The sequence below is a fragment of the Apodemus sylvaticus genome, chromosome 8 (genome assembly GCF_947179515.1).
Source record: "Apodemus sylvaticus chromosome 8, mApoSyl1.1, whole genome shotgun sequence".
Classification (NCBI taxonomy): Eukaryota; Metazoa; Chordata; class Mammalia; order Rodentia; family Muridae; genus Apodemus; species Apodemus sylvaticus.
Genome location: NC_067479.1, coordinates 45975349 through 46047437, shown reverse-complemented (window position 1 = coordinate 46047437; position 72089 = coordinate 45975349).

The following is a 72089-nucleotide window of genomic DNA, read 5'->3' as shown; positions in this document are numbered from 1 at the left end:
TATTTGTATATATGTACATGTCTATGTGTGTATAAATACACATATGTATATATGTATGTGTATGCACAGACATATTTTATGTAAAATTGTTCAGACTTCTAGTTTTGAAATCTAGATGCAGAACCTATGAAGTTCTGGAATACACATGACCATAAACTTAGACTGAGTAGTAGCAGGACTATTGCATTTTCAATTGTGTACTGTAATATAATTAATATAGTATTAGAATAATCTTGGAAACTAGAATAGCATATTCTTAGGGAGAGTAATGCTAGTGTGTCACACATAAGACTTCAAAATACTTACTGTTAGATATCTGCATATGTCTCCCAAATTCTTCTGTTCCAATGGATACCATAACAGCAAATAAGGTTATCAAGGAAAGGAGTAACACCTTGTAGATATTTCCAAACCCTTCATTATTTTCCATAGCATCTTCAGAAGATATCTATAAAGCAGATATTTTAAAGTGAAATTTTAGATCTAAATTGTTTACAGAGAAAATATTTATGAAAAATTTGACCATTCCATCCAATTTACAGAAAAATTAAATAAACAGATAAGCACACAAATAAATAAAACTACAAGCATAACTGATTAGTATGTAAACTGAAGGAAGATAAAAGATTCAAAGAAATTAGAGATTAGTGAAATTTTATTTAGTGATTTATTACTGCAGACAGCAAGTGGTGTAAAATATTTAAGATCTGGCCTTTAGGTTCTACATGCAAAGTTTTAATTTTCAGCTCTATTGATAAATTGATTTCCCAGAGAGAACAGATTTATTTGTTACCTGCCTTGAGTCTAAGGATCCTCTTCTGTGAGAAGGAAGGTGAGTAGTGCTTGTTCCTATAAAAAGATTAGCAATATAAAGCTAAATTATTTTAGACAATATAGAAATACTAGTCCATAACCTGATGACTATCCTAGAATAAAATATTGCTAATTAATAGCTATACATTAATAATACAAAAAGTTATGCAAGTTTTTTGCCCTCATATGGAACTTCAAGATCTGCTTTAATTCCTATAGATTAACTTCAAGTTAATGATTACTGAGTTCCTAAATGTGTGGAACACTTTCCGATACACAATATGGGATCAAATAAGACATATGTTCTTAGACTAATCTTAAGTAGACTCCACTCTCCTTCAAAATATCTATCAGTGGTTCTCAATCACTATATAGGAGAAACTAAATAATTTTGTAGTTGGGGGTCATCTAAGAATGAAAAATTATATTAAAGGGTCATAGAATTTGGAAGGTTGAGAATCACTATGAAATCAAAACAAGTATTTGGTCTTCAAAAGAGAAAGAAACGAAAAAGAGAAATTAAGGACAAGCTCTTGAAATAAAATAACTGGACCCGAATTCTTGCTCAGCAAGTTATTCTCAATGAGACTTCAGTCTCAGTTTGGCCCTGTGTTGAGTAGGGAGAAAAGATAACTCCCAGGTCACAGGAACATGAGAAGGATTAACCAGATAATATTTGTGATGGCACAATGCAGTATCGGCTATAAAAGTGATGTCAAAATGTTAGCTGATTTGTTTCATGAGCCCTCTGCTTCCATGTCTGATTATGAACAACTCAAAGTGTGCTTCTAACATTTACTAGGCCAATAGTCAATAGTCAGAACCGATAAAAGTATAAATAAGGATTTGAAAGAAACTTTTGTGTGGATAAACTTGAGTAGAAGAGTATGGAGTGCAGGATATGATTGAGCATCCTCTGGGACAGTGAGAGATTGACAAACCATGGATACTGAGAAACTGTACTTTCATACATTTAGGAAATATTATCTTTCATTTACCCTTCTGACACACCATGGCAGTGTTCAAGACAACTGTAAAATCATCATTAGTAATGCAAACGACACTTTGAATGGGATTGGTGTGAACGTTCTTTCAAGTTCACATTACTAGATATTGATCAAGTGCCTTTGTTCTCCACCCAATAGCATTTTCTCAATACAAGGTAAACATTAACGTTGGCATAAAATAGTCTTTAGAGCAATGTTGGATTTCTTCAAAAAGCAATGGTCCTCAACACCAAAAATCAGTTTCTGAGGATGCTCCCACAAATGCTCACTGATCCTCTATGTTAAATACAATTTTAAGAATTTCCAGTTAGTTTTTATCTGTCTCATAGCACATCTCATTCTTTCCCATTAAATGTTTTTCTCCAATGTACAAACCATTGTATTTTAAATTTGTATTTGAATAAATATCTACATCATTTTCTGTAGAGTCATAAGCATTTTTTAAGCTTTAGTTATGATCAAGATTGCAAAACGTAAGAACTCAAATGTAAAGATCCCACTGTCATGTCCAAGGTGAAATTTCCCTTAGTGTAATGAGCTTTCAACTAATTCTAGTTTCACTTTGAAACTGCATACATAGAAATAAATAATGTGCATATTTAATCGGTTGTATTTTTTTAATTGCAGGGTTTTATGAAGCATTAAAATGGATTAGGTATTAACACATTAAGGGATCTCTCACTAAATGGTAAGAAAATATCAGCTGTCGTGACTCTGTCACTGAATTCACCTCTAAAAATATCTTACATGGAAGCGAAGGAGACATTTGCAGACAGTTTTGTCATTTAGACATCATCTCATGATACATAATAGATCGCAGGTACTGTGCTCATTATAAGATGATCTCTCTAACACAGGGAACCTAGAATTCCCCAAGTAAACCTCACACACCTGTGGATGCATCCCTTTCAGTGTCCTTTGCCCTCTCTGTGCATTGCTTTGGGGTCTGGCTTTTATCTTTCTGCTTTGAAATGGTTGCTTAGCATTTTAGCTTTCCATCGCTCACCAGCAACAAAAGCAGCTAATTGTGAAATGTGTAAGACATTACTCACTGTACTCACTGTAGCTATATAAAATAAAGTGGGAATGCAGCCACAGGTTCACCTTTGACTCCCAGTGTTCAGCAGAAGCAAAGCACATAATGATGACAAAATTCACAGCTGCTGCCTCTTTGCAACAGGTGAGAATGTCTTGGATAAAAATGAAGTGATTGGTGTCTTTGGCACTTTCTAAATTTTCTTATGTCCTTCCTCTATTGCTTCAAGTGAGCAGTTAGGTGGCTACAGGGGCCACCACCACACCACTCTCCTCTACTTTCATTCTTGTCCTCTCCCTTTTCCAGCTCCACAGCTTATCTTTCTGGACTCAGAGGATCATATAGTTTTGCATATGAGAATGCAATAAGGAAGCCACTACTGCCTACCTATATTGAGTTCCTTCTTCTGAATGAAGTGAAATTGGTATAAAGAAATTTACCATTCATTTGTAGGTCTCGCCTGCAATAAGAGAGGTGAGATTGGGTAGCAGTTTGGAGTCTATGTTAAACATTTGAAAGAATGTTTGGAAACATTTGAAACATAAATTTGTAAGAACAACTTTTTATCCAAAAGAAAAAAAACCATATACCTACATTAAGTAACAACATTCTTTCTTGAGAACACTTTGACTTACTTTTACGTGTAAGCTACCAATGGATTTCAGAGGTAACAGGACTACCCATTCCCTGTACAGGGGAGGTAAGGCACTGAGGTATGTTAACATACCAAAGTCACAAAGAAAGTTGAGGAAGACTAAAAGATTTGAACCCAGAGGAGCTAGTGTATCTTGGCCTTAAGCACTATTGTGTATCAGTCATTAAATTTGCTTTACTCTATCTATCTCAGTATAATCAGAAATATGAATTTCTATTATAAACTTAAACAGTTCTCCATTGATTCATTTCCTTATATTCTGATATATTCTGATTTATACTGGCAAGACCAGGACCTGCTCAAGATTCATTTTTTTCCAGTCCTGGGCAATATATTGTTGAACAGATTTTGTTTTGAGAGGAACCTATTTTCTCATACATTTACTGAAATTTAAATATAAATGTTCTGATTAAAAAAGTTAGTAGCAGTTTTTACTATATCTCTGAATATTTAACTATAATTGTTTTACATGTATACAGTTACAATAAATAAAATAATAAGTATATTAAAAACAAATTCTCATTTATATATTGGTTTACTAAGCAAAACTGATCTTCTACAGATAATACACAGAATTTTCCTGTGTAATATATATAAATATTTGTACATATAGTAATATGCTAGGTGTTAGAAGTTCAATTACTATAGGCTTAATTTATTAATTTTAATTAATGACATACAAATTCAATTACTCTACCAAATTAAAGAGGAATCTTTGATAGCTACACTTGTTGGTGTCAATTGCTTTGCTATCTAGAGCAACTGTAAAGCTGTGAACTTAATGTGAGCAAGCATTTGGATGTTTGTCTATACTATGCATTTTTTCTTGTTGAGATATTTTTAATGTAAACAGAGGTAATTTTCCCCTTAAGTAATTATTAGAATTTGGAATTTTAAAAACCATTTTGTCCTGAGAATGCTTTTTCATACTTCCTGAGAAACATAAGCAAAAGCCCTCTTTGTATTTCAGTGCAAAGACATATGCAAAAAATACAACTCAGTAACTCAGAAGTACGGTGAAGGTAAACGGCTTCCTGGGATTTCAATCAGCATTTGACTTAATGTTGACTATTTAATCATATTATAAACTTTTCCAACAGGCCTGCATAATTGCCTTGCTTGCAGAAATGAGTAAATAGCTTACCTTGCAAGTCATGTTCCTTAAGAAGTCTATTACATTCCTGGGATATCAAAGATTTTTCAGCATTTCCATTATCAACTTCCATACTCTGGAGTTGATGGCTTACTATGAAATTTTGCTCAGGGTTTAAAATTGACATTTAATATTTTGTCCAAGGAATAAATCCAGTCATTCCCTCAGAAGGAAGGTGGGGTTCTTGGACAATTCAATTCAAATTAGATAGATGGTTATATCTGGAATAGAGCAACTTATCCCTATAATCACCAGCATACATTTAGTGCATATTTCCTGAAAATTCTAGAATATGTATCATGCTTAAATCTTCTTGAACACTTCAACAAAGATGGCATACTACTCAGTTTGCTGGTGAGGAAAGTAATACTCTAGGGAATGAATAAAGCCATTTTCTAAATTCACTTAGATAGACATGGAGTTGAAATCAAGGACAACTTCAGAATATCATGAGCTTCACACTAGAGATTGCTGATGGACCCTGGCTGAATGGACAGGATAAGAGAAAGAGAGTGGAAGGCGAGCTAGCTATAAAGAGCAGGATGGAGAGGACTGAGGCAGGCTGACTCCATAACAGCAGCAGTTCAGGAGACTAAGCCTAGATTTCTGTTTCCCAGAACTGGACAAATCTAGGCAAATCAGTAACTGGAAAAACCACAGGCCTTGGGCAGCCAGTCAGAGCTGCTCCACCTGGCCTGAATCAGAAAGTTGTCAGGCTTCCCCAGAAACAGGCCCCCTACCCCCACCGGCCCTTCTGGAGTGTCCCCCAAATCCGATATCTCCATAGTTGGAGCCAACCATTCAAGATAAAAGTCATCCACCACTCCCAGTAATTTCTCTAATCTGATTTAAATCTGACTTGTGAGTTCATCTGCTCATCTCCATCTTGGTAAACATTATCTTGGCACATGCTGGACTTCTGCAGAATAAAAGGCTCTTTGCTTTTGTTTAGTATTTGAGTCTGGGATATCATTCTTCCAGGAATCAAGGACCCTTACAGGACTTCATCATTCAACAGCCGACTGACTTTGCCTCAGTTGCTACAGGCAGCATCTCATTCCATAGCAAGTTATAGCTCCCATGGATATTTTTTTGTTGTTGTTGTTGTGGATCTTGAAGGGAAAAATTACACTAATAAATCAGTATTAGAAAAAGACATTTCACTCATTTGACAGCCTGCCTTGTTTCTGCAACGACCAATGATTTGATTAGAGAAAATGAAATTTGGAAATAGTCACTTTGATAAAAAACACTAATTGGTGTGGGTGTTTTTATTAAAAAGAAGTTCACAATAGTTAAAATTCACCAAGTTAAATAACAATCATCTCCCACGTATGTTCTTTATAACTTCTTTAGCAAAGACTTGGTAAATACATCTCACGGAGAAAGTTTAGGCACCTGACATCTAGACTAATATGACAGATCCCATCACTCAGCATGTTGGAAATTTATTTCTACTTACAGATCCATCTCTGCTAGTTCTGTGAATAAGTGCTGAATGGTGTTGATAGCTGTGCTAATTCTGTGGCATCTTGACTTTGGGCATGAAAGCAAATTTTAGAGCAAAGAAAAAATATTTTTAAAGTATAATGTCATCTGATTTTATTTTTATTAGTTCCCGAAGACTTAGGTTTCATTGTGGTGTTCTTCAGATTAAACTTGTTTTACCATTTCACTGGACTCCTTCCACCCCATTGCTCCTCACTGCTCTGGTCATTCTCCCCTGCCTCCTTTCCACTTCCAACTGGCATGCCAATTTTTGACCACTCCCACTTTCAAAAAGGAATTTGTTGGCTTTCTGATAATTTCCTGTGTTTCCATGTATGGCCATCAGCACTATCAATGCTGGGTTTTATAAGGCATAAAACACATAAGGAGCGCATTGTCCTCAGAACACTAAGGCAGAGACAAGTGTTTATATACGGTTTGGTTGAATTACTTGATGATGATGGCTAGAGAGGGAATAATGCAAAGTGCTGTGAAGTGAGAAGTGAAAACTGGGCAGCTAAAGTAAGAATTCTCCAACTCTCCTTAACCAAACCTTTCTAACCTGCATATCCATATTCCAGTCAGGCTCCCAGATATTTTAAAGCTATTAAAAGGCAAAATCATCACATATTTCATTGGCATGACATAAGGATAACTGAGTCCCAATTGTGCTGTAACTGCTCTTATGCAAGGGGAATGCTGATTTTTCAGTCTTTGACTGAAATCATCCATTAAACTGATTATAATCCTTTCGATTATATAAAAATAGAAGGTATAATCTTAACTGCTCTGGCCTTGAGTACTGAAAACTCCAAATAATTATCAGGGGATGAAAAACAATGCATAAAAATATCACACACACACAAACACACACACAAACACACACACACACACACACACACACACACACACACAGGACTGACATGCCTTCCAGCTCCTATATCAGGATCATTGTATTCACTGCAGGAGTGGTTCAAAAGCATAGAATAGCATTGGAGAGAACTTTTGTCACACAACAGTAATCCTCCAGTAATGAATATCAGAGAAGTAGTTCTGTCCCTCTTGACCAAATTGTCACCAGCAAGTTAAAGTATATCCTTTAGGTTAACCATTCCAACCAAAATAATTAACTAGATGCATTTCTGGGTTTTGTTATGCTTTGTTTTCTTCTGTTTTGTCTTTTTAACACAATAAAATAAAAGTGTATATGCCTACATATCTACTTCTGATATCCAATCTTATTAACTTAACTACTTTGTTAATTTTCATAATTCCATATACATACTAAGGGTACACCAGAGAGACTGTTGGCTTTATTAGAAAGCCTTTGAGTTGTTATTATTATTATTATTATTATTATTATTACTATTATTAAAATTAGGATATCTCTAATTATGGGCCCTTGTCGGGACAACTTATGCCATAGCTTCTGGTTGGTCTGTGTCGGTATCTGTGCATACCTTATCAATATTCCTGCGATGAGAGACATTTGCCCAGATTGAGAAGGTTAAAAGATGACAATCTGGGATCTGAGTCCTCACATTGTTGAAGAATTGTGTGTTTGATCTCTCAATGTGAGAGGAGATTTTGGAGCCCTTTGAGAAGTAAGGACAATATATAATTTCTCAGGCAAGCAAAATGCCATAGATCTGCATCAAAAATCTTCCTAAAATGTTAATTCTCAGTTGTTTTTTTTTTTTGCTTTTGGTGGCATTAAATTCATACTTGGCCTAATTTAAGAAAAATAACATATGGAAGATAGCACCAAAGAATTTGATTTGGTTATTATCCCCCTGAAGGAAATTGTTACTGACTCATTAAAATGACTTAAAATACAAGAAGACTCTATCTGAAATTTCAGGTATTACTGTTCTAAAGAATACCATGATCTTACTCTCTGAGTGACGTCTTTTTACATGTGTTCACATAACAAGCTGTGCACTCAAACTTTCACTAAAAGGCAAACATACCTGAAAGTTGAAATAAACCTCTATCTATTCAGACTAGACCACTGAGGAATGCAGGCAACGAGGGCTAGTGAAATAGATTCATTTGTCCACATAGATATGATTGAACCAAATATTGTAGCTCAAAGTGAAAAGGGGAAAATAGACTTACATATGATAGACAAATAGGTATATATGTTTATGTATTCAAGAAGTAGAAGATGCCAGCTTATGAAAACTGTATCTCCAAAAGGTAATAAAATAAAATAAATATATAAATACAAAAACATACAAAGGACAATACCTAAGGCAAGCTATCCAAATCCATAATCTTTGGATGGGAATTCTTTTATTTCCACGGTGCTATTGCTAAAAGTCATCTATATTTTAAATGTCTTTAAATGATCTACCTCAGAGAAAGGATACAAAAGTATCATGTAAGAGCAACAAACCCGCATCCCCAAACTAGAAGCTCTCTAATATCTATAAACATTTGCAAATGAAAAGTTAGTTTTCAGCAATGTAGTCTCATTGAGGGACAGACCACTCTCAAGGGGATGTCCCATGAGTAGCAATTGATATCCAATACAAAATAAACTTAATGGCACATCTGGAGGCTCTTTATCTTATAGAGCATGTGTGACTCTGCACCTGTCTGTTTCTTAGCTCCTTCTGTTCATTTGTTTGTCCTATTCTGGTGTGTTCGGTTTTTTTTTTTTGTTTTGTTTTGTTTTATCTTAGTTTAATTTATCACCATGGTTTAGATACCTGAGTGACAGGAAGGGTATGGATCTGGATGGGAGGACAGGTGGCAAGGAACTCAGAGAGGCAGAATACAAATACATAGCCTGAAAAATATCTATTTTTAATAAAAGAAGAATAGAAAATGAACAGCAAACCCACCTGACTGCTGAAGCATCTTTAAAAAAGAAGAGGGTTGTTTTGGCTCATAGTTTAGAGAGGACAGACTGTTGTTCAGCATCTTCATTCATATTATCTCAGGTGACATGGACTAGGAGAGCAGGGAGAGTGGGCCAAAGTCCCCCACTAACGGCCTTTGTTTGACAGCTAGGGCCTTCATCCTGCCATGTCTGAAAATAGAACTGGACTAGGGCACCAAGTATTAAAATATATGAATGTGGGGATGCAAAGCATTTAATAGTTAACATGCAATGAGTCAAGACTATACTAGTCAAGACCCTACTAGAGATAAATGAGAGCATATTTTTTAAAAGAACAGGTGTTTTCTAATGAGATTTCATTATTTAACAGTAAACTTAATTTGGTGAAATATTATTGGATGAAATTTATTGGTTATTTGGTGTTTGTTTTTATTATTGTTGTTGTTGTTATTGTTGTTTGTTTTTCTGGGAGAGGCTCATTCTATGTTGCTGTGGATGATTTGGAATTTACCAGGTGGAGCAGACTTGATTTGAATTTCTGATAATCCTCCTGCCTCTGTCTCCTACATCTGAGAACTGATATTCTAGATATGTTTCTGCCATATCAAGTTCCTCTTTTGCAGGTAAAAAATGTATTCATTCTTTTCATTCAATTTTTTACACACCCACTAGAACAACAACAACAACAACAAAAAGCAGGAAGTAATGAAAAGAATCCAGTGAACTTGCTGCCTTTGCTTTATCATTCTGACATCAGCTTATCCATGTCTTTGAATTCAATGACTAATTACTCTAGAAATCAACTCACTCCTCTCCTGCTCCTCACTCCTTCCCAGAACCATTATCTTGTTTGAAAGTAATTGTTCTTTTACTGATACCCCTTCCTAACCCCCTTCTTCATATAACGCTTGATTCTGAAGTCAGATCTTTATAAAATGTATTTTCTTCTATCAACTCCCTGATTAAGTTTTCAGTGTCTCAGCATTGCTTTGTGGCTAATAACCTTCCTTAACATTGTTTACAAGATCCTCTATGGTCAGTTAATTGCTTATCTTATCAGGCTTACTTTCAAGGCAAAACACCTAACATTCAGGGCTCTAATAGAACCTGACTCTCACACTCATGTAGAGATCTGTATCTGAACGTCCTTTGCTTAAAGCTTCTTTTCCATTTGTTAGAAAGCACTTCCTTTTTTTTTTTTTTTAAAGAGAAGACTGAGTCCAGATCTTCAGAGGAGCCCATTTCTCTGCTCAGAACCCCAGGTAGTGCTTGGGGGTCTCTCTTTGCAACTAGAACTGCAAAACAATGGACAATGTTCTCCCTACATTCTAGGTCAATCACAAGGTCACAATCAGTCATCTGCCATTGCCTGGGCAAAATGTTTTTCAGTAGAGGACATGACACAAAGCAGAAATACTTCGCCATTGTTTCCATGAATATGAAGGGCTATCAGTTCTTTCAGGGGTATTTTACAGAATGCACATTCCCAGGATCTGGTTGGGGCCTCCTGAATCTCTGACTCAAAGGGCATGAGCATAGCTCAGTCTTAGAATTTTTTTTTATTCGATATATTTTTTATTTACATTTCAAATGATTTCACATTTTCTGGCCCCCTACTCCCCGAAAGTCACATAAGCCCCCTTACCTCCCCCTGTTCTCCCACCCACGCCTTCCCACTTCCCTGTTCTGGTTTTGCCTTATACTGCTACACTGAGTCTTTCCAGAACCAGGAGCCACTCCTTCATTCTTCTTGTACCTCATTTGATGTATGGATTATGTATTGGGTATTCCAGTTTTCCAGACTAATATCCACTTATTAGTGAGTGCATACCATGATTGAGCTTTTGAGTCTGGGTTACCTCACTTAGTATGATGTTCTCCAGCTCCATCCATTTGCCTAAGAATTTCATGAATTCATTGTTTCTAATGGCTGAATAGTACTCCATTGTGTAGATATACCACATTTTTTGCAACTATTCTTCTGTTGAGGGATACCTGGGTTCTTTCCAGCTTCTGGCTATTATAAATAGGGCTGCTATGAACATAGTGGAGCATATATCCTTATTACATCTGGGGAATCCTCTGGGTATATGCCCAGGAGTGATATAGCAGGATCTTTCGGAAGTGACATGCCCAATTTTCAGAGGAACCGCCAGACTGATTTCCAGAGTGGTTGTACCAATTTGCAACCCCACCAGCAGTGGAGGAGTCTTCCTCTTTCTCCACATCCTAGCCAACACCTGTTGTCTCCTGAGTTTTTAATCTTAGCCATTCTGACTGGTGTAAGGTAAAATCTCAGGGTTGTTTTGATTTGCATTTCCCTGATGACTAATGAAGTTGAGCATTTTTAAGATGTTTCTCTGCCATCTGAAGTTCTTCAGGTGAGAATTCTTTGTTTAACTCTGTAACCCATTTGTTAATAGGGTTATTTGGTTTTCTGGGGTCTAACTTCTTGAGTTCTTTGTATATATTGGATATTAGCCCTCTATCTGATGTAGGGTTGGTGAAGATCTTTTCCCAATTTGTTGGTTGCTGATTTGTCCTTTAGATGGTGTCCTTTGCTTTACAGAAACTTTGTACTTTTATGAGGTCCCATTTGTCAATTCTTGATCTTAGAGCATAAGCTATTGGTGTTCTGTTCAGGACCTTTCCCCCGTACCGATGTCCTCAAGCATCTTTCCCAGTTTCTTTTCTATTAGCTTCAGAGTGTCTGGCTTTATGTGGAGGTCCTAGATCCATTTTGAGTTGAGCTTAGTACAAGGAGACAAGGATGGATCAATCCACATTCTTTTGCATGCTGACCTCCAGTTGAACCAGCACCATTTGTTGAAAAGGCTATCTTTTTCCATTGGATGTTTTCAGGCCCTTTGTCGAGGATCAAATGGCCATAGGTTCATTTCTGGATCTTCAATCCCGTTCCATTGATCTGCCTGCCTGTCACTGTACCAATACCATGCAGTTTTTAACACTATTGCTTGGTAATATTGCTTGAAGTCAGGGATACTGATTTCCCCCAGAATTTCTTTTGTTGTTGAGAAGAGTTTTAGCTTTCCTGGGTTTTTTGTTATTCCAGATGAATTTGAGAATTGCTCTTTCTAACTCTATGAAGAATTGAGTTGGGATTTTGAAGGATATTGCGTTGAATCTGTATATTGTTTTTGGCAAAATGGCCATTTTAACTATATTAATCCTGCCAATCCATGCGCTTTGGAGGTTTTTCCATTTTTTTGAGTTCTTCTTCTATTTCCTTCTTCAGAATCTTGAAGTTTTTGTCATACAAATCTTTCACATGTTTGCTAAGAGTCACCCAAGGTACTTTAACCTGTTTGTGGCTATTGTGAAGGGTGTCATTTTCCTCATTTCTTTCTCAGCCTGCTTATCCTTTGAGTATAGGAAGGCTACTGATTTGCTTGTGTTGATTTTATAACCTGCCACTTTGCTGAAGTTGTTTATCAGCTGTAGAAGTTCTCTAGTGGAGTTTTTTGGGTCACTTAGGTAGACTATCATATCATCTGCAAATAATGATAGTTTGACTTCTTCCTTTCTAATTTGTATCCCTTTGAACTCCTTATGTCGTCTAATTGCCCGAACTAGTACCTCAAGTACAATATTGAAAAGCTAAGGGAAAGGGGGCAGCCCTGTCTAGTCCCTGATTTTAGTGGAATTGCTTCAAGTTTCTCTCCATTTAGTTTGATGCTGGCTACTGGTTTGCTGTATATTGCTTTTACTATGTTTAGGTATGGGCCTTGAATTCCTGTTCTTTCCAAGACTTTAAGCATGAAAGGTTGCTGAATTTTGTCAAATGCCTTTTCAGTATCCAATGAAATGACCATGTGGTTTTTTTTTTCTTTGAGTTTGTTTATGTAGTGGATTGCATTGATGGATTTCCATATATTGAACCAACCCTGCATCCCTGGAATAAAGCCTACTTGATCATGGTGGATGATCATTTTTATGTGTTCTTGCATTTGGTTGGCAAGAATTTTATTGAGTATTTTTGCATCAATGTTCATAAGGGAAATTGGTCTGAAGTTCTCTTTCTTTGTTGGATCTTTGTGTGGTTTTGGTATCAGCATAATTGTGGCAGAAAGCACCTCTTAAAGTTTTAATACCTTTCCTACTTTATAGCTCGAGAAGTTTTGGTAAGCCTCAGGCTTTAATTTCCTTCCTACAAAGTCTTTTTACCTCTGTATTTACCAGTAAATGCCATATTATCTCAGTGTCTTTCTTGACATGACCAACTCATCTTCCTTGAGTAGAAATTAAGATACTTTCATATGAATATTGAGTGTATTTGCTTTGTGACATACTAATTTGCTCTAACAACCATAGCAAGTAGCCTCCTACCAACTTTGGTTGCTAGTGGACCGCATCAATTGCCACCATGGCATTATAAAACTATAGGTGACATAGTTGCATGAATACCTTGACAGTAACCAACAGTTCTTTAATTGGACAAGACATGCTAAATGAGATTTATATTTTATTGAATCCTAAATTAGGACTAAAGTATATACTGTTTATGTTACACTTCCTCATTTAAGCTTTGCTTTGTCTTGAAGAAGCTCAAAACCACATCTATTTACCTAAAGAAATAGACAAATTTGAAACAAGTACCCTGACCATTCTGAAAGGATATCTGCTCTGTGAAAATTAAATAAATATATAAATTTTAGCAGTTGATAGTCATAGAAACTCTATATTAAGCTTATAAATTAAAGAATATATCAAAGATGAAGCATATGAAATTTCTAAGAAAAAATATTTTAATAACTTTAAAAATGTAGAAATGAAGAACATGTTAATGATGATGTTTTTCTTATCAGAAGCTACTTATTTGTATTCACATAGCACCATAAATTTGAAGTGAAATTTGTTTTAAAGATTCTTCACTAAATAGAAGAAAATATATATAGGTAGTATAACCTAAAACACTACTTAAAAATAATTAAGTAATTTATTCAGGAGGAGCTTATTTATAAATAATTCAAATGTAGCTGAGGGCTATTATATTAAGAGTTTATTAAATAGTAAATAAGTCAAGTTTTATCAATCATAATTCATATCATGATATTGATAAGTATATGATAATTCATCTATCAGCAAATTTGATAAGATATTGTACAAAATTTAATAAATTTGGTTATTCCTAGATTGGAAATTTAGATAGTAGAGTACATGCCTGTGACAAACCCTGGCTTATATAAATCCTATTTCCAGCACTATATCAAACCAAGCAAGGAGGTAATGTGCCTATAAAGGAAGATCAGGAATTCCTGGTCATTATCAGCTACTTAAGAAACTGGAGGATAGCTCATAGCTCATACCTTCATGATAGTGTTTATTAAATTTAGAGGCAAATATATGCAATGATGCTAAAATTCTGAAGCAAGTTATCAAGACACTCTTTTTTTTTTCTTTTTTCTTTTTTTCATTTTTTCTTGACAGGGTTTCTCTGTGTAGCCCTGGCTATCCTGGAACTCACTTTGTAGACCAGGCTGACCTTGAACTCAGAAATTGGCCTGCCTCTGCCTCCCAAGTGCTGGGATTAAATGCGTGCGCCACCACCACCCGGCTTTTTTTTTTTTAAGACACTCTTTAAAATAAACTATCGATACACAAATGCAAACTCATATGTATGAATTTCTTTTATATTATTTTATATTATATCAATTTTAAGATTAATTTTAAAAAACATATATACAAATTTTATAAGAGAGACAAAAGTTTTCTGCTTTGAAATACAGTGAAAAATGTCTCCAGCTGTTCTCAGTGATGTTTGATTTGCATATGAATATTAGGGGAGTAAATATTACTGGTCCCCTCCCATAGTCTCATCTTTACCTGCCCTTCCATCCCCTGTACTGAAATAACTTTCTGTATTCTAAGTTTTGAGAAAGTAATCTGTGCTGCAGGTACCTTTTGAAGCATATATACTAGTATCTTAGAGAACATAGGAAGTTACCATTTTCAAAAACTAAATACTCCATTATAGTCTGGAGAACACTTCTATAGAAAGTAGAAGGTGTTCTTTTCTACATGTAATTGGAAAGTCCAATTAGACAGAAAGGAAGGAGAGAAGCAAATAATAAGGGGAAATAGAGGCATAACTCAATTGTAAGTACTAGAAAGGATGCAAAATTATTTTTTATATTTTAGGTATAGTTTAATCCTAATTCTATTAGCTAAAACGTATTTGCTCTAATACATTTACTGAAATAGCCACTTATATGGCCAGTGTACAAAGCTTTGAATTTCTTTTGTATTTCAAAATCTTTTTTTTTTAATTTGTGGATATTTTTTACTAGATATATTCTTTGTTCATATTTCAAATGATTGCCCTTTCCTAGTTTGGCACTCCCCAAAAGTTCCATAAGCCCTCTTCCCTCCCCCTTTTTCCCCAACCCCCTCCTGCTTCCCTGTCCTGGTATTCTCCTACACTGCTGCATCAAGCCTTTCCAGGACCAGGGGCCTCCTCTCCTTCCTTCTTCTTGGACATCATTTGATATGTGAATTGTGTCTTGGGTATTCTCAGCTTCTGGGCTAATAGCCACTTATCAGTGAGTGCATTCCATGTGTGTTCTTTTGTGATTGGATTACCTCACTTTGGATGATATTTTCCAGTTCCTTTTAACTGTAGCTGGAAAAGCTATCATTTACCTAATATCATAGGTTACACTTTACTGAGTTGTTGACCAAAGGAGTTCCATAGACCAAGCCCAAATATTACAGAATGGTGCCAAAGCTATTGGTTACTCTTCAAAGCCTAATGGTGAGACTCAGTTGTTGAAAATACTACTTACTTATGTCACTGACTAGAGAGAAATGTGGGTTTTTTTTCATTTTTTTTATTTAATATATTCTTCATTTACATTTCAAATGTTATGCCCTTCCCCAGTTTCCCCGCTCCCTGAAAAACCCCCAAGCCATCCTCCTACCCCCTGCCTCCAAGAATATGCCCATCCACCCAACACACTCCCACCCTCATTCCCCTCACGATTTCTCCTTGCTGGGGCATCTATTGAGCCTTCACAGGACCAAGGGCCTCTCCTCCCACTGATGCCTGACAATGCATTCCTCTGCCACTGTTTTGGCTGGAACCATGTGTCCCCCTTGGTTGATAGCTTAGTCCCTGGGAACCCTGGGGCGTCTGGTTGGCCAACATCGATGTTCTTCCTATGGGGCTGCAAACCCCGTCAGCTCCTCCATTCTGCCCTCCAACTCTTCCATTGGGACCTTGTGCTCAGTCCAACAGTTAGGTGCTAGCATCTGCCTCTGTATCTGTAAGGCTCTGGCACGGCCCCTCCAAAGATAAACATAACAGGATCCTTTCGGGCTACACTTCTTGCAATCCAAGTAGTTTCGGGGTTTGGTGACTGTTTATAGGATGAATCCCCAGGTATGACAGTCTCTGGGTGGCCTTTTCTTAAGTCTCTGCTCCACAAGTCTCCATAAATGTTCCTGTGAGTATTTTGTTCCCTTTCTCAGAGGAACCAAAACACCCCCACTTTGGTCTTCCTTTCTCTTGAGCTTCCTGTGATCTGTGAATTGTAGCTTATTTATTTTGAGTTTATGGGCTCACTTATCTGTGAGTCCATACCATGTGTGTTCTTTTGAGATTGGGTTACCTCACTCATGAAGACACTTTCTAGTTTCATCCATTTGCCTAAGAGTTTCACGCAATGTGTGGAGAGAAGAAGGTTTATGGGACATATGGGGAGGGGGATCTGGGAAAGGGGAAATCATTTGGAATGTAAACAAAGAATATAGAAAATAAAAATATTAAAAAAAAAATAGCAATAGACCCAACAGCGGAAACCAAAAGGGAGACAACAACAACAACAACAAAATAGCTGAATAGTATGCCATTGTGTATATATACCATAGTTTTTGTATCTATTCCTGTGCTTAAGGACATCTTTCCCATTTCTTGCTATTATAAATGAGGCTGCTATGAACATAGTAGAGCATGTATCCTTATTACATATAGGATCATCTTCTGGGTATTTGCCCAGGAGTGGTATAGCTGGGTCCTCAGGTAGTACTATGTCTAATTTTACTAGGAACTGCCAAACTGATTTCCAGAGTGGTTTTACCAGCTTGCAATCCTGATGCCCAACTAGAAGATGTTTTCCTACTGACAAGCATTCATGGTGCTAAAAGTTATTTTGCATACTATCCAGATGGAATAAACAACCACCTGTTTCACCCAGCTACAAACCCTGTGACATACAAGGGGACTTTCTTGCAAGTGAGAGTTACATGTACATTATTGGAGTAACCAATTATTATTATTTTATTGCTACTTTTATTAAATTTAAGCCAAGTCTATGAGCTTGAACTTAAACATGACACTGCTAAAGTAGTTAATAACCTGAAAGGTAACTAGATAGATGGGCCTAGTAGAAAACTTACTGTTATTCAGCTAAAGGAACATAACAATAAAATGACTCTTAATTGATCTCTCCATAGGGCATAACATCTCTCATTCCTCATCAAAGATGATTCTTCTTATAGAAGATAGTACATAACAGAGAACAAGAACTGGGTATTGTCCAGAGACTTTGGCATTTTGGAGCAATCAACTCTACACAAGATGTATTTATCAAAATTCTCCTTTCAAGGATGAGAATTCTTTGCAGTAGAAGCAGATGCAGAAATATTGCAAGAGATGGAGGTGATTGATGACATCAAGAGAAAAGAGCCAATCAGACAACTGAGTACTGATGCTTATGTGAACACACAGAATCTATGCAGTTTCAACACCCCCCCCCAGCCAATTCACCACTTTAGAAGAAGGAGAAGCATGTAGACATAATATGTTAGTTTAAAAAAAGCTTGCATTTTCCCATGTCAGTGGTTAAAATGTATCAGTTATTTCATACATGTTGAATGAGAAAACAATTATCAAAAATGCATATATATATATATATAAAGTAGAAAGAATATTCAAGAATAATAAGAATGTAGCATAAAAATAATTTTTGTATTGAAAACTTGCAAAGTAATGTCAAATTATCTGTGATGATTGCAAATAATGGTCAAATGAGTCAGATGAAGATTTGAGAGAATTCTTAACTCATAAATGCTAAAGGAGAAATGGAAATTGAAATAACCTTTGTATAGATGCTCATCAATTTAAAGTAAATATTCATTTTTATGTCTTTTAAGCTGTTTCTTCTTCTTCTTCTTCATTTTCTTTTTCTTTTTTTATTTCTAATAATACATCATGAAGAAATAAGAACAGGTTTTCAGAGAGATATTTGCCTAAGACTCACAGTAATGGTAAAATTTCTGCATACATGTATACCTATTTAATTATGGGCATGTTTGAAGGGTGGGAACAGCAAGTATGTATGCATTTGTGAGAGCTTGCAGATGGCAGAGGTTTTCAGTCTCCTGCATCTGGATATACAACAGGTTGTGATCTCTTAGGAACAGAACTCAGGTACTTTTAAAGCAATGTATTCTCTTAACCACCAGCTATCTCCCCCTTTATGGTTTCCTTCTCTTTCATTTAGCCATTCAGTTTTTTCCTGAAACTTTGTTTTCATTGGTCCCAGTAGAAGACTTAACATCATTAGCAACAGGTGTTTCAGAAGTGAGAAACTGCAGGAGTGAAAATTACTTCAGATACAGCTCAAAACATTTCAGACTGTGAACACTACTTACAAGACTGGACAGCAAACACTCTGGCATGAGGTCAAAGATTAATTCACTCAGAAACTTTCAGAAAATTACAAACAAGGACATCCAATCTGAGCTTTTCAATATTAATATATCCATTGACAGGTAGTAAAGAAAGGACATTACTCTTCTGGGGTAATTACCTTTCTCTGTGCTTGTCATTATTTTTTTTTTTTTGTATTTTTATTGGATATTTTCTTTATTTACATTTTAAATGTTATTCCCTTTCCTAGTCTGTCTTCCCCCATATGAAGAACAATAATATCAACCAACCAGACCCCCTCAAAGCTCTCAGGGACTAAGGCACCAACCAAGGAATACACATGAAGGACCCATGGCTTCAGCTACATATGTAGCAGAGAATGGCCTTGTCAGGCAAGTCAGGCATCAATGGGAGGAGATGCCCTTGGTCCTTTGACAGCTGGATGGATGCTCCAGTGTAGAGGAATTCGAGGGTGGGGAAGCATGGGTGGGTGGTTGGGTGGGTGGGTAGGAGAACACCCTCATGGGAATCAGGGGGAGTTATTTATTTTTTTAAACCATATAAAACTTTAGTGCCCAAACTTATCCTTCATTGGAAATTTCATCACTAAATTGGTATTATTGCTTTTCTCTTTTTTACATTTTAAAAGTGACAAATTCATGACTCTATGTCATTGTTTGTGCCAAAGGAAGACATCAAGCCCTCCTGAGTGCTTCTGCTCCACCAGTACCACTGAATGGACATAGTCTCTTATTGTTAAAGGAGAAATTTCCCCGTATTAGCTTTTATGTGTTCTTCCATATGTACACAGCTTGGTTTGGAGTGTCTTGGCCTGTTCTAGTGCCTTTCAGATGATCATTGTCTTGAGTTTTGTGTTGTAGTATATGCCACCTTGGTTACAACCTCAGACATTTTTTTGTTGGAACGGAACAAGGTGACCTCAATCACAATTCTAGTGAATTTGCATTAATTATGCTTTGAAATAGTCTTAGAAGTTTCTGGACTGTTTTTTGTAATATAACAGTCAATCTAGGACCCATTTTCTACCCATCAGACCCAGGTGATCTTTGTAAAGAATCTTTCTCATGCTAGTATACATTCAGCAAAACAAGAATCTACTTGTCATGTATCACTGCCTCCTTCAGAAATTTAGTAGCAAACGATAAGAATAATATTAAAACAAAGTTATAAAATGAACAATTAGGAAGAATTGCTCAAACATATGGAAGCTAAGTGACCTTTTCATAAAATAAGCTTCCATTATGAAGAAAAATAATAAGAAATGGCATAGGCTAATTCTGTAAGCTCTTGAGTCAATAATCTATAATCAGCTCTATTGAATTATTTTTTATTTCATTGTTTTGTCAATGTAAAAGCCTTGTAAAAGTATTTATTTGAGTGATTACAAGAAAACATATAAATATCTACCTTAAACTCAGAAATATAATAAAAGAATTATTCTTTTATCAGTGATAAAGATGTTTCTGTCCCTGTGAAAATTTTATACAATGCCCATCCATGTCATAAAAAACAAAACTCTTTACTCTTAAACATGTTTAGATATGCTTGTCTCTGTTTTAAAAGGCCAAAATAAGAAAAGTGCAGACAAAACTCAAAAAATGTCAGAAAATTTGTAACTTTCAGTTACATGCATTCAAACTTTAATTTAAAATGTGTATGTAACACAAATCTGCATTTGAAATATTAACATTTGCTGATATTTTAGTATTTTATATAGGACTTTGGAGCTCCAATAAATATAATGTCACATTTGTTAGGAAAAATATAATTATGACATTTATTCAAATGTTTCCCCCCTCCTTTTCTCCCTTTCATTTTCCCTGCTTTGTCCATTTTATCTGCTCAGAAAAATAAGCCGAGAGCTTACACATACAAAGAAGAGATAAGGTCTTTTCTCAAGAGCTTTTGTCAAAGGAAGATCCAAACTAAATATCCTAACAAAAGATTTGTGAACAGTAAGCCAAAATGTGGTAACAAACAAGCAATGAGCTACAGGAGAAGTAAATCAACAATTGCAACCCAGATCTCTGAAAATTATACTGTCCCTGATCCAGCCAGGACATGATTTTTGTTGGAGTATTTTGTGTGTATTATGAACAGAGCTCTCCAGTGGGAACAGACTGCAGAGGACATTTTAGAGGGAGGAAGAGAGCAACAGGAAGAGGAGTTTGATTCATGTTTAGCATCTCAAGTGGAGGGGAGAGTGCAAGCATTGAATAATGAAACAAAGAAGAGATATTCAGCATGCCAGGAAGGTTACTGTTAGAGAGCTGTTAGAATTATTTAAAAAGGTTAGTCTATGAATAAACATGCTTCATCAAGGTCTCTTACACATGCAAAAAGAGATGTTAATGAATAATAAAAGAGTAATGGAGACTGGTGAAGAAATTAATGTTAATCTTATCCAAAGCAGATACAAATTAATATTGGTGCAACATTTTTGTAATCACTTCTCAAGGCAAAAATTCAATTAATGTGACTATATCAATATTTCAAATCTTAGTCCCTTGAAAGTGTACTTGTCTCTCTTCCTATAAGCTTGCATCCCTTGGTGGAGGACTTTGCTCCTTCCTGCGGTGCTTGTAGAAATTTTTAAATTGTGTGGATGGGAGAAGTTGGGAGCCTTTTTATAAACCACAGTGTTATGATACATATTTGCTTTAGGGCATATTTCAGTTAGGAAGTTCAGCTTAGAGAAGAATAATTACTCTTCAGAAAGTAGATATGTAAGCCCAGAATAGCATACCTTGCTTCATTATTTTATTTGCTGTTTTACACACACACACACACACACACACACACAATATAAAAAATAGGCACAAACATACATTCTCTTGCTTATGTTTTCAGTCAGATTATATATATACAAATATGTGATAATAGTAAATCGGATCATATCAAATAAATCAGATCATGAAAACAGTCTAACAAAATTAGTAAATTAGTAAATTACTTAAAATCACGGTGGAAGAGATTTCTGAGTTTGAGCTAAATTTTATACATTGTTGTGTTTTGCTTAGATGATAAGCAAAGAAATGTGACTATTTTCCTAGGGATTATTAATATATCTGATTTTTCCCCACTGGAGATTTATTTTATCTTTACCATTTTCTTTTGTCAGTAGATACTTTTCACATAGTGAGCAACTTTTCTTGTTTGGCATATAATATAAATGCCTGTCATAGTTTGTTTAAGGTGTCAGAGACTTAGAAAAAGTTTATGAAACTAAATGGACTTCTTGAATAACTGTTTTACAGCTGTGCAGAATGTGTTGTTTATATTGTAATGCCCTGACAAGTTTGTATAATAAGAGATTCTACCTTCACCATACTATGATAGACTGGGCTTGTTTGATGCATGGTTCTGTAGAAAAAAAAAGAAGAAAGAAAGAAAGCTGGTATCTGGGGGGAAAAAACACAAAAGACAATCCAAAGCAAGTCACCCTATTAAAATAACTGTCTAGACAATCTCACTTCTGTACTTTTAATAGACAATGTATCATTCCTATAATGAAAGAAACATGAAATGGTTTCCATACTGAATGAGATCCCTGAGGTTCTGGGATTTGCCTCATTATATAAGGTTTCCCTGTCACTATGAGGATGCCTTTTCTCATCTTTGCTTCTCACCCAAATGGTGAATTTTCTGACAACAGCTTTAGCCTGCATAACCCAGCATATCACAGAAGAGGGATATTCTGGAGATAAGATTACTTTTTCCATTTATGTAGAAAATTATACCCACTATTCCTGCAGAAAATGGATTATTCTGCAATGTGGATAGCATTCTGTGCACTCATTAAACAGGCAGGCTACAATTTTACTTTATTTTATTTTTAAAGGAGGTGGACATGGAAAGAAAGACTACCTAAGATTCCATGCTGTTAAATTCACCAGGGGGAAGAATTACTACTTGTGCATTCTCCTCAGATACCTTTGATAACTAGCAGCCCAATACTGCACTGATAGCTTCCCCTGACCAGGAATCCTATCACCTGCCTTAATAATTTTGACTGAAGGCAGGTTAATATGATGGAAAAAGTGAACTTTTTCAAGTTCATTGAAGTTCAGTTTCGAACTGACAAGCCAAGAATTTTCTGAGGAAGGATATTATCGAGGTGTATGATTCTCTATTAATTTCTGCTGCTTCTCTGTGCTCTGATTGACACATTATCCTTGGGGCTGCTGTAACATCATAGTAGCATTTTCTTCTAGTCCTCTAATATTCCCTACTTGATCATCATCACAGTTATTATTATTAACATCATTGGTTGCTAAACACTTAAATGTGTTTGTATCAATAAACTTACTAGCCAAAGCAGTTTTGTATATGTTTAATGTTTATTTTACTACATAGGTACATGTGTACACACACACACACACACACACACACACAAACTGACAGAGAGGAGGATTAATATTCTGTCTAGACACACAACAAATAAATGAAGGAATATCCAAACCCTTGAGTGATAGTTTGAATTGGAATAGATCTTCTGCAGGTCAACAGAGTTAAAGAAGAGATGGGACAAAATTAATGCAAGTGTAGTTTGATGAACAAAAGTACAACAGAAAACTGTTGTTATAACCAAGGAATTAGCTGGAAAAGAGGATGTAATGACTGGAGAAATTAGCACTATTATTGGAAGCTTCCTGCCTTTTATTGAAACATAGTAAGGGTAACTTAAGGGAAACACCTGCTCATCTAAGCTTCCAATTTGTAAAAGTAGAGTCCTCTTTTTCTGGAAAAAGAAAAAAAAAGAACAGCAATACAAAAGTTTTGCTAATGTGGTCCACATGGGATATGGGCACATCTCTAGTGAGCAGCCAAACCCGCCAGAGCTATCCATGTGGTACTGAATTTAGAGGCATGAAAGGCAGAAGAGTCATTCGGTAATGGGTTCTTCCTGAGGAGGGCTTAGAGAATCACTGAGGACAGGAAACCTGTGTCAGGGGTGTCCCTGTGAGGGGTCTTAGGAGCTTATTTTGTGAAATTATGAAAATGAAAAATGTATTCTCAGGGAGCACCCAAGATGTAGATGCCAGAACCATCAGATGTCTGCAAATCAGAGAGGTACATTGAGTGGAAAGAAACAGACTGAGATGAAATCTTTGTTGTAGTTCAAAGCTGGAGGGACTGAGCCATCTGAGCCATTTGAAACTAATGTTTCAAACATTAGGCAGGAATTGGTATTTGTCTTGTTTGGATTCAGTATTTCCTGATTATATTCCCATTCCTCCATTTATGGAAGAAAAATGCAAATTCTATGCTATTTTATACTAGATACATAAACTTTACTTTTCTATTTTATAATAGTTAACAGTTAAGAGATCATTTTGCATCTCAGAAGAGATTTCAGAGTTTGAATTTTTAAATGGTTTTCATTTTAAACGCTTAATGACAGGAGAACTCTTTAAATTGTAATAAATATAGGTTATATAATGAAATTTCTGTGAACCTATATGAGCTAAGGATTTGAATGTGTTTGTTTGAATGAAAAATGTCTCCCATAGAGTCATGTCTTTCAACACCTAGTACCCAGCTGACACTGTTTTGGAATGTTATAGACTTTTAGGAGATGGATCCTGGCTAGAGGAAGGCTTGTCACAGTGAGAGGGAGATTTGGGAGTATATGGCTTCAACCTACTTCAGTATGCCCTCTCATACTCCCATCAGACAAGTTGCCATCTCTCAGTTTTCTCCTTGGTTCCATTTTGGAACCATGAGACAAAATAAACTCTGTTCCATAAGTCAGTTTTCATTATGGTGTTTCATCACAACAAAACTTAACTAGTACAAGCCACTAAGTGGCTTATTTATATTTTATACTGCTTCCTAAATGTTTATTCCAGATACATCATTAAAGACAGATTTCTGTGAAATACATCTTTTTATTGTTTATGTTAATTCAAATTTATTACTTTTCACACTTGTTAGCCTTTGATAAAAGTTCAAAATTCAACTGATGATAGAGAAGCGTACAAATATAGATAATCACTTTAATGTTTATATAGGAATGAGACTAAATGGCCAGATGTGAGATGAATGTAGCTAAATTAATTTGTCTTGATAACATAATTTAATAATATAACACTGTCCCTCTTTCAGTCTTCCCTTGTCCTCTGAGTAGGTGGAGGCTATCTCCTGGTTATCCCGACTCTGGCACATCAAATCTCTGAAGGACTAGGTATATCCTCCTCCAACTGATGCCACACAAGGCAGCCCCGTTGGAACTGGATTCACGATAGGCAACAGCTTTAGGGATAGCCCCAGCTCCAGCTGTTGGTAGACCCAAATGAAGGCTGAGCTGCATATCTGCTACTAATGTGTGTGGAGCCTACGTCTACCCCCTGTATGCTCTTTGGTTGATCGATCAGTCTCAGAGCCCCAAATGGTCCAGGTTAATTGATGCTGTTGTCTTACCTCGAGGGGTTCATATTCGCTCCCAGGTCCACAATCCTTCCCCCAACTCTTCCATAAGACTCACTGAGTGTTCAGTGTTTGGCTGTGGGTCTCTGAATCATTTTTAGTCAAATGCTGTGTGGAACCTCTCAGAAGACAGTTATGCTAGGCTCCTGTCTGCAAGCCTAAGCGAGTATCATTAATAGTGACAGGGATTGGTGCTTGCTCTTGGGAAGGATCTCAAGTCAGGCCAGTTATTGGTTGGCCATTCCAACAGTTTCTGCTCTTTGTGCCTGAATTTCTTGTACAAAGAACAAATTTGGGGTCCAAAATTTTGTGGGTTTATTGGTATCCTTATCCCTCCACTGGGGATCCTATCTGATACAGGTGGTGACTACTTCAGGATCCATATTCCTACTTCTACAAGTCTCATCTAATGTCATATTCTTAAACTTCACATCTTATGATACCCTTCTATAACTCAGTTCAACAGTTTCTATTGTTCAAAAAGTCCTAAACTCTCTCTACATGAAGATTTTTTCTACCAACTTTAAATATGACAGATTAAGAAAATTTATCCCTATTCTATTTCACCTAATCATCCTTCTAAATATATACTGCTTTTTATGGTTTATTATTCATGTTTTTTGAATATAAGATTCATGGGCACACATTATTCACAATTTAGAATTTCATTCTTCATTGTAGAAGGTATATTACTAGCAGGTAGGATACACTTGATAATTTTTAGTGAATGAATAAAGGTATATCTTCCATTTGGGTCAGTAATAGATTGGTATTTTTCACAATAACATAGCTCTTTATCTCTATTTCTATACATTGAAAGTTATTTTTCATTTATTTCTGTATTACATAATAGTCTTTGGTCACTTCTTTAAAATTCTGTAGAAATCTTTATGAAATCTTATGTACTTATGTAACAGTACAGCATATGAAGTAAATTGTATTCTGAAGTGTAAATTTCATTTGTTTTGCAGAGTACACATAAGATTAATAGAAATACAATGCAGGCTGAACTGTTCTAAAATGCAAGAAAATAGGTTTATAAAAAAACATAAAATGCAAAGGAAAAACTAACAAAACTTCCCTTATCTGTCACATTGTGTTTATAAATATAACATTCCAGAATGCCGCATTTAAACAAGTATGTGCTGAATAACTATCCCAATCCCCAGGCTACCTCTCCAAAAAAACACTGCCCAAGATGCCTTTTAGAATTGTTTTCAGATAAGAAGAGTTTAACACTTTTTAGAGGAGCATTTCAAACTTCCTACTTCAAGATTGTTAACACACTGATAACACAAATATTACAGGATAAATCTCTGTGGAAGAAATTGCTATGCATTTCATATTAAAATAGTCTCAGGAATAATATGTCTCTTCTCTTTCCTCTCTCTCTCTCCCTCTCTCTCTCTGCAATTCAGTAATATTTATCTAGCCAAATTATAAATGAACATAACTTAAAAGGGGGTGTGTGCAATTCTGAGCTAGTAGAAATCTTTCAAAGAATGCCAATAAAACAATTTAAACGTCGTTCTAAACAAGAAGTCCATTCTGGTTTCAATATTCAATATCAATTGTACAGAAAATTGTAATCAAGTTTTTGATATTATGTTATTGTCCCAGACCATTTACTTAGAGAAATTCTACAAGATTTATTCTTTATTAAAATGGTGCACATTTTATTTCCAAAACATAAGACTTTAATAATGCTTTTTACTGAAAAGAAAACACTAATCATCTCTGAGCTTGCTCTCTCTGTAGTTTTCTGATCACAGCTGTTGACATAAAACACTGTCACTTAGAGTCAACTCTATAAGGTGCTACAAGGATCTTTTTTCACATGGGTAACAATGTTGTCCTAAATTCAGTTTGACCACAATTATTAAATATTTTCTGCGCCAAATGGTAAAGAGTGGAATCTCAAAGATGAAGGTACTCTTTTATAAAAAGGTACATTTTGTTGGACTGAATAAGACTTGCACATATTGGGTTATTATAGAGTAATGATGGTCACAATGGGAAATTATGTAGAATAAAGATTCTCTTTTAGTAGAAATGGTGGGTATCCCACTTTCTAAAAGTCCCTAAATAATGCTGAATGAAAAAAGTATTAGGTTTTTAAAATAATATTTTCATTATTTCAATAGAGAAATTACAAAAGATAATAGTCTCAACTCAAGTGATTAGTGGGCCTTTGTATTTTTATTTTTTGCTGCTTTGTGGAAGTTATTTCTATGCTCTAAACTATAATGCTGAAAAGAAATATTTGTTTTTTTTTATGTTGGTTCTGTAATACATGAAGGGATTCAGGGCTTTGAATAGATATCTATGATGATTGTTTTTGGAGTGAGGGTTACTAGTCACTTGAAACGTTCTATACAAGAGAAATGTTTTAATTTTGAATGTTGTATATTGCAAGATTTCACTGCTTTGTTTCTTGAACAAATGTGCAAATTTGACTCATAACCAAAGACACCATCCACTCAACAATAACACCTTCAACAAAGAATTCTTCAACCTTTTCTAAGACAACACTAACAATCCTGATATTGTAGTGAGATGATGTATAAATAGACATTCTGTGAAGCCTTTCTTCAAACACAAACACAATCATTTTTCCCCATTTGGAGCCCCTGTACCTTTTTAGCATCAAAATAAAGTCTTGCATCACTGTTTGTGGGTCAACCCTTCACATGGTCTTCCAATAGCAGAAGTGTCGTTTATCACTGTCAGCAATCTTTACCTTTCAGAGAGGAGTATTCAGGACAGGGAAAATGGAAACATGCAAATGGTCCTGAATAGGAGTGGTCAGTGAGTACATATATATTACCTCTTGTTACTCTGCAGTCTGCAGCTCAGGCTGCTCCTGTGCTCTCTCTCTTCTTTCATAACACTTGATTTTTCTGCTGACAAAGGACAGTTCAGTTGTGTTCCTATTTTGCTTTTGGACTCTGGAAAAATTAAACCATGTAGCTAGATGACATTTAAACGCCCATATTTTAATGATATATGATTTTTTACAAATAAACTTTAAAACTCTGTTACATTTAAGAGATTAGTGTGCTTGGAGCATAGAAATTACTTCTAAAAAGTGGTCACCGGGGCTTAGGAGAGATGCCTTAGCGTGGCCCCAGAGTCAGTTCACATAACAATTCGAAACTGCCTGTAGTCCCAGTTCCAGCATATGTGATACCTTCTTCTTGCCTCCAGAGGTACCTACAAGTTTTAGTGCACATAAACTCAGGCAATGAAGCACATATACACATGAAAAGCAAATAAAGAAAAAATAAATAAATTTAAGGTAGTAATCATGAGATAATTTATGTAATTAAACATGTAATATTACTGAGTTGCCCAGCAGATCAACCTTGTTTCAAGAAGTTTATCTTCTCATGTGTACATTACTAGGTCTATAAACCTTATGCCAGATATGATCTCAAAATCAAGCAGCAGCTTAAGCAGGTAAAGCTACTAAACCTCAAGAAAACTAAATGACTTTCACAAGATCAGATAACTAGTAAGAGGAAATGCAAAAGTGTCACCCTGCTTGCTCTTGACATGTTTTAAATACTTAAGCACACAATATTCTGCAGAGGCAAGAACCAACAAATAAGACAATGAAGCTCCCAGGTTACTCAAATCGTTAGGAGTCAGACCAATCCAAGGCTTTCTCAGAGATCCATCCAGTTCTGTGTCCTTCCTAAGACAGACTTGGCAGGGCCTATTCTGGAGCTAGATCTAGTGCCTTTTATTAGTTAAGGTTTTGTTTTTCTTGGAGCTTGGTTTTTCTCCCTGAAGAGAGTAGATTCATAAGACTCAGGACTGTGGGTTAAAAGTGATGGCCCGAGTCCAGCTAGCCACAGGGCTAGGGCCATTCATGGAGGCACAGTCTGAGGTAACTAGCTTGTGGGTCCAAGGACCACAAGGAGCCCGAGGACTGCAAGTTCTAACTCTTGGACATGGTAGGCACCCCTGGATGCAATAATGAGAACTAAGTGGTGTCCTTGGGGCTGCCTCTAGCCAGGCCAAAGGTAAAACGCGGGTGTGGGGGTGTGGGAGAGGAAAGTCCTCCACGTGGGGACCCTTGGGAGTAAGATTGTCCTTGGTGGCTTGGCTTGATGGAAACAATGTCTAGAAGCACTGAGTGACTTTCTGCGGGAGACTAGATACAACTGGGTTTTTTGTTGTTGTTGTTGTTGTTGTTTTTTAATTAGATATTTTTTTATTTACAATTCAAATGTTATCCCCTTTCCTGGTTTCCATTCCCCTGCTCACTAACCCACCCACTCCTTCCTCCCTGTCCTGGCATTCTCCTATACTTGGGCATCTAGCCTTCTCAGGACCAAGGGCCTCTCCTCCCTTTGCTGTCCAACAAGGTCATCCTCTGCTACAAATGCAGCTGAAGCCATGGGTTCTTTACCTCTTTGGTTGTTAGATTAGTCCCTGGGAGCACTGGGGGTACTAGTTGGTTCATATTGTTGTTCTTCCTATGAGGCTGCAAGCTCCTTTAGCCTCTTGGGTCCTTTCCACCTCACACAAGTCAGAATGGCTAAGATCAAAAACTCAGATGAAACTCTTTAAAGGAAGACCTGCTTCATTGTTCCCCACAGTGGGTCCCTATGAGAAGAAGAAGGCAGTCCATGGTTTTAAAGCATTTAATTTCATGGCCAAGAGTTGTGATGAGTGAAATTGTACCCTACTTTCTCAGGGTGGGCCTGATGTTAAATACCTTTTGCAGGGAGAAGTGTCTTGGAAGGGTAGCTTAAATGGCTAAGTCCATTAGGGCTTTAGGTATCTCATTAAAATGTAGACCTGTCTTGAAGCTAAGTGATCCGGGGTTGCATCTATGCATCTACACTCAAGTGTAATTTCTTGTGGTGAAGGTTAGAGCCATTTAAAGAGGGCCTGCCTTTCCTCAGACAATTTTCCTGGGCAGAAGATCCTGCTATACCACTCCTGGGCATATACCCAGAAGACTCCCCACCATGTAATAAGGATACATGTTCTACTATGTTCATAGCAGCCCTATTTGTAATTGCCAGATGCTGGAAAGAACCCAGGTATCCCTCAACAGAAGAGTGGATGCAAAAAATGTGGTATATCTACACAATGGAGTACTATTCAGCCATTAGAAACAATGAATTCATGAAATTCTTAGGCAAATGGATGGAGCTAGAGAATATCATACTAAATGAGGTAACCCAGACTCAAAAGGTGAATCATGGTATGCACTCACTAATAAGTGGATATTAACCTAGAAAACTGGAATACCCAAAACATAATCCACACATCAAATGAGGTACAAGAAGAAAGGAGGAGTAGCCCCTGGTTCTGGAAAGACTCAGTGAAACAGTATTCAGCAAAACCAGAACGGGGAAGTGGGAAGGGGTGGGTGGGAGGACAGGGGAAGAGAAGGGGGCTTACGGGACTTTCGGGGAGTGGGGGGGCTAGAAAAGGGGAAATCATTTGAAATGTAAATAAATTATATCGAATAATAATAAAAAAAAAGAAAAAGAAAGAGGAAAGAAAAGAGGGTGGAAAAAGCATATCATGAGAGCTTACAATCTAATTGCAAAATTATTCAAGAAAACCAGGTCAAGTGCATTGAAGTCAAAGTTTAAGTTAAGTTGTGTAGGACAGAAAACTTTAAAGTCCAGTTGAGTAGAACAAATGAAAATCCACATGATTTCACTTACATGAGACACAAAACTGAGTTTAACTGGAGTTTGAGATGTCTTTCAACTTAAACCTCAACATTTGCCAGCAGGTTTACCGATTTGGTCTAGTAGTACATAACTTTCACATTAGCTATTTTTTACAGTTAACAAGACATATTACCTTCTAATCCATTCTCTATCAATCAGTGATAATGAAGTTCTAGCTCCAAATAGCATTTCTCATTTGACTCTTAAACATGTTCTGTCAATTGGCAGTCTGAGAGCATGTATAATAAATTTTAGAAAATAAACTAATGACTAAATTGTGGTGAAAGTAATATATTTTTCTATGTATTTCTTCTGTTTCTATTGTCTAGACAATATTTCTTTACTCTGGCATTGGGAATTAGTTCTAGCAATTAATAAATTCAAGTAGTGTTAACATTTGTAAAAATAGCCACATTGTAGCCTATGCAGAGATGTCAGTATAGGAAAACCCATGTAGCCAAAAGCTCCAAATGGGACTATTTTCTGAACTGCGATATGACAATCACACCAGGTAGTACACTTTAACACTATAAACATGAGCTTTGTAGAATCTTTCTAGGAAGCTCCTATATTACAGTTAAGTCTAACTTCTTCTCTGCCCCCCTGTAGAGAAAAATACATTTTTTTCACTATACAGGTTTCCAATAAATAAATGATAAGGATGCTTGTGTGCTAACCCAGATTCAGATTTAACCAAAGGATAGTGAAAAGTGCAACATTTGATAGGGTATTAGTGTTCCTTCCTGGGTGAATGAGATGAAGGGCCTTATTAATTAAAGAGGTTTCATATAACATGGGACTTACACTTCTTTGCCAGCAGTGTGAGGACAGTGTCAGTTTTATATTATCCTGACAAGATATCCAAGTAGAAAGGGGGTGTGGGAAGGTCCATCTCAGTTTCAATGGTTTCAGTACATGGTATGAAATTGGTTGTGGCCTCTGGTGAGACAGAGGTAGTGAAAATTACTAGCAGAGGAAAACACTAGGATTCAAATAATGGAGTTCAATCCCAGACCCTCAAAGACTCTTATGAATCTCATAATACAAGTGCATTCAGTACCCCATTAGAAGTCCTCAAACAGTAAACAATTACAGGTGAAAAGAGGAAACCAAATCTTCTCTGAGACTGAAGGTAATTTACTACTTTTGAAGATAATAAAGAAATAGTAGAAGCAAGTTACAGGGTAGTCACTCTGATCCTCATTCTAGAATAGCAGAATACAAGGAGGTATGGGATCAAAGCAATAGGAAATTCGATGAAGCAAACTAGTAAATCAATGATCCAACCTGAAACAAGGTGGCAACATATGAGGTCCAAATAGGACAGCTCTGCCACTATAACTATAGTGACTGAACTACAGATTGACACTACTTCAGGCTGACCTAACTCATTGGCTGGGACTTCTCTTGCCTATTGTTCCAAATTCTTGCCATTCCTAATATCCTAAGATCTATACCTGGCTTTATACATTGGTTTCTCAAGGGTTCCACAAAAGATCCTGACTCTCCCATACATTTCTTAGCCTTAAGGGCTATTCTTTGAATCCAAGGGGGATTTTTCTGCCACCCCACAACTTTTAAAATTTGCATACAATGCTTTGCTGCATCAATTCAAGCTGAAGTGTGGACTTAGAGCATTGCTTTCAGAAAGTGTCTGTGTTTGGACCTCTAAGCACAGTTCTGAGAATTGTAGCAATTTTCTTGCCAGGTACACACATGTGTATTCATTCATATTTGTGTGTTCTTGGGTGACCACAGGTGTGTTTTTGTATATGAACACACATACACATGTGCATATGGAAGCTAGAACTCATGTCAGGCATCTCTTTCAATAACTTCTCAAACATCTTTTCTGAAACAGTCTCTTTCCCTGAACCTGGAACTCAGCAATTTTGTTCACTGTCTAGACATCTAGACTCAAGAATCCTTCTGCTTTTGTTTCTCCAGTTTAAGAATTCTGGACATGCCTAGGGACACCTGGATTTTTACATAGATTCTGGGGATCCAACCTCAGATATTCATGTTTGAATGGGAAACACTTTGTGGACTGAGCCATCTGCCAAGGCTAGGTTAATAATGCTGGCCTTACATAAGCAAGATGCCTTGATTTTCTCTTCCCTAACAAAAGTCTTTCTAATAGAATTTTACTTTACATATTTGACCTTGCAATAGGTGGGGTCTGGTTAATCTTTGAAGGGCTTAAAAGTGTCTTTCCCATTGTCCCAGTTGGAGGTTTTTAGTTGTCAGTTTATTCTAACTTCACCTGCAATCCTACCATACTTTCCCTCTCTCTTTCTCCCTCTCTTTCAGTTAATACGAAAATACTCTGAAATTCTCCAGGGAAACTGTTCAAGAGGAGAAAAACATTCACTTTTGCTTATGCTCATGAATTCAGAGATTTCAGCCAATGGTCAGCTGACTGCATTGTTGATGTCAGTAATGTTGATAAAACATTGAGGTATAAAAGAAAAGCAGAAGACTGCTATGTACTGCCTGTCACTTACAAAGAGTAGCAAATGACAGAGACACAGGTGAAATTCAATCCTTTAAAGGCACAACTCCAGTGACCATCTCAATCACACTAGTCTCCCCTTTCATACATTTCTACTATGTCTCAAAGATCACCAGACAAGGCCCAAGCTCAGTACATGAGCATTTGGGAAAACTTTTCTTCTGGTAAATTTTAAGAGGGTAACGTGTGTTTCTCTTTTTGAGTCTTTAAACTTCATCAGATGACAGCCAGCTAATATTGACTTTAAAAAATACAATTTTATTCTTTAAAAGTTACTCACTGTTAATAATTCTACCATGGAATAAAATGTCTAAAAGATTAGTAAATAAATAACAAAGAACACATACAACAAGTGGGTGTATGTGTTTTAAAGATATTGTTCCCCCTATTTTAGAATAAGACTTGATTGATTAAACAGAAACATATTTAGTCCTTAAGACTTGACTTAGCTGTTACTGAAGAGAAAATCTTTTCTATTACGCAAAAAAGATTTAATTTATAAATTTTAATTTATATTTTTTATTCTACATACGGTTTTTAAAATTTCCTCTATGCACTATATTGTTACTGCTAAACTGACAACATTAAAAACCTGCACATTTCACTTGATGGTCACTAAGTCGTTAAATATGATCATATTAGCTAATAGTCCTTTCCAAAGACAATAAACATCCTAATGTCACAGTACATTACAATGAAACAATACATTGCAATCTAAAACAATAACAACAAAATTATTGATGAGAGTGCTGAGAGTGATGGAGTCTGGAAAAGTATATTCAAGTCTTAAACTGAAGCTTTGTAACTAGGGCAGGGACGATACTTGTTATTGCTGTTATTTCCTGAACAGAAACTTGAACTTGCTATCATTAGTACATGTTTTCTCGTCCTAATGATCCCATGTTATTTCTATTCTGTTTCTTCATTGACCTCTTCTAACCATAGCTGTGAAAGATCTCACAGTAGCTTGTTCATTACAACAAATTACAGATACAAAGGTAATCTAGCTTTGAATCTAGAGCAATTCAAAGAGACCCTTATAAATCATGCTCCAAAGCTTTTTTTCGTAGTCATTATTTTTAACAACCTAATTAGATCAAGGAAAGATTGATGTCACTAATGAGGCAAAAGGACAAATTATTAACAGAAAGATACAAAACATAAATATATACATTAACTTCTGATCGTTATTTTAACTTGACTGTGATTTTTACATTTGAATATGAGGCAAATAGTACTTAATCAGCCACTACATTTACCATTAAAATATCCCTAAGTGCACATTTCATACCAGTGATGATCTCTGAGTTATTTGCTGGGCTCTTGACTTGATAGTAAAGTTGTATCTCTCTGTGAGTTTGCTAATATCCTTTATAGTTTTTATTTACATATATTCATATACCTTATGTCTATCATGAAAAATGACAAATTGTAGGTGATATTATGTTTATTAATATTAGATTATGTCTAGTGGGCAGAATTAATACTTCTAATTAGCAGTAAGTAAAGCATTGTGAAAACTCTGCTAAACAGAAAGACAGATTTATAATAGGAACACTAACGATACCCACAACAGGTAGTGTTGTTTCAATCCTTGGTTTCTTCATGGCATCCCATGGCTGCACAGTCAAGCTGTCACATCATTGATGAGGATGAACAAATGTACAGTTCTGAACATCTCAGTTCCCAGTCTGAAAATTCAAGAGCTTAGAGGACCAAAGCTTTGTGCCTATCAATCAAAAAGTTATCAAGGTTAACAGGAGGGCATTTATGAAGTTCTCTGTGCTCCTGAGGGAAGCATTCTGCACACATATGGGTTATTACTATTATTATACAATTCCAAATGGTCCTAGCCCTGTGGCTAGACTACTAAGAATCTCAATGTAAAAAAGCAGTCAAGTTAAAAAGAGAAGAGTGGGAAAAAGACTAAAGAATACTAACAAAAAATGCAATGTAAGAAAAAGTGAAAGACAAAAGTTTAAAGACAGACATTTTTAGGTGACTGATGGGATGCTGAACTTTCTCCTTTGAACTCTTCTGGTGCCTGTGCAAATGGGCTGGAGATGTAATGAGGGCCATCTTTCTTGTCACACATATAAAGCATCCCACCCTGAGTCATGGCCAAAAATACTTCAAGAAAGAATGGCCCTTCTTATAGTATCCAGCCTTCCTTTCCGGAAAGATGGCACAATACAAATATTCTTCCAATTATTTCATGGCCTTGAAGAAGAAAGGGAGAAGGCACAGTGTAAGTTCAGGGCTGAAAAAGGCGTGGCGGTGTCACAGGGACTATTTTTGAACTGGTTGGTCATACGTAGAGAAGATTCTTTAATGAAAACTTTCTGTACTATTAAAGAAATGGGGGAAGGTACAAGATTGCCCTCTAGTATGTTCTTATTGAAGAGCTATCCTGTGGGGCTTTGTAAAGGCACTGAGAATCTTAGGATACACAGCAAAAGGACAAGGTACATAGGTGATTAATGCTAGGATTATTTTTATTGCATCAAACTACACTGCAGGCTATCTTTTTCAGAAGAGCTGTGATTGGCAAAATTTTGATTGGGTTTTTGTTTTCCTTTGGATGGAACTCAATTCCTGACATGTACCAGACAAGTGTTCTACCAAGAGCTGCAGCCTCCCACTCACAGAGGATTGAGTCTGAGCTCTAAGATGTGTAACCTCTGAATTCTCTTTTCAGATAAGTTCTTCTTATTCTTTTTTTAAAAATAATATCCTGTTACTACAAATTCTAGATAACACAGAATCATTGTTTAGGGCTAAAGGTGAACTTTTCGAGTATATCATATAATCCAGCTATTTATCCTTACAAGCCTTGTCCTTGTTTTTTCTTTACTTTAGAAAATTTTGAAGGCACTTAATCATTGTCCAAGAAGAAAACCCTAATAGATGTACATGATACTATTCAATTTCATTTCCCTTAAGAAAGAGTAATGTGAGCCAGGCAGTGGTGTCACATGCCTTTAATCCTAGCACTTGGGAGGCAGAGACAGGCAGATTTCTGAGTTTGAGGCAAGCCTGGCCTACAGAGTGACTTCCAGGACAGCCAGGGCTATGCAGGGAAATCCTGTCTTGAAAAAAAAAAAAAAGAGGTTTAGCGGAGATCATGGTGTTGGTGGGTAGGGAGAGGAAGGATATTGTATAGTATATACTGAATATTTTTTTAAAGGAAAAGGACTGTGACAGCAGTCCTCGTAAGACTTATACTTTCCACAATTAAAATTAAGTTAATGTGATGTTAAAGTGGCGTACACCATATGATTTTAAAACAGAAACTGTTCTTAAAAGTGAAAACACTCATTTCTACCCATAACTGATTTTTCATCAGTAAATGCAATTATATTTTGTCGTCTGTAGAGATACAAAGGAAAATACATTTCTAATATATTTTGATATAGATAATAAAAACATATTGGGCAGTTTAATATATCCGATGATCCATCTAAATCAAATTCAGTAATTCTGAATCTAAATCCTATTATAAGCTAGGTTGTTAAAACTGTTCAAGACAATGAGTCACTTTTAGTTAGAAGGACTTTTAGACTCCTTTAGTCTGAAAATAGTTATTATGAGTCTTCCTTGAACATGGGGAGCTAAGTTCTAGAAGACATATGGTATTGTAAAAAAAAAAATGCTGCATTTACTGCCTGTTATTTCAAAAGCACAGTTATTTGCTATGCACACACCCCTGGTTGTGTGTTTATGATTTTTTCTTCTTATTTAGTATTTGCATGTCACTTCCATTTTAATGTAAGTTCATTCAAGTGATTTTTATTAGTTCTTCCTCATAGCACCCTGGTGAAACAGAAGAGCATTTATGTATTTATTTTTAGATAAAGGACTAGCCCAAGCAGGGCTTGAAAATATGATGATTTGTTTTGTTTTGTTTTGTTTGATACATTTGGAATTAAGGTTCAGGAATTAAAGAATCATTATTTCACTAGGTGAAAATAATAAAACTTATTTAGTCTTTTAAATAAAAGTCTATTTTAAAAATAAACGAGGGATTGGTGCTTGCCCTTGATGTGGGTTCTAATTGGTGCCAGTTATTGCTTGGCCATTCCTTCCATTTCTGAGCCATCGCCTGTCCCTGCATTTCTTGTAGACAAGATAAATTTTAGACTCAAAGTTTTGTGGGTGGGCTGGAATCTCTATTATCCCACTGGGCCTAGAAGGCTAGCTACTCATTGGGAAACTGATATCTCACTATGAGGAGGCAAAAATTTTAAATGTTCATATGTTTTCTATCACCATACTAATATTGGAATCTTGGTAATTTCTTTGTTCCATATCTTCAAGATTCTGTAGTTGCTAGAACCAAGGATTCTCATTCAGTTTAGCTCATCAATATACTTGTATAAATTATTTTGTAACTGGTAAATTCTGTGACCCCTTGGGCCTTGAAAATTATTCAAATGATTTTAATGTCGGCTTTATATATCTTTTTTACTTTGTATTCCTGATCGTACAGAAGCTGTGTGTTAGGTAGATACTAGAGAGTTAAGAAGGGGAAACTATTCCAGAATAGAATTTATAATTTTCCTCAAAAAAAAAAATCCCAATGTTTCCCAAGCTACAAGTGGGAGGAATATTTTATATTAACAAATGAATCCTTTTTATTGTAAGAGCTCCTTGTCAGAATACAAGATAGTTTTCTCAACTTTGAGCTTGCTTGAAATGCTAGTTTTCTTGTGTGACTACTAGTGATTGCCTTCGGAAAGGCTACATAATGTCTTATCTCAGAATTTGAAGTTGTAGCCTTTCATCAACATTAGAAATTTAAGTGTTAGCACAATATTGTATATGTGAAATTGCTTAGATCATGTTTGGATTTAATTAACTATTGTAGAACAGAAAGGCAATACTTTAAATGTGGTGTATGTATCTTCAAAATCCTTTCAAGTTGTACTGACACTGGCTTCTGAATGGCTACTCTAACTGTGTAAAAGTTCACAGAAATGTATTGACTTTGAATTTGGCTAGTTTTGATTTACGACATTTTCTATTTACAAGTTCTTTCTACTAAAATTTCAGCAAATTATTTTGTAAAATATCTCCACGTGGGTGCTGGAGAAATGGGTAATCATGATCAGTGCTTCCTACCCTTTCAGAGGACTAAAATTTGCTTTCCAACATTTTATCACATGGCTCACAATTACTTGTAACTCCAGATCCAGGTCCTTTGATGGCCTCTTTCAACCCCTGAAAGCACCTACCAACTTTTGCACACATATTCAATCAGGAACACACAGATCACATTCAATAAAACAGATCATTTTTAAGTATTCATGTAAACATTCTAAATAGGTAGGTTGTGATTACAGCACCATTTTTAAAATTTAAAGATTAATTTCAACCATCTAAAGTGAGATGATAATCATATGTATATAGAGTTGTGATAGTTCTAGGTTAGGAAGCTGATCACACAGAAAAATAGTTTATCTGTTTCCCAAGAACAAAGGCTCCATGTATCTTGAATATGGGTGGTATGTGTCAAAGTAAATAAGATAAGCTTTTAAGGGAGAATTGTTTCTTCTTCATGTAGAAAAGAACTTTATTTGCTGATTCTTAGCTGAGAATCACATCTTTATTTGCTGTTCTTAAAAACTAGTCTTTAAATGGGCTATTCTCAACCCGTGGATAATGATTTTTTCAATATATATACTGTTTTCTGGCCATCAAAACATGATGAACTATATTAAAGGGTCGCAGCATTAGCAGTAAACTTTACCGATAAACTGCTGTTTTAAATGGAAGATTTTAATGTTTTTCCCTTTGGTTAATAAAAAAATGATACTTTCTTCTTATATACGTTCACCCAAATATTATTAATAAATACTTTAAGCATAAGTTGGTATGCTACATAAAAGTATCTTCAGATACTAATTGTACCTAGCTACATTTGAAATTACCTTCAAAATGTAAATACTTCATAGGAAGTAGAAAACACCAATTTACATCAATGAAATACCACTAATACCAGCATTTATATATTTAACAATTAAAAAAATCAAGGTGTGTGCATAGGAAGTTTGGAGGGAGGAAAGAGAAGGGCATGTGTTAATTAAAAAAAAACATTAAAAACTGAAAAAGAAACAACCATAACTTTTAACTTGATTGACTCTTTAGCCACGGAGAAGCTAAATTGTGCTTTTATTTCTATTCTGCATAAGCACTTACTAAAACCAATGCCTTCTCTACATAAGATCTTTAGAATTCAAAATGAGCTGATGCAGGTGGCATAAATCTCATAAATACAAAGTACCAGGATGGAAAGAATTCTGTAAGAAGAAAAGCCTGCAAATGATTTCTTTAAAGAGTCATAAAATATGCCACAGGTAGCCAGACTGTAGAAGAAGCTACAACAAGAAGAAATCTGTTCAGGAAACTTGTCATGAACAAGAAGCCTGAAGCCGGGAGGCTTGCAAAGACAGAATTACAATAATGTAAGCTGCTGGCAATTTAGCATAGCCAGAACCACTGAAAATATATACAGGCTATTAAAATGCTGACAGCTTGTTCTTATGTCAGAAATGACAATGATGAGGAAAAACTAAGACTCCATTGTCATTACAAAAACCACAGGATCACACAACATGGCCGAGCATTGTCATCGGAATGAAGACAGTGTGAATTTATCTTCCTGAAATGTTTTCTTCACACTCTAGCTAAAATTAGCTGGAAATGTGATTCTGCTATATTTAAAATAGTACATTTTCCAAGAGCTTCATTTAGAGAAAAATCATGTTTTTATGAGCAAAGATACTCTTAACAGGATCTAGTACAATCTCATGAAGTTGCGATCTCAGCAATCCCAGCAATTAGATTCATGGTCAACTCTATGGTTCAAAGGAATTTATTCCATTGCCTCCTATGATTGGGCCTAAACACAGTTATTACTGTGTTTAGTTGTGCATGTCCTAGGTATGATTCAAGATTCAGAACCTAATTGCAAAGCTTTTTACAGCTATGCTTTCGTTTCCTTCTATAGAAAAATTCACATGTGAAGTAAACAAAACATAAAGGTCTAGATGCTATTTTTAATTCACTCTACATGAATATACAAAGCATATAAAATTTTTCTTGGTACAATTTGCATACTTCAAATTGATATGCAATACTTCTATTTCTCTTAAATGCTGCTGGTAATTAGAAATCTATACCTATTTTATTGTTCATGACTGAATCTTAGCACAACCATTTGGGGATATCTTTCAAATCTTATACAGAAATTATAATTTTATTTTAACTGGTTGAGATTTATAATGGAGCCTGCTTTCAAATTTTCCCACGTATGAAACATGGAAATATCATTTCTAAGGCAAAAGGATGGTACTCCTAACAGGATGTACCAGAGCTCCCAGGAACTAAACCACCAACCAAAGAATACACATGGAGGAACCCATATATAGCAGAGGATAGCATTGTCAAACATCAATGGGAAGAGGGGCCCTTGGTCCTGGGAAGGCTTCATGCCCCAGTGTAGGGGAATGCCAGGGTGGTAAGATGGGATTGGGTGTGTGGGTGGGGAGCACCCTCATAGAAGCAGGAGGAGGAGGGATGGGATAAGGGTTTTCCAGAGAGGATAACATTCAAAATGTAAATAAATAAAATATCCAATAAAAGAATGAAAATTTTTTGAAACTTAGTCAACATGATTAAATTGAAAATGGTTGTAATAATAATAATATTGTTCTGTAATTAAATGGAAATATATATTTTTGTATAGATATAAATATGTGTATACTTTGTACTCTTGTATATATATATTTGTACTCTTTTAAGAGCCATTTAATGGACTAGGAAACAGAAGGGGAGATTTTGAGTTTATAGTCATGTGACTCTAATGTTAGGCAAGGAGGGAGAACAGAAAATCTCCAAATTGCTCAAACTCTGGATTTCAGACTGTGTTGTGACTGACTAAATCTATTCTGGGTAGATACCTAACACAAATAATGGCCTAAGAAGTCTAAATCTGTTAGACTTCTGCCCATCCTGTATATATGCTCAATCCCTGATTACTGTTGTGTCTGCTTTCCTCAAGGTTGCAGGACGGTGAACTTAGGAATGTGAAAGTCAAACATGGTTGGCTGAGATTGAGAGTGATGGATAGGGAGTTGAGATGTACATAGTATAAATAGCTAAGAATAATAATCTAATAATAATAATCTTATGGTTAGTGATTGTCTACACATGTTTTTAAGCATGGTTGCTGGAAGAACGCAGTTTGAACATCCTTTGATATGCTTCAGCTAAAAGAAGATATTACTGAAAGTTTGTAATAGACCTCCTTGTTTATTTTCTTCCTCCAAATATCTGTGTTTCTTTTTCTCACAATATGCTTTAGCCCCAAGCCTAACGATTTCTGAGTTGTGTCAGTCTGTCAATCATTAGATCAAATGTTGGTATTGATTATTTTCCCCAAAATAAAATGTTTAAAACTTAATTACTCCATTATAATTAAGTCAGCCAGTTACAAAGGAAAATGGTTACTGAATTAGCATATGAACCAAATTATATGCTAGGTGTCAACATTTCTAGAAGAAAATAAATAAAGAATAAAGTAATACTGTGAAATGATAAGTTTAAAACAAAGATAATCATGCTTCTTTGTAGTGTGGGGCACTAGTGCTGAAAAAAGGAAAAGGATACAATTTCCTTTATTAACATAGTCCTATGGAATATCTATTGGTGTTACATCTTTCCCTTTATTTCTATACACTCTTTTTTTTTTTTTGTCAAGCTGGAGTAGCCATTCTTTTTTTTTATTATAATTTTATTTTATTTTACTTTTTTGTCTTTTTTTTATTCGATATATTTTTTATTTACATTTCAAATGATTTCCCCTTTTCTAGCCCCCCACTCCCCGAAAGTCCCATAAGCCCCCTTTTCTCCCCCTGTCCTCCCACCCACCCCTTCCCACTCCCCCGTTCTGGTTTTGCCCTATACTTCTTCACTGAGTCTTTCTAGAACAAGGGGCCACTTCTCCTTTCTTCTTGTACCTCATTTGATGTATGGATTATGTTTGGGGTATTCCAGTTTTCTAGGTTAATATCCACTTATTAGTGAGTGCATACCATGAGTCACCTTTTGAGTCTGGGTTACCTCACTTAGTATGATGTTTTCTAGCTCCATCCATTTGCCTAAGAATTTCATGAATTCATTGTTTCTAATGGCTGAATAGTACTCCATTGTGTAGATATACCACATTTTTTGCATCCACTCTTCTGTTGAGGGATACCTGGGTTCTTTCCAGCATCTGGCAATTATAAATAGGGCTGCTATGAACATAGTAGAGCATGTATCCTTATTACATGGTGGGGAATCCTCTGGGTATATGCCCAGGAGTGGTATAGCAGGATCTTCTGGAAGTGAGGTGCCCAGTTTTCGGAGGAACCGCCAGACTGATTTCCAGAGTGGTTGTACCAATTTGCAGCCCCACCAGCAGTGGAGGAGTGTTCCTCTTTCTCCACATCCTCTCCAACACCTGCTGTCTCCTGAATTTTTAATCTTAGCCATTCTGACTGGTGTAAGGTGAAATCTCAGGGTTGTTTTGATTTGCATTTCCCTAATGACTAATGAAGTTGAGCATTTTTAAAGATGCTTCTCCGCCATCCCAAGTTCTTCAGGTGAGAATTCCCTGTTTAACTCTGTATAGGCAGATCAATGGAACAGGATTGAAGATCCAGAAATGAACCCACACACCTATGGCCACTTGATCCTCGACAAAGGGGCTGAAAACATCCAATGCAAAAAAGATAGCCTTTTCAACAAATGGTGCTGGTTCAACTGGAGGTCAGCATGCAGAAGAATGCGAATTGATCCATCTTTATGGCCTTGTACTAAGCTCAAATCCAAATGGATCAAGGACCTCCACATAAAGCCAGACACTCTGAAGCTAATAGAAAAGAAACTGGGGAAGACCCTTGAGGACATTGGTACAGGGAGAAAATTTCTGAACAGAACACCAATAGCGTATGCTCTAAGATCAAGAATTGACAAATGGGACCTCATAAAATTACAAAGTTTCTGTATGGCAAAGGACACCATCAAAAGGACAAATCGGCAACCAACAAATTGGGAAAAGATCTTCACCAATCCTACATCAGATAGAGGGCTAATATCCAATATATATAAAGAACTTAAGAAGTTAGACTCCAGAAAACCAAACAACCCTGTTAAAAAATGGGGTACAGAGTTAAACAGGGAATTCTATACACTCTTAACACTGCCATCTATTTTTATTTCACAAATAAAACAAATGCTAAAAGTGATCAATCTAATTTCATTCATCCAAAAACCTTTGAAAATGTTTATATGCATGTTTATATGTATATACATATATACAACATGCATATATATACAATACATATATAATAATACATACATATGTACATAAATATGTCTATATGCATATATATGCATATATAAACATATACATAGGTATACATAAACACATACACACAGATAAATATTTATATATTTACATATATATATTTATCTCTCTCTGTGTATGTGTGTGTGTGTGTGCTTAAATACATATATATAGGAATTTTGATCTAGCAACATGGATGCTTTGGCAAGGATCACATCCAAAGACCTTCTATCTCTGTGAGGTCCAGCTGCAATGATACAATTTTAATATCACTGTTTGTAATACAGACATGCCCTTAGTACACAACTTTAATTCTTAACAATGAAGGTACACTTAGTTTGTAAAGCAGCCATGTTTGAAAGTAACAAATTGAGGGGAAGACAATTTGATGAATCATACAAAGAGTTGACAGAGAGACAGGATATGCCCGACTCTCACAAGAATGAACAGGAAAAAGAGATTACTTCAGAGCAGCAGAACAGTGCAGAGTGAGACAGGATTGGAGGACAGTTTAGTGAGGATGGTTAAATTGAGTTCCTGAAATTAGAGTTTAGTGCTTTTCAGTCAGTCAGTGCAGTAGGCAGTGTACTGGACAGTTCAGTTCTGTTCATTTTGTTCAGCACAGGCAATTAAATTTAAAAAATAAAAATTATTCAATAGGTTAGAACAAATTGCCAGAGTTAGTTTGACACCAAGCAGAGCAACTCAGTGAGCAACCAAGAGAAATCAAATTGAATCAATCAGCTTAGAGGAGAGTTTGAGCCAGAAATGCTGAGTTGAACCAGCCAGCCAGAGTTCAGAAATGGGTAGAAATGGTGAGCTTATTCTGTAGTAAGCCTCTATGATAAGAGTTACATCTAGGAAATAAAAGTTACATTTACATGTAACCACACACACAGCTTCCATCAACATCTAGTCAAGCATTCTAAGGAGTGTGTGTGTATGTGTTTGTGTGTGTGTGTGTGTGTACATGTATAAACAATATGACCATTTAACAGTACATGTATTAATTGTTATCAAAAACTGCAAACAACAATTAAAGAATTTTCAGGCTTGAAGACAGAAGCTAACAGATAGACCAGATGTGAAATTTGGAAAAAAAAAAAAAAAGGTTAATTAAGACGGTAGTTCTTCCTTTCATTACCTTTAGAGTGCTCCAAATCTATGATGTCTGCAGAAACAAGATTTTTATGGTACAGACCACACTTTCTAAAATTATAGAAATAAAGTTAATTATGCAGGGAGGTGGGCATAGGTGGGTGGGTGGGGGAACACCCTTATAGAAGCAGGAGGAGGGGGATTGGATGGGGTTTACTTTGTGGGGAAAAACTGGAAAGGGGATAATATTTGAAATATAAATAAGGAAAATATCTAATAAAAAGTTTAGAAAAAATGATATCAGAAAAGGTTTGTGGTGATAAGATTTTCAATGATATATTTATGACACAGTAACTAGAAAGGTAGGAATATTGTTATTGTGGTGGGCTTTCTGCTTTAAAATATACAAATGTAACACTGTTTAATATGTACAATATTATAATATATATTCTTGTATTAAATAAAGTGAAAGCACAACAGAATGATTGTGTATGATGATTTTAGGCACTTGTCAAACATATCTTCATTCTTGTCTCTGTGTGTCACATGGAATCAGAAAACAGCAAAAAGTTGTCAGACTGAAATCATAGAAAGTCTATACATGGCCTCATCATAGTTATTAACTTAGGTATTAATTTTCAACCAATTTCCTCAAAACTCTTAAGTGGAGGCTAAATGGAGCTGCATTCAGTGACCCCATCAATGCATTGTTATTGAAAAGTCCAATAGAAACTTAGATTACTAACTAAATTAAACACATTAAAAGCTTATCTGAAACTCCAAATTATAGCCTTTGAAGCCTTGAAAAGTCAGAAATACAAAGACAGCTATATTTAACTGATTTAAAAGAAAAAACAGCACAGCTTGACATTTATCATAGGATTCGGTTTTCATAATAGAAAACTGCATGTAGCTTCCATCAACATCTACTCAAGCATTCGAAGGAGTTTCCACTTAAAGACAACGTGATTTTGTTAGGGTATCACCCTTGTGAACATGGGAGGACATTTGTTCTTACTTAAGGACAATAAAGAATTCTTTCAATCTTGCTACACCTTATAAACAATAGGCAAATAAGTCTGAGTAGGGTGGAGTGGTTCTTAAGACAAAGTTAATGAAGCACATACTTAAAATAAAACAGAAGAGAAAACAGTAATGTTTTATTCAGAGTTCTATTTTCTTTCTTGGTTGTTTTATTTATTTGCATTTCAGATGCTATCCCCCTTCCCAGTTTCCCCTCTGCAAATCCCCTATCCCATTCCTTCTTCCCCCTGCTTCTATGAGGAAACTCCCCCACCCACCCACCCACTCCTGCCACACTGCCTTAACATTTCCCTGCTTTGGGACATTGAACCTTCACAGGACCACGGGATTCCCCTCCCATTGATGCCAGATAAGGCCATCTTCTGCTAAACATGCAGCTAGAGCCATAGGTTGCTCCTTGTGCATTCCTTGGTTGGTGGTTTAGTCCCTGGGATCTCTGGGGGATCTGGTTGGTTGATATTATTGCTCTTCCTATGGGGTTGCAAACCCAGTCAGCTCCTTAAGTCCTTCCCCTAACTCCTCCATTGTGGTCCCTATACTCAGTATGATGGTTACCTTGAAAATTAGCTATGCATTCAGGATTACATATCAAGATTAGAAAGTTGAAAACTGTATGGACATTGGGTAGTAAGAGGACACATACTGAAGGAGGACAACTGGGTGAGTGTCATAGAAGCTGAATTCATGCTCACCTGTGGCTTGTTTTATTTATTTATTTAATTATTTATTTATTAATCTGTGTAATAGCTTGTGTATGGGTGCTTGTATGCATGATAATGTAAATGAGCCACTGTATCCCCATGGAGGGGCAAGAGGATAATCTTGGGTGTCATCTTCAGGAATAGTGTCCTCTTCCTATGATACAAAGTCGCCCACTGCCCGAGAGCTCTCTAAGTTGAGCTAGACTGGCTGGCACAGTGAGCTTTGGTTACTTGTCTCTCTCGCCCCAACACTGACATTATACAGATGAACCACCATGTACAGAATTTTTATGTGGGCACTGGTGATGAAACTGAGATCATTATGTGTTTGGAAAGCAAATACTTTCCTAACAGAGGCATCTTCTGGTTCCTGTCTTGAGTGTTTTAAGGAAAAGAAAGCTAGTAAAGTTAGATGGAATGAAACTTTCTTTTACATTCCCTTCACTCAGTTTCAATTTCAACAGCAATGGAAGACCTAAGTATTTGAGAGGAAACTGAAGTTAGATAAGAAACAAAATACCCATGGGTTGGAAATACAGAGACAAAGTGTAGAGCAGAGGCTGAAGGAAAGACAATCCAGAGACTGCTCCACCTAAGGATCCATCCCATATACAGCTACCAAACCCAGACACTACTGTGGATGCCAACAAGTGCCTGCTGACCTTAGCTTGATATATAGCTATCTCCTGAGAGGCACTGCCAGTGTCTGACAAATACAGGGCATGCTCTCAGACAACCATTGAACTGAGCACAAGGTCCCCAACAGAGAAGCTAGAGAAAGGAACAGGAGCTAGAGAAAGGACCCAAGTATCTGAAGGGCTTTATAGCCCCAGAGAAGGAAGAACAATATGAACCAACTAGTATCCCCAGAACTTCTATGGATTTAACCACCAACCAAAGAGTACACATGGAGGGACCCATAGCTCCAGCCACATGGGTAGCAGAGGATGGTGTAGTTGGACATCAATGAGAGGAGAGGTCCAGGGATCTGTGAAACCTCATTGCCCCAGTGTAGGGAATGCCAGGTCAGGGAAGCAGGAGTGGGTTTGCTATTTAAATTCCCAGTGCATGGGAGAAGAAGAAAAGAATGCAATGGAAGCTGTATTTAGGATTTAAGAAGGGAAAATTACAATTGTAAATCCTGACAAAGGAACAGAAATTAATATCTGTAAGAAAACACATATACTACTGCCTCATTTTTTTATCTTTAACACAATCACTTCTGGAAAGTATCTGCATGAAGGCACTGTGACTTGCCCTCCCTCAATTTTGAAGAAAGAAAAAATAGGGAATGGAATCTGAACAGTTCCAGTTACATGCAAATTTATAAGGATTTTATAAAAGACTTAATATACCAACTACTCTTGGAGATTACGATTTCTCAATTTTTGAATCCTAAAATCTTGAAAATCAAATAAAACATGATTATTTCTATTCAAGGTAAAAGATTATATTCTTCACTGTGCATACGAAACAATATGAAACTTACATGGTATTTGTAAAAGCTTGAAAAGAAAATATGTAAAATTGAGTTTGAATATCTTTTAAAAATATACTCATAATATCAGAAGCTACACTCACAAAAGACTCACCATCCTGCTCCTCAGACATGAGCTGAACAACACCAATGCCAGCGGGCAACCCAAAGATGATGGCTCATCAGGCCTCAACCCTACACAAAGAAACATAGACAACTAAGGCGAGCTGAGAGTGAAAGAAGTGTCCTTCTTCAGGATAGAGAACACCAACATGTTGGATAGTACCAAATGGTCATCCCTGAAAGAATATATACAAGCAAAATAAAATTATATAGACTGAGTATATTATCTTTAGGTATATATATATTTATATCCATTCAAAACCTTTAGTAAAAAGAGAGGCCATGAATAGGGAGGAGAATGCAGAAGGGTGTGTGAGAGGGCTTAGAGAAAAGAAAGTTAAGGGAGAACGATTATATTGTAATATCTTAAGTGAAAACTAATACATGATCATACAGGCTATATAAAGTTCTAAAATTATTATTGTCATTTTATTCTAAATTTATTAGAACCAATATCTGTTCTAACTTTTCTATGTTCAAATGCTCAATGAAATATTTGAAATAATTTGAATGTGTACATTTTAATATCTGCACAAATAAAATGTATGCCACATATTCAAATTTGTATAATAAAACACAAATTCACCTTCATATAAATTACATTAAAGGCCTTCTTGACCTACACTGACAGCAACATGTATGTTTCTTACAAGTACTTTCTAATTGATTAGTCATGTTATTTGTTTCCTTTGATTAGTTTTGGTTTTGAGACAAGGATTTGACTCTGTAGCCATAATTGGCCTAGAACTAAGTATGCACTCCAGGCAAGTTTCAATATTATGTTAATTACCCTATTTGAGACTTTTAATTAATTAAAGCTTTAAGTTTACATCATATCTATAATTTGGGGTGTATATGTGTGTGTGCTTTTGTAGATATATGTTTTTTATTATTTTTCATCTAATTTTGTGAGACAGGGTTTCTCACTGAATTCAACCCCACCAATTTTGCTAACTTTCCTTGTTTATCTTTGCCTGAAATCCTAATAGCTCTGCATTCCCTGGTCTGGTTTTACAGATGTTCACCTCTGTGCATTTCTCTTAACAGTGGTACAGAGGACAGAGGGTGAACCTTGATGGAGAGAACTAAATGATTTATCAATTCCCCCACTAGTTTATAATTTAATAAGAAAATGCTTTTCATAACAACAAAGCATAGACAGAACATATTATTGTTCTGTTTACAGAACTTCATCTAAAGGAATGGTAATCTCCCATAATTTTATTTAATTGTTTTTAAAGTATAAAGAGATAATTAGAAACTTTGTAACTGATGGGTTATTCCTTACAATGTTGGATGTAGTATCTGTCAATGAGTTTGTATTTAGCATTACAGAATACAAGTGTAAAAATATTATGTATTTGTTCTTATTAATTTAATAATTTAATAATTTAATAATTAATTTACTAATTAAATATATTGCTGGGGGTGATTATCTGTAATATATATGCTTGAGTATGAGTGCACATGCATAATAGTGTGCATGTGGAGGTCAAAGGGAAACTTTTCAGTCAAGGCTATCTTACCATCTTGGAATCCAGGTATTAAAAGTCCACAGAATTTGCATGCAAAGCACTTTTGCCATTGCCCTATCAATCTGTATCTCCTGCCCAAATGTTTGCGTTTGAAAAGTCATTGAAAAAGAAAAGTGCTTTATAAATGCCTGAGTAAGATTTCTATATAGCTGAGCTAATATTTTTAATGACAAGTGTTTGTACTTGTACTAAAAAAGAAATTTAAACCATGTGTCTTTTCTCTTTAGACTCTGAGAAATCACTCCTGAACATAATTTAGATCTCTCTTAACTGTCAAGCTTAGCACTGCGTTCTCTAAGTCTAGTTACTACTGTGTGATTTTTGTGGAAGCCGATATCAGTGGTATTGTTCTTTTAAAATGCAATTTGACTTGATCTTGAAACCTTAGGAAATAATTAGAAAGACAGTTGTATCCTTGGGACACTTGATGCTAATTATGTATTTTTCTTAGCCAATAAACATAATACTTACACAACAATGTCATTCAGTTAATTACTTGTTAATGTATTAGCACCTCAAATACCTTTAATCTTTGCCATTAAGAACTTTCCTTTCTGTTAGAGTGAGATGAAATCTATATACCTGCCTACCAGGACAAGTCAAGCTCCACAATTGTATGTGTATTACACATCAATTGGTGACATCCTGAAATGTTAATTAGCTTGACTTTTCACCAAGACAGATTGACAAGAAGAAACATGGTTAAATACTATCCTTACTATCATGTAGTATTTCTCAGTGTTGTGTGCATAGCTGGTTTATAGTCATAGGGAATAAGGGAAGCCAAATTCTGTCTTCTCTTTGAGAATGTCTGTTTAACCTGGCAGTTAGCTTTCCAGGGCGTTCAGAGTTGCCAGCAATGTTGAAACCACTCTGGACTTTCTAATTGGAGACAGGTAGAATTAGAAAAACATTTAGCGGTTGTTACACCTAGCTTGTCCTTGGCAGTTGCACCTAGTTTGTTCAAGGAAGAGATCACACAACACAATTTTTTCAGCTGGACCTCAGCTTCCAGAAACACACCTTCCCACCACTGTGTTATTCTTTTTTTTTTAATTTTTTTTATTCGATATAATTTATTTACATTTCAAATGATTTCCCCTTTTCTATCCCCCCCACTCCCCGAAAGTCCCGTAAGCCCCCTTCTCTTCCCCTGTACTCCCTCCCACCCCTTCCCACTTCCCCGTTCTGGTTTTGCCAAATACTGTTTCACTGAGTCTTTCCAGAACCAGGGGCCACTCCTCCTTTCTTCTTGTATCTCATTTGATGTGTGGATTATGTTTTGGGTATTCCAGTTTTCTAGGTTAATAACCACTTATTAGTGAGTGCATACCATGATTCACCTTTTGAGTCTGGGTTACCTCACTTAGTATGATGTTCTCTAGCTCCATCCATTTGCCTAAGAATTTCATGAATTCATTGTTTCTAATGGCTGAATAGTACTCCATTGTGTAGATATACCACATTTTTTGTATCCACTCTTCTGTTGAGGGATACCTGGGTTCTTTCCAGCATCTGGCAATTATAAATAGGGCTGCTATGAACATAGTAGAGCATGTATCCTTATTACATGGTGGGGAATCCTCTGGATATATGACCAGGAGTGGTATAGCAGGATCTTCTGGAAGTGAGGTGCCCAGTTTTCGGAGGAACCACCAGACTGATTTCCAGAGTGGTTGTACCAATTTGCAACCCCACCAGCAGTGGAGGAGTGTTCCTCTTTCTCCACACCCTCTCCAACACCTGCTGTCTCCTGAATTTTTAATCTTAGCCATTCTGACTGGTGTAAGATGAAATCTTAGGGTTGTTTTGATTTGCATTTCCCTAATGATTAATGAAGTTGAGCATTTTTTAAGATGCTTCTCCGCCATCCGAAGTTCTTCAGGTGAGAATTCTTTGTTTAACTCTGTACCCCATTTTTTAATAGGGTTGTTCGGTTTTCTGGAGTCTAACTTCTTGAGTTCTTTATATATATTGGATATTAGCCCTCTATCTGATGTAGGATTGGTGAAGATTTTTTCCCAATTTGTTGGTTGCCGATCTGTCCTCTTGATGGTGTCCTTTGCCTTACAGAAACTCTGTAACCTTATGAGGTCCCATTTGTCAATTCTTGCTCTTAGAGCATATGCTATTGGTGTTCTGTTCAGAAACTTTCTCCCTGTACCGATGTCCTCAAGGGTCTTCCCCAGTTTCTTTTCTATTAGCTTCAGAGTGTCTGGCTTTATGTGGAGGTCCTTGATCCATTTGGATTTGAGCTTAGTACAAGGAGACAAGGATGGATCAATTCGCATTCTTCTGCATGCTGACCTCCAGTTGAACCAGCACCATTTGTTGAAAAGGCTATCTTTTTTCCATTGGATGTTTTCAGCCTCTTTGTCGAGGATCAAGTGGCCATAGGTGTGTGGGTTCATTTCTGGATCTTCAATCCTGTTCCATTGATCCTCCTGCCTGTCACTGTACCAATACCATGCAGTTTTTAACACTATTGCTCTGTAGTATTGCTTGAGGTCAGGGATACTGATTCCCCCAGATTTTCTTTTGTTGCTGAGAATAGTTTTAGCTATCCTGGGTTTTTTGTTGTTCCAGATGAATTTGATAATTGCTCTTTCTAACTCTGTGAAGAATTGAGTTGGGATTTTGATGGGTATTGCATTGAATCTGTATATTGCTTTTGGCAAAATGGTCATTTTAATTATATTGATAACTGTATTACTAAGCGTGTTCTAAACTCCATGACTCCTCAATATTTCATTCCCTTCAAATAACGTGGGCTTTGAGTTTTTGCCAAGATCTGTCAGATTAAATCGTATTTCTTTATCAAGAAGAAATTACAGAGTGTATTTAGAAAGCCATTAAGTAAAATGCCATGAGAATATCATCCCTTCAGAGAATTCTTGTTTATACAAGTTTATATGTAATTGGGTGTTTCTGAATAATTAATTATTGTGGTGAACAGTTTTTCTGTGTGTTCTCTATTGTAAAGCTAGTTTGTACACATGACATAGACACCAGTTCTCCTAGTAGAGCTAAATTTGTCTCCTCTAGGCCAGCAAAGCAAAGGTTTCACTTTAGCATTTCTAGTATCTTCTTAATTACACTGATTCTTACTTAGCTAAACAGATCCACTTACTCTTCACTCAGAATATGCAATGTCTTTAAGAGACCCTCAAATTTTCCTCTGAAACCTTACAAGCCAGGCCACCATAGTCTGCATTTCCCACCTAACAGCTCACATGTTATGGTTTTTGGTTCTAAGTTTTACTAATGTCTTATCCAACATAACATCTTTTTTTAATATTTTTATTTTCTATATTCTTTGTTTACATTCCAAATGATTTCCCCTTTCCCAGATCACCCCTCCCCATATGTCCCATAAACCTTCTTCTCTCCATCCATTCTCAATCACCTCCCTCCTTTTTTCTGTCCTTATATTCCCCTCCAATGCTAGGTCAATCCTTTCCAGGATCAGGACACTCTCCATACTTCTTCATGGGAGTCATTTGTTATGCGATTTGTGCCTTGGGTATTCAGGGCTTCTGGGCTAATTAATATCCACTTATCAGAGATTGCATTTCATGTGTATTCTTTTGTGATTGGGTTACCTCACTTAGGATGATATTTTCCAGATCAAACCATTTGCCTAAAAATTTTGTGAATTCATTATTTCTAATTTCTGAGTAGTATTCCATTGAGTAAATATACCACATTTTCTGTATCCATTCCTCCTTTGAAGGATATTTGGGTTCTTTCCAGCTTCTGGAATAGCTATTATAAATAAGGCTGCTATGAACATAATGGAGCATGTGTCTTTATTGCATGCCAGGGAATCCTTTGGGTATATGCCCAGGAGAGGTATAGCAGGGTCCTCTGGAAGTGTCATGTCCAGTTTTCTGAGGAACCGCCAGACTGATTTCCAAAGTGGTTGTCCCATCTTACAGCCGCAGCAACCATCAAACTGGGAAAGGATATTCACCAACCCTACATCTGATAGAGGGCTAATATCCAATATATACAAAGAACTCAAGAAGTTATACCCCAGGGAACCAAATAACCCTATTAAAAATGGGGTACAGATCTAAACATAGAATTTTCACCTGAAGAAATTTGGATGGCCGAGAGGCACCTTAAGAAGTGCTCAACATCATTAGTCATTAGGGAAATGCAAATCAAAACAACCCTGAGATTTCACCTTATACCAGTCAGAATGGCTAAGGTCAAAAACTCAGGAGACAGCAGGTGTTGGCGAGGATGTGGAGAAAGAGGAACACTCCTCCACTGCTGGTGGGGCTGTAAGATGATCCAACATAACATCTTAACTGTTTAGTCTTTTCACTTATAATCAAAACTATAAAAGTCAACTTGTTTAGTACTATGCATTTCTACATCCAATGATGTGGGAACCATGACTTGGCCCCTAGACTCAGGTGCGATTGAGTTCCACTGTTCTTCAATCTCTCCTAACAATGTAATGTCGGTATGCTATCAGATATCAATTAATGAGAGAATACTTTGATAATTATTAAAGACAGCCACAACTATTAAATGACCATTATCGGTATTGGAAACAAAGTTATATGAATATAACTAACAACAAAAGGAAGATGACCTCACCAAAACATCAGTTCTTTTAAATATTTTTATTAGGTCTGAGTATTTCACATATTTTGATTATATTTGCCCCTCTTTCTGCAATGCTTCCCTGATCCACCCATCTCTCTTACCTCCTCACCTTTGTGCTCCCTCAAAAAGAAGTTAAAGCCCTTGAAGAACAATTTATGCTGCCTGAATATTCTTAGGCAAGTGTTTTTCCAATGGAGCTTGTTCAGTTTTTCTCTCTCCCCCTGTAGCTAACAAATGGCAATAGCTCTTTGGCTAGCCATGGGAATTCATGCCCAACTGACCTCTTCATGCTGGCATTTGGTATTGTTTTGTGTTGCACAAATTGTATTCATTTTCTCACAACTACTATGAGTATGACACCTATCCTCTGTGTCCAGATGACAAGGCTTCTTTGTAATCACTCATTGCTTCTGACTCTTACACTTTTTGCCCTGTGTTTACTACGTTCCCTGATATATTTAGAGAAAATACAGCATATAGACTCCACTTGTGGTAGCTACTTTCAGTTTGTTATTCTCTGTGCATTCGCCCATTTTGGGTCTCTGTGTTAATCTGAATATACCACAACTAAAACCCTTGCTAATGAGGGCTGAGACATTCCTAGGTATAATGATAAATAAGTAGGAACAGGTGTAATATTATGTCCACTTAACAGAATAATAATCGTTCCACTAGGGCTTATGATAGGTTTAGTAATAGGTTAATGATATGATAATTGTGCCAAATATAGTTTTCATGTTGTAAATCAGGAATTAAATTCAATGAGAATATGTTTGGTTATTCATAAGATGTTTGAGCAACAGTTGTACCAGTAGACATGTCTTTTCATGCCAGTCTTGGCTAGCAAGATTCATAGATGGGTAATATAGGAAATTTCTTTTCTCCTGTTCTAGCATTGTAGTACAAGGGAGGGTTGAACCCCCAATAATCAGATGGGAGTTGATCTGATGTAAATTACAACAGGGCCTTTTTATTCAAGCTAGCTTCCCAACCTTAGCACACTGCTGTTACTCAGGACTGTTTTGTTGGTTGGTAAACCCTGCCTAAATGTCTAATAGGGCAAGACTTTTTCTTTTTTGATTTCACGTATGTGAGTACACTGTAGCTGTCATCAGACACACCAGAAGAGGGTGTCAGATCCCATTACAGATGTAAGCAACAAGTGAGGGAGGAATGTGCAAGCATGTAATTGGAAACTTACTATGACCTCTAACGTAATTGGCTGGTGCTGGGAGTCATATCAGAAACTTACTTTCTGCTTCTCTTTGTGTTGGTGGTCGTTAGGCAGAGGATAGGCTTGTAACCTGAAGGTGCAAATCTGTTGGGGTAGTAATCTGAAGATACTGGTTTTGTTGGAGGTGTAACCTGGAGAGGCAGGTCTTGTTTGAGGAGAGCCTAGAGAATGGTGCTAGGCTCAGGTTTTAGGTACTAGTCTGTTAGTCTACCTGAGTTCAAACTTAAGCCAGGTTGTCTAAAATGGAGTCTGAATCTTAAACAATTTAGCTTCTCAGCCTGGAGAGCACCTTCCAATGCTATGAAAGTAAGCCAGTAGGACTTGATAATGGTCCCAGATCAGGACCAGTGCTGGCTTGATTTATCCATGTTCCGCAATTCAAGAAAATGCTACCAATGTTCTTGTTGCTAGCCAGGACGTGACAGCAAGAACCTTCGTTAAAAACTCTACCCCATCTTCCAGTATACCTAATTTTAAAACCTCTAGAATTTTCTTTCTTATCCCTCACTAGGGATGTTTTTGAACAGGACAGTTCATTTCGAGATATGTTAGTAATTAATTTCCTCTGATGTCACATTAAAGATACCATTACTTTGAGACTATGCTTTCATTAGCACAGTGTTTGCAGAGTATTGGGAAACTATTATATCTGACCCTGAAGTAGATTTGTATAAGGAGTCACAAAGAAGATAAATCATAACCACAATTGTGTGGTGTGTTTCAATGTACTTTCAGAAGACCTTAGATTGAATGGCTTATGAAGTAATTCTAAATACTTTACTAGGAGCAGAGATTCTATTTATCAGCTAAGATACTGCACTAAAATGTATAAGTAGTTTCACATACTTGATGTTGTTTCTCAAACATTCTAAGTGAAGGCTGCATTATTCATTAAGATTCTTGGAATTGTGTTTCATCTGAAAACATAGTAACATTACAAAGGGTGGAAGATAATACTACTTTTATTCCTTCCCAGAGACTGAACATGCAAAAGTATGAGAATAATCATTTATCATTTTATTGTTATGTTAATATAAAACATTTGCCACTTTTGCAAACATAATATACATACATATACATATATATATATACTTTAAAAATTGCCCTTTTGTGTACTAGAATGAAGTAGTGACATCTATCACTTTTGTTCTGTCAGTCCAACTCTACAGTTCTAGGAATTGTCCCTGTATCAGACCAATTTGGGACTTTTATGAAATGTGTGAAGTAATGTGTTGCAAAAAATCAAAATCAAAATTTTAAATTTGGGAAACATATTAAGATATGCTACTAATCAGTCAATTAACATTTATCCTTTGAAAATTCTCATTTATTTATAAAATAGGAAAAGAAATTTCTACCCTGGCTTTCTTCATTTAATTGAAACACTAGAATCAAATGATAGTAGTACATGTAGTTATTTAAAACTTCAAAATACAACATAATTCTTTGAAGAATATTTTCTTCCATTTTGAAAACATTCCTTTTCAACTTACATAATATATAAAAATTTAACATGTTCAGTTGAGATATAAATATGACTATCTTTATTTAGTTAATCTATAATGGATAATTAGAAAATACATTGAGTAACAGGAATCGGATCCTCACTTGGACCAACAGATGCATGAAACGTAAGTGAAAGTGATGAGCTTGGCATCTCTGCCTTTATTCTCTGTCTTAACAAAAGCAAAAACCTTTGGATCTTATTCCTGCTTAACTATGTGAATATACATGCTAATTATTGTAAAAGCTGGTAGCACTTAACCTATGTCATCCCCTCAAGGCTGAAGGCAAGGAGATAAGGACAACAAGGATCCTCTCCTGTCAGCTTTTGCAAGATCCTAATTGTGAAATGGTATCTGGAATTCTTCAGTCAATAGCCTCAATTTGAAGCCACTTTAAATTCTACAAACAGTGACACCTCACCAACTTGATAAGTCACCCAACATGGGAGAACTTAACTCCATGACAGGAAATGAGACCCCCCAACCCCGCCCCACCACAATGCAGGGAGAAGGATGTCACAGGAAAAAGAGTCCCCAGTTAGTAGCAGCTTGACACCAACTGCTCATTTATGCATTCCCCTCACCACCTGCTGCAGTGTTTCTTCTATTTAAACTTAAAGGTCTTTTTTTTTTTTTTTTTTTTTTTTTTTTTTTTTTTTTGTCTTTTTTTTTTATTTGATATAATTTATTTACATTTCAAATGATTTCCCCTTTTCTAGCCCCCCCCACTCCCCGAAAGTCCCGTAAGCCCCCTTCTCTTCCCCTGTCCTCCCTCCCACCCCTTCCCAGTTCCCCGTTCTGGTTTTGCCAAATACTGTTTCACTGAGTCTTTCCAGAACCAGGGACCACTCCTGCTTTCTTCTTGTATCTCATTTGATGTGTGGATTATGTTTTGGGTATTCCAGAAAGGTCACCAGAGTATCTCAAGCCAGCTCGGATGCTTTGATCACTTCCATGCCCTCTGAGCGGCCTTCCTTGCACTTTCACTAATAATTCCTTAAGCTTTGTTTGGAGTCAGTGGCTACAACCAAACAGTTTAGTCTTCCCCTCCCGCCTAGGTCTCAGACTCCAGATAAAACCTGTTTTATCATCCTAAGTGAGGTAATCCAATCACAAAAGAATACACATGGAATGCAATCTCTGATAAGTGTATATTAATTAGCCCAGAAGCTCTGAATACCCAAGGCACAAATTGTATAACAAATGACTCCCATGAAGAAGTATGGAGAGGGTCCTGATCCTGGAAAGGATTGATCTAGCATGGGAAGGGAATATAAAGACAGAGAAAAAGGAGGGAGGTGATTGGAGAAGGCATAGAGAGAAGGTTTATGGGACATATGGGGGAGGGGGGATCCGGGAAAGGGGAAATCATTTGGAATGTAAACAAAGAATATAGAAAATAAAAATATTAAATAAATAAATAAATAAATAAATAAATACTACCCAAAAAAATCTATTAAAAAAACCTGTTTTAATTATCAAGTAGAAACAAATAATTTCTGATCACTTTTGGCAATTAGGAAAATGGATATCAAAACAACTTTGAGATTGTATCTTACCCTCGCCAGAATGGTTCAGATTAAAAGAACCATTATTGGTGGTGACATGGTGGTGAAACCAGAACCTTCACTCATTCATTCTCTCTTGGTGGTATTGCAAACTGGTCTGGCAATTAGTTTGGACAATCCTCAAGAAAAAGTAAAAGTAAAAGTACATCTGCCAGATGACTGACTTATACCACATTTTGGTATGTGCTCAAAGTTCTCAATATTCTATTCTACAGATGCTTTCTCAGTTAAATTTCCCATATTCTCAGTAGCTAGAAAAGGAAAACCTAAATGTCCTTAGACTGATGAGTGGAGAAGGAAAACATGGTAAATGTGGAATGCTATTCAGCTGTAAAGAAAAATGAAATTAGCGATGCTTTCTAATACTACATGCCAAAATCATCATATACTTGGTGAGATATATTTTTTTACAATTTTACAGTTTTAATACATTTTAAATGGTATATTTTTTATTAATTTTTGAGAATCTCCTACACCTCCTCTCCAATTCTACCATAGCTGGCCTCTTTTTCCTAGTCTTTCTCCCGCTCTCTTTGTATTTCATTTGTTTCTAAAAGAGAACATTTCATAGCGTTTATCTTTGTCCTCTGGATCTACAGTTTTTCTGTGACACCATCCTACATGTTCCTTAAACCTTATGTATATGAGTTATGTTCTAAATTTTTTTCATTGGTGTCTGGCATCCCATGGTCAGTTAATCTCTGCCTTTTAATCTTACTTTGGCTTACTGTGTTGATTTCTAGCTCCTCCCCCCAAAGAATTCTTTGTTGAGGGCTGAAAGCTGTACTTACCTGTTGATATACAGAAAAATATTTTATCATCTCAAAAATCTGTGCATTTCCAGCGGAGTGAGCGGAGCACAGGGGAGGTCACAGCAACATTCACCTTCTGAGCTCCCTGGGGGTGCACACGGGTTCCACCTGGTCCACAGACACAATCTGGGGCAAGGCCTCAGGCAGAAGCCCCCAGCTCAACTCTCTCCGCTTCAGATCAGCCTGGGTGGCCGCCACATCTCCAGGTCCCTCAAGAGGCTAGTGGGGGCTTCCGGGCGGCCAGCTGGGAGAAGTCGGTGTGCTCCAATAAATCCTGCGGGCCCCAACGGGAGCCTTCAGGTGCCTGCTTCGGGATCTGAACAGCCTGGACAACAGCACCCTGTCTATAGGCAGTGCAGAGTGTAAGCTGTGCACCAGAGGCCAACGGGGAAGGGGCAGCTTGCACTGGTGAGTCCAGCACTGACAAGACCAAGTAACACCAGTGAGAGCTAGATGGCAAAAGGCAAACGCAGAAACGTCACTAACAGAAATCAAGGCAATATGGCAACATCTGAACCAAATTCTCCTCTACCAGCAAGTCCTGGATACCCCATCACACCAGTAAAACAAGATTTGGATTTAAAATCACTGGTCATGATGCTGGTACAGGAACACATGAAGGACATTGAGGAGAAAATGGATCAAAAGTTAGAAGCCCTTGCAAGGGAAACACAAAAATCATTGAAAGAAATCCAGGAGAATACAAAAGCCAACAAGGAGGAAATGCAAAAAACACTTAAAGAAATACAGGAGAACTTTGCTCAACAGGCTGAGGTCATGAGAGACGAAACACAAAAATCTCTTAAAGAAATACAGGAGAACTTTGGTCAACAGGCTGAGCTCATGAAAGAGGAAACACAAAAATCTCTTAAAGAATTACAGGAAAACACAAACATGCAAGGGAAGGAGCTAAGCAAAACCATCCAGGATCTAAAATCAGAAGTAGAAACAACTAAGAAAACTCAAAGGGAGACAACTTTGGAGATAGAAAGCCTTGGGAAGAAATCAGGGGACAGAGATGCAAATATCAACAACAGAATACAAGAGATAGAAGAAAGAATCTCAGATGCTGAAGATTCCATAGAAACCATGGACTCAACAGTTAAAGAAAATGCAAAGTGCAAAAAGCTTGTAACCCAAAATATCCAGGAAATCCAGGACACAATGAGAAGACCAAACCTAAGGATTATAGGCATAGATGAGAGTGAAGATTTACAACTTAAAGGGCCAGCAAATATCTTCAATAAAATTATGGAAGAAAACTTCCCTAACCTAAAGAGAGAGATGCCCATGAATATACAAGAAGCCTACAGAACTCCAAACAGACTGGACCAGAACAGAAATACTTCCCGTCACATAATAATCAAAACACCAAATGTTCTAAACAAAGAAAGAATACTAAAGGCAGTAAGAGAAAAAGGCCAAGTAACATATAAAGGAAGACCTATCAGAATCACAGCAGACTTTTCACCTGAGACTATGAAGGCTAGAAGGTCCTGGGCAGATCTCATGCAGACTCTAAGAGAACACAAATGCCAACCAAAACTACTATATCCAGCAAAACTCTCAATCACCATAGATGGAGAAACTAAGATATTTCACGACAAAACCAAGTTCACCCAATATCTATCCACAAACCCAGCCCTAAAAAGGATAATAGGAGGACAACACCAATACAAGGAGGGAAACTCCACCCTGAAAAAAGCAAGATAGTAACCTTTCATCAAACCCAAAAGAAGTTAAGCAATCAAATTTAAAAAATAACGTCAAAAATGATAGGAAGTAACAATCACTATTCCTTAATATCTCTTAACATCAATGGACTCAATGCCCCAATAAAAAGACACAGACTAACTGACTGGATACGTAAACAGGACCCTACATTTTGCTGCTTACAGGAAACACACCTCAGGGTCAAAGACAAACACTACCTTAGAGTAAAAGGCTGGAAGACAAGTTTACAAGCAAATGGTCTCAGGAAACAAGCTGGAGTAGCCATTTTAATATCAGATAAAATTGACTTTCAACCCAAAGTCATCAAAAGAGACTCTGAGGGACACTTCTTGCTGGTCAAAGGAAAAATACAACAAGAAGAACTCTCAATCCTGAACATCTATGCTCCAAATGCAAGGGCACCCTCTTTCATAAAAGAAACTTTATTAAAACTCAAAGCACACATTACACCTAACACAATAATTGTGGGTGACTTCAACACTGCACTTTCCTCAATGGACCGATCAGGAAAACAGAAACTAAACAAGGACACAATGAAACTAATTGAAGCTTTGGACCAATTAGACTTAACTGATATATATAGAACATTCTATCCTAAAACAAAAGAATATACCTTTTTTTCAGCACCTCATGGTACCTTCTCCAAAATCGACCATATAATTGGTCACAAGACAGACCTCAACAAATATAAAAAGATAGAACTAATCCCATGCCTCCTATCTGATCACTATGGAATAAAAGTGGTCTTCAATAGCAACAGAAACAACAGAAAACCCACATACACGTGGAAATTGAACAATACTCTACTCAATGACACCTTGGTCAAGGAAGAAATAAAGAAAGAAATTAAAGACTTTTTAGAACACAATGAAAATGAAAACACAACATACCCAAATCTATGGGACACAATGAAAGCAGTGCTAAGAGGAAAACTCATAGCCCTGAGTGCCTCCAAAAAGAAAATGGAGAGAGCATACATTACCAACTTAATGACACACCTGAAAGCCCTAGAACAAAAAGAAGCTATTTCACCCAGGAGGAGTAGAAGGCAGGAAATCATCAAACTCAGGGCCGAAATCAATCAAGTAGAAACAAAGAGAACCATACAAAAAATCAACAAAACTAGGAGCTGGTTCTTTGAGAAAATCAACAAGATAGATAAACCCTTAGCCAGACTGACCAAAGGGCACAGAGAAAGTATCCAAATTAACAAACTTAGAAATGAAAAGGGAGACATAACAACGGAAACTGAGGAAATCCAAAAAATCATCAGATCCTACTACAAGAGCCTGTACTCAACACAACTGGAGAATCTGGAGGAAATGGACAATTTCCTTGACAGATACCAAATACCAAAATTAAATCAGGACCAACTAGACCATCTAAACAGTCCCATAAAGCCTAAAGAAATAGAAGGAGTCATAGAAAGTCTTCCAACCAAAAAAAGCACAGGACCAGATGGTTTCAGTGCAGAATTCTACCAGACCTTCAAAGAAGAGTTAACACCAATACTCTTCAAACTATTCCACAAAATAGAAACAGAAGGAACACTACCCAATTCCTTCTACGAAGCCACAATTACGCTGATACCAAAGCCACACAAAGATCCAACAAAGAAAGAGAACTTCAGACCAATTTCCCTTATGAACATCGATGCAAAAATACTCAACAAAATTCTTGCCAACCGAATCCAAGAACACATCAAAACGATCATCCACCATGATCAAGTAGGCTTTATCCCGGGAATGCAGGGTTGGTTCAATATACGGAAATCCATCAATACAATCCACTACATAAACAAACTCAAAGAACAAAACCACATGGTCATTTCATTGGATGCTGAAAAAGCATTTGACAAAATTCAGCATCCTTTCATGCTTAAAGTCTTGGAGAGAACAGGAATTCAAGGCCCATACCTAAACATAGTAAAAGCAATATACAGCAAACCGGTAGCCAGCATCAAACTAAACGGAGAGAAACTTGAAGCAATCCCACTGAAATCAGGGACCAGACAAGGCTGCCCCCTTTCTCCTTATCTTTTCAATATTGTACTTGAGGTACTAGCTCGGGCAATTCGACAACATAAGGAGGTCAAAGGGATACAAATTGGAAAGGAGGAAGTCAAACTATCATTATTTGCAGACGACATGATCGTCTACCTAAGTGACCCAAAGAACTCCACTAGAGAGCTCCTACAGCTGATAAACAACTTCAGCAAAGTGGCAGGTTACAAAATCAACTCAAGCAAATCAGTGGCCTTCCTATACTCAAAGGATAAGCAGGCTGAGAAAGAAATTAGGGAAATGACCCCCTTCACAATAGCCACAAACAGTATAAAGTATCTTGGGGTGACTCTTACCAAACATGCGAAAGATCTGTATGGCAAGAACTTCAAGACTCTGAAGAAGGAAATGGAAGAAGACCTCAAAAAATGGGAAAACCTCCCATGCTCATGGATCGGTAGAATCAATATAGTTAAAATGGCCATTTTGCCTAAAGCACTATACAGATTCAATGCAATACCCATCAAAATCCCAACTCAATTCTTCACAGAGCTAGAAAGAGCAATTATCAAATTCATCTGGAACAACAAAAAACCCAGGATAGCTAAAACTATTCTCAGCAACAAAAGAAAATCTGGGGGAATCAGTATCCCTGACCTCAAGCAATACTACAGAGCAATAGTGTTAAAAACTGCATGGTATTGGTACAGTGACAGGCAGGAGGATCAATGGAACAGGATTGAAGATCCAGAAATGAACCCACACACCTATGGCCACTTGATCCTCGACAAAGAAGCTGAAAACATCCAATGGAAAAAAGATAGCCTTTTCAACAAATGGTGCTGGTTCAACTGGAGGTCAGCATGCAGAAGAATGCGAATTGATCCATCCTTGTCTCCTTGTACTAAGCTCAAATCCAAATGGATCAAGGACCTCCACATAAAGCCAGACACTCTGAAGCTAATAGAAAAGAAACTGGGGAAGACCCTTGAGGACATCGGTACAGGGAGAAAGTTTCTGAACAGAACACCAATAGCGTATGCTCTAAGAGCAAGAATTGACAAATGGGACCTCATAAGGTTACAGAGTTTCTATAAGGCAAAGGACACCATCAAGAGGACAGATCGGCAACCAACAAATTGGGAAAAGATCTTCACCAATCCTACATCAGATAGAGGGCTAATATCCAATATATATAAAGAACTCAAGAAGTTAGACTCCAGAAAAACGAACAACCCTATTAAAAAATGGGGTACAGAGTTAAACAAAGAATTCTCACCTGAAGAACTTCGGATGGCGGAGAAGCATCTTAAAAAATGCTCCACTTCATTAGTCATTAGGGAAATGCAAATCAAAACAACCCTAAGATTTCATCTTACACCAGTCAGAATGGCTAAGATTAAAAATTCAGGAGACAGCAGGTGTTGGAGAGGGTGCGGAGAAAGAGGAACACTCCTCCACTGCTGGTGGGGTTGCAAATTGGTACAACCACTCTGGAAAGCAGTCTGGCGGTTCCTCCGAAAACTGGGCACCTCACTTCCAGAAGATCCTGCTATACCACTCCTGGGCATATACCCAGAGGATTCCCCACCATGTAATAAGGATACATGCTCTACTATGTTCATAGCAGCCCTATTTATAATTGCCAGATGCTGGAAAGAACCCAGGTATCCCTCAACAGAAGAGTGGATACAAAAAATGTGGTATATCTACACAATGGAGTACTATTCAGCCATTAGAAACAATGAATTCATGAAATTCTTAGGCAAATGGATGGAGCTAGAGAACATCATACTAAGTGAGGTAACCCAGACTCAAAAGGTGAATCATGGTATGCACTCACTAATAAGTGGTTATTAACCTAGAAAACTGGAATACCCAAAACATAATCCACACATCAAATGAGATACAAGAAGAAAGCAGGAGTGGTCCCTGGTTCTGGAAAGACTCAGTGAAACAGTATTTGGCAAAACCAGAACGGGGAACTGGGAAGGGGTGGGAGGGAGGACAGGGGAAGAGAAGGGGGCTTACGGGACTTTCGGGGAGTGGGGGGGGCTAGAAAAGGGGAAATCATTTGAAATGTAAATAAATTAGATCAAATTAAAAAAAAAGACAAAAAAAAATTAAAAAAAAAAAAAAAAAAATCTGTGCATTTGGGGTTGAAGAGAAGATGCAGAAGAATGCTTACTATATTCCAAAAGAATAAGAATTCTTTTCTAAGGAGCCATATAAAGTAGCTTACAGGTTGTAACTCCAGTTGTAAGGAGTCTGATGCTCTCTTTTTACAACTCTATGCACACATCAGACAGGCATACATGTAGAGATATGCATGTCTCTGTGTGTATGTGTGTATAATAAGAATGGATTTTTAAAAATACATATATTTGATTTTTACCTCCAGTCTAAATGTGTATCAAATAATTCTTGACAAAGTATATTTGTATGTATACATGCTATATGTAAATTTATATCCATATGTCCATATGTGTATATATATACACATATATACATATATACATATATATATTATGATGCTTTAAAAGTATATTTATATATACATATATATGTATATATACATGTAAATATTTTGTAAATATTATTTAAATATTTTTAAATAATACAATGCTTTAAAAGTTAATTTTATCTGTAGTAATTCTTATTGAGTCTATCACCTTGCAATCTTATCATTTAAACAAACTGGTTGTAACAGCTTGCAGTCCCATCAGCAGTGGAGTAGTTTTCCTCTGTCTCCACATTCTTTGGTTGCAAAGCCATAGAAAGAACAATATAGGCTGGCCAAACCTTCCCCCCTCCCAGTGTTTCCAGGGACTAGACCACCAAACAAGGAGTGTTCAGGGAGGGATCCAGTAGTCCAGATACATAAGTAGCAGTGGATGTTCTTGTCTGAAATCAATGGGAAGGGAGGCCCTTGGTTCTGTGAGGTTTGATGCCCCAGATATAGGATGCTGGAGCAATGGGGCAGGAGTGTGCAGGTGTAGGAAGAACATTCTCATAGAGGCAAACGGGAGTGAGGAGAGGGCAGATGTGGCATGGGGGGATTATGGATGGGTAGCCAGGAAGGGGGATGTCACGAGATAAAAATTAATGGAATAATTAATTTTAAAAAATCCCACCCTCCAATAAGATCTTGACAGAAAATGTTCTGCTGGCTTGCACTTGTCAGGTTTCTGATATCCATGTGAACCGTTCTCACTCCATTTCGTTTTTACATTAAAACACACTTGAATATTTTCTGTATTATGCATGTTTCAGTTATCCTTGTTGAATTTTTTATTTATTAATAACACTTTTTATTGCCAAACATATTATATATCTTACTTGTATATTGTGATTATATTATGAGATATACCCTAGAACAAAATGCTTTAAGTTTAGGATTTTGTATCTCCTTTTTTATTTTCATTATAATACTTACTGATTATTCTAAGAAAAATCAATGCATAGTACCTTCCCAATAAATACAAATTTTTCTGAGCAAATAAATCAATTCTGTAAGCAGTCCATTGATAACCTATGTGACTTCTTTATATTTCCTATGTGATATAAAGGAAGGCCAGGGATATAAGCTAAAATAATGCACACTAAGAACTGTGTTTCCTGAAAACTTGTCATATGCTCTTTCTCTTATGCCATATGCTCCTCTCTATGATTGTCTTATATTGTACTTGAATAGAGAAAGGTGCTAGCTATGTTTTCTGAAGCTCAATCAACCAGTCTCATTTAGCAAACACAATGGAAACACATTTCTTTTTTCATCCTTTTATGTTCTGAATAAGGGAGGAGGGGTTGGGAATCTTTGGGGAGGGGGGCTTGGGAGGGGGAAATTGGGAAAGGTTTTACCATTGGCAATGTAAATGAAGAAGATACTCAATTTAAAAAAAGGTTTTCACTAAATAAAGCGTGTGGCATTTGGAGAGGAAATAGAAATAACTGTATGTAACCAATGGATGATAAAGAGATAAATCAGACCTTTTCTCCCTGCAATAAAAGGACCCATGCCTTGAGTAAGACAAAGTTCATAAAGTTAGTGTATCAGGTTTACTTCTTTAGCTGACATTTAATACATTGTTCAATGTTTTCTTCATTTGAAGTTTACAAAAGTTAGCATAGTTATTGCCAAATAAACATTATTAAACATTATTCAAATCCTTTTGCCTTCTATAATCTCCCATGTGACTATAAGATTAGACTCTTCACTTATGAGTCACTATCCCTTATAGGACAAATTCATTTGTTATGTCATTTCATTATGTATACAGTGCATTATGATTTTCTACTTAAACTCATCCTTTCTTAGCTCCTTTACACCCCTATCAATCACACTCCTATGTTCTTTTCTCTTTTCCAGAATCATGAATTTTGACAGCAATATCCTAATATATTTGATTTTACCTTTCTATTCTTCTTAAATTTGCTCTAAATTGGACGGCAAGTTGAAGCCCTCCACAAGAAAGCACACAAACAGAAGTTCTTATACATAAGAAGGCATACTAGTACAAACAAAATGGCACACTGATACCATTTTGAATACTCAACTAAGAAATTAGGCACAGGGTTTATGAGTTTATGGAGACGTATCAGTACTTGTAATTTCCCATGGAAAGTACATCCTGACGTGTGTAACATAATGTATTTTGGTATTGTGGAGATGATTTTCTGCTAAATAAGTGCTCTCGCCATTATATATGGCAAGTCATCATAGTGTACAGAATTTATGTATAATTTACAGGCATGCACACATGTATACACACACACATACACACACACACACACACACACACACACACATTTCCTTCGTGCAAGAGAAAGGCTTGTCAGCTAAGGCAGTGAAGTGCAGGTTTGCCACGGCTCTCTAGGAAGTTTCTTGAAAACCTGATTCTGTGTCACCCAAGAGCCTGTGAAACATGAGCAGTAAGAAGGATCACTGATAATGAAGTCCTGGCAGGCAGCCAACCTGACTGCAGCAAAGCCCTGCTCACTAATGCAGCTCCACTGGACTGGATACACATGGAGGATGGATGGTGTCAGGATGCTGGAAGAGCTGCTAGGTGTGGGACTGAAGTGGGCTGAGTGTGTAGGGAGCAAGAAGAAGGAGCACGAATACTAGAATATTGAGTAAGGAGCAACAGAACATGGCTGAGGGGCATTCCAATCTCATGTGATTATACTCTGATACATTCTAAAAGCATCAGATCCTTTACTGCATTCTATACCTTTTAAGACCCAAAGTGAATTTCCCATAAAAAATTAGGAAGAAAAAATAATTTTCTTTCCTAGAATACTAAACTGATTTATTTTGATGTATGCTGCCTTAAACATCAGCAGACAGGTGTCTAAATGTTTTGATTCTTTTCCTCTATAAAATCCACAGGACTCACATTTCTGTTCCCAGACTTGGTTTTTAACTTCTTTTTTAAGATATTATAAATCAATATAAGAAAAAGCATGGCAGTACCTAACTCCAAGCAGGAAAATGAAAGAAAAACTGCCAAGGAGAATCCCTCTCTATTCCTAATAATTAAGTCTCCCTGGCTAGGATTTGTATGTATTTGAATAGTAAATTAGTCTTTACTTGCTAGTAAGTCTTGCATTTTTGTTTGACAGGTTGAACATTGTGTTGGTAGAAACATGCTGAAGAATGTTTACTGTTAAGAAGAGATTTGCTGTTATTAAATGTTTTCTATGTAATCTTGATATCATAAGGTGCCACAAGTCACAGACACTTTTAAAAATATTCCAGATGAGAAGGAACAGGAAGTCCCACAAAGGGCAATATAGGGAGAATAAGAGATAAAATACTCAGTTGTAATGTCCTAACCCAATTCACCAAAAGGTTGGGTGAGTCCAAATAGGGTTTCTTCTAGGCACATCGGAACTGATGCCTAACTACCTAGCAATAATTTAGGTTGGGTTATGGGGTTCTACACTACCTCTAAACTTATAGTATAAGACCATAGAATGTTACAAGTGTAACCTGCTATGATTTGGATGTTAATTTTTACTCAAAAGTCCATGTGTTAAAAGCTTGGTCTCTAGTCTGGTTCAATTGGCAGGTGGCAGAATGCTTAAAGGGTTGAGCAGGTATCATTTAGATCATGGCATGGCTAAGGGATAGTCTCTTCTCCTCTATCTCTTCTGTTGAGATAGAATATGTATCTTTATGTATATAACACACAAGCCTTGAGAATTGTAGGCTTGTGTGTTATATACATAAAGTAATGCCTTTTAGAAACCCACCTTTCTTTTTTTTTGCTTTTTTCTTTTTTTTTTCTTTTTTGCTTTTTGTTGTTGTTGTTGTTGTTGTTTTCTAGACAGGGTATCTCTGTGTAGCCTTGGCTGTCCTGGAACTCACTCTGTAGACCAAGTTGGCCTCGAACTCAGAAATACGCCTGCCTCTGCCTCCCAAGTACTGGGATTAAAGGCGTGCGCCACCTATGCCCAGCTGAAACCCTTATCTTTAATAAAGGACTAGAAGATCTGAAACTGAGAGCCAAAGTCAAAGACTTTATTCTTGAAGTTGGTTATCTCAGGTATTCATTTCAGTGATAGTAAAATGACTAATACATTTCTTTTAGCTTTAACCTCAACATTGATTAAATGGGAAGCAGCACATAATTCATTTTAAAATCATGATTACATTTGTACATGATAAATGTAATTACATGTTTTTTAGTTCATGTGCATTGCTTAGGATTAATCTAGATAAGGTACTTTAAAAAACACATGATCATTTCATTAGATGCTGAAAAGGCATTTGACAAAATTCAGCATCCTTTCATGCTAAAATTCTTGGAAAGAACAGGAACTCAATGCCCATATCTAAACATAGTAAAAGCAATATACTTCAAACCGGTAGTCAACATCATACTAGATGGAGAGAAACTTGAAGCAATCCCACTAAAATCAGGGACTAGACAAGGCTGCCCACTCTCTCTATATCTTTTCAATATAGTTCTTGAAGTCCTAGTTAGAGCAATTATACAACATAAGGAAGTCAAAGAGTTACAAATTGGAAAGGAAGAAGTCAAACTATCACTATTTGCAGATGATATGATAGTATATTTAAATGACTCAAAAAACTCTACCAGAGAATTCCTACAGCTGATAAACAACTTCAGCAAAGTGTCTCGTTACAAAATCAAGTCAAGCAAATCAGTAGCCTTTCTATACTCAAAGGATAAGCAGACTGAGAAAGAAATTAGGGAAATGAAACCCTTTACAACAGCCACAAACAGCATAAAGTTTCTCAGGGTGACTCTAAGCAAACATATGAAAGACCTATACCACAAAAACTTCAGATCTCTGAAGAAGGAAATTGAAGAAGACCTCAGAAAATGGAAAAAATTTTCCATGCTACTGGATTGGCAGGATTAATATAGTTAAAAATAAATCCTAGAATTGATAGTACTTAATAATTTCATGATTTTAAAATATCATTATTTTCCTGCCTGGTGTTTTACCTTCCACTTTACATACGAAGCACTAATTTAACCTTCTTCTGCTGAGCTTTGTGTTATCCTACAGAGATTTCCTTCAGCTCCACAGGAGGGATGGAAACAAAGAAACCCTGCATGTACCTGCTACATATTTGTCACATCTATTTCCAATTGTCTATATTTTTCTTTCCTCTATATCCTAGGGACATAGACATTTTTCTTTGTGTCAGCAGTCACCACCAGATCTTCTACTCATTATGTACTCAATACATACTTAGAGGAACAAAGAAATACAGTGTGTATTACAACATCTGACTGCCTGATAAGTATTTTTTCAAAGGCAATCATCAGTTATCTTGAGCCTATGTTATTGATGCATAATATACTGTGGGTTTGAGCAAAACAACCTATTTAATTTATTCCTGCTTAATGCACAATTGGAAATGTATGGAAGTCAAAAGCACCATTATGTATGCTGGTAGAAAGTTGAAAGTGGTAGCATATGCCTATAATCTCAGCCTGACTTGGGGACAGGTGATACCAGCCAGCTCAGTAATTTGAGGTACATCTGTGATAATTGAGACCAATTCAAAAAAAATCAACTGACTAACCAAACAACACACAGGAGACATGCATGCATGTATACATACACACAGGTTCTCTCTGTCTTTGTCTCTGTCTCTCTCTCTCCTCTCCCTCTCTCTACTTCTCTGTCTCTCTCTGTCTCTATCTCTGTCTCTGTCTCTCTCTGTGTCTGTCTCTCTGTCTCTCTCCCCCCCTCACACACACACACATAAGATGATAATAACTCCAACAATGATCATTGAATTCATTACCATCATCATCAATTAAGGTTGTCAGGATAAAACCCACAGCCACTGTGAGCTTTAGTTACCACCTCTAGAAGTGGTAATAATTTATCTATTATTTTCTACATGGTTATTTTGAAGATAAAAATATTGCCTTAATATTAAATATTAAATATTACTTAATTGCCTAAGTAACATCCTAAAGAATGATTCATAATAATCATTTTATTTCTCATCATGTTCAATGCTAAATATATTAAATAAAACACCATTAAAAGTCTCTAGGCATGAAACTCACCTTGGGGTTAATTGAGAGTGCTACTTTTCACAATTAACTGTTTGTTCTTTCCTACTTGCAATTAGAAGTTCAACAACAGTTACACATATTTTCCATAGCGTTGTTTAGTTCTGCCTTTGGTTCTGAACTCTTAATGAAAATGGAGAAGTAAAACATAAAATAACTTATTTTCTTAAGTAAACAGAATGAGGTAACTGACTAATTGATCAGGTTTCACTGATTATCAGTGACAAATATAGGTCCATTGGCTGGGATGTGTTGAGTGATGAGTTTGCAAAGAACACATTTCCTAGGATTGTATATGCATGTCAGGGCTCCATTCTAGGTATTCATTTATCCAAAAG